Source organism: Pongo abelii, chromosome 16 (genome assembly GCF_028885655.2).
Source record: "Pongo abelii isolate AG06213 chromosome 16, NHGRI_mPonAbe1-v2.0_pri, whole genome shotgun sequence".
NCBI lineage: Eukaryota > Metazoa > Chordata > Mammalia > Primates > Hominidae > Pongo > Pongo abelii.
The window spans coordinates 40,811,638-40,883,726 of record NC_072001.2 but is presented as its reverse complement, the minus strand read 5'-3'; the positions used below and the strand labels follow the sequence as shown (position 1 = coordinate 40,883,726).

General features: G+C 38.7%; 2 protein-coding genes across 6 annotated transcripts; both read right to left on the bottom strand.

Annotated features, from left to right (window-relative positions):
• Positions 1-3,906: 3,906 nt before the first annotated feature.
• On the bottom strand, positions 3,907-4,332 carry LOC100450413 (small ribosomal subunit protein eS26-like). The gene has a single exon (XM_009249679.2). The coding sequence runs from the start codon at positions 4,311-4,313 to the stop codon at positions 3,966-3,968; it is 348 nt and encodes a 115-aa protein (XP_009247954.2). The 5' UTR covers positions 4,314-4,332; the 3' UTR covers positions 3,907-3,965.
• A 37,121-nt stretch (positions 4,333-41,453) lies between these two features.
• TMCO5A (transmembrane and coiled-coil domains 5A) lies at positions 41,454-58,307 on the bottom strand. Of its 5 annotated transcripts, none has more exons than XM_054531367.1 (13): positions 58,174-58,307; positions 57,520-57,611; positions 56,653-56,843; positions 56,405-56,554; positions 55,898-56,021; positions 55,472-55,522; positions 54,636-54,707; positions 51,672-51,728; positions 51,148-51,207; positions 50,623-50,687; positions 49,477-49,534; positions 45,176-45,216; positions 41,454-41,840 (listed from the first exon to the last, which is right to left on the bottom strand). In XM_054531367.1, the coding sequence occupies exons 3-13, from the start codon at positions 56,670-56,672 to the stop codon at positions 41,642-41,644; spliced, it is 897 nt and encodes a 298-aa protein (XP_054387342.1). In that variant the 5' UTR covers positions 56,673-56,843; positions 57,520-57,611; positions 58,174-58,307; the 3' UTR covers positions 41,454-41,641. The 5 variants fall into 5 exon arrangements, with proteins under 5 accessions (XP_054387342.1, XP_054387343.1, XP_054387345.1 ...); XM_054531368.1 differs by having other exon boundaries at positions 57,520-57,634; positions 58,174-58,243; XM_054531370.1 differs by lacking the exon at positions 51,672-51,728.
• Positions 58,308-72,089: the final 13,782 nt, after the last annotated feature.

The window sequence follows — 72,089 nt, the reverse complement described above, 5'->3', positions numbered from 1 at the left end:
ACAATTAGCCGATTAGATCTAACAGACATATACAGAACACTTTATTCAACAACAGCAGAATTAACATTCTTCTCAGGTTCATATGGAACATTCTTCAGGACAGACCTATGATAGATCAGAAATTAAGTCTCAATAGATTTAAAAAGAGAGATATAAAGTATCTGCTGTGGTCTGAATATGTTCTCCAAATTTATGTGTTAGGAACTTGGCAGGGTTGAGAAGTGGGGCTTTTGGCAGAACTCTCCCCTCGTGAATGGATTAACACTGTTACAAAAATGGCATGCAGGAGTGGGTTTTCTTCTGCTCCTATGCTGTGTGAGGACAGTGTTCATCCACCTTTTGTGCTTCCCTCTTCCACCATGTTAGAATGTAGCAAGAAGACATTCATAGGATTCTGGCACCTTGATATTGGACTTCCCACCTTCCAAAACTGTTCTTTGTAGATTACCCGTTCTGTGGTATTCTGTTATAGCAGCACAAATATATTAAGAGAGCCTCTTCCCTAACTATAGTGGGATGAAGGAAGAAATCAATAACAGAGAGAAAATTGGAAAATTCATGAATTTGTGGAGAAACACACTTAAACAACCAATGCATCCAAGAAGAAATTACAAGGGAAATTAGAAAATGTCTTGAGACAAATGAAAATGAAAACACAACATACCAAAACTTATTGAATGCAGCAAAAACAGTGCTGAGGGGAAAATTTGTAGATATAAACACTTATATTTGAGAAAAATCTCAAATAAACAACTTAAATGTATAATAATTTAAGAAAGTAAAAAAAGAACACACTGAACCCAAAGCTAACAGGAAGAAACAAATAATAAAGATTAAAGCAGAAAATTTTTTGTTTAATAATAGAGAAAATTAGCATAACCAAAAGGTGGTTCTTCAAAGGTATCAACAAACTGACAAACCTTTGGCTAGACAAACTAAGAAAAAGAAGACTCAAATTACTAAAATCATAAATTAAAGGATTATTATTGATGCTACAGAAATTAAAAGGATTATAAGACAGTACTATGAGTAATTTTAACACATTGAATAACCTGGAAAAAATTTATAAATTCCTAGACACACAAAACCTACCAAGACTGAAGCATGAAGAATTAGAAAACCTGAATATACCTATAAGTAGTAAGAAGACTGGCTTAGCAATAAAAAAATCCCAATAAAGAAAACCCTGATGGCATCACTGGAGAAATGTACCAAACATTTAGAGAAGAACTAATACCAATTCTCAAACTTTTGAAAAATATCATACAGAAGGAATTACATCCTAACTAATTCTATGAGGCCAGCATTGTCCTGATACAAAAGCCAGACAAAAACACTGCGAGAAAAGAAAACTACAAAACAATATGCCTTATGAACATTGATGCAAAATCTTTAACAAAATACCAGCAAACTAAATTTAACAGCATGTTAAAGAGATTATACCCCACGACCAAGTGGAATTTATTCCTGGAATGCAAGGATGGTCCAACATGTGAAAATTGATCAATGTAATACACCACATTAACAGAATAAAGGCAAAATTACACAGTTAACTCAATTGACGCAGAAAGGACCTTTAACAAAATTTAACACCATTTTGTGATTTTAAAAACACTCAACAAACTAGGACTATAAGAAAACTACCTCAACATAATAAAAGCCATATATGAAAAAACTCACAGCAAACATCATATTCAATGGTGAAAGACTAACAGCTTTTCTTCTTAGAACAGAAACAAGGAAAGGATGCCCATGTTTTCCATTTCTATGCAGCATAGTACTGGAAGTTCTAGCCAGAGCAATAAGGCAAGAAAAAGAAGTAAAAAGTCATTTAAATTGGAAAGGAAAAAGTAAAAGTATCTCTGTTTACAGATGGCATGATTTTATACATGGAAAACTCCAAAGATTTCACCTAATAAGATTGTTAAAATAATAAATGAGTTCAGCAAAGTAGCAGGAAACAAAAATAAACAAAAATCACTTGCATTTCTACACACTAACAATAAACAATCTGAAGAGGAAATTAATAAAATTTCATTTACAATAGCTTCAAAAATTATAAAATGCTTCAGTATTAACCTAGGAAGTAAAAGAGAAACAAAGAAAATTATGAAACATTGCTGAAATAAATTAAAGAATAAATAAATAGAAAGACATTTTACATTCATGGATTGGGAGACTTAAAATTGCTAAGGTGTCAATGTTACCCAAAGTGGTATACAAATTCAATGCAATCCCTATCAAAATCCCAATGACTTTTTTTTGGGCAGAAATAGAAAAGTTTATCCTAAAATTTACATGGAATCTTAAGAGACAATAAATAGCTAAAATAATCTTTAAAAAGAAGGTGGGAGGCTTATACTTCCTGATTTGAAAACATACTAAAAAGCCACAGTAATCAAACCAGAGTGGTGCTGGCATAAAGACAGACATATAGGCCAATGGAACAGAATAGAGAGCCCAAAAGTAAATCCTCACATATATGGCCAAATGAGTTTTGAGAAGGGTGCCAAGACAATTCAATGCGGGAAAGGTTAGTATTTTCAACATACAGTCCTGGGTAAACTGTATGACCACATTGCAAAACAATGAATTTTGACCTTTGCACACATAATGCCGTATGCAAAAATTAACTCAAAATGGATCAAAAGCCTAAACATAAAATATGACACAGGATGAAGTCTTTATAACACTAGATTTGACAATTTTTTGGATATAACACCAAAGGCTTAAGCAACAAAACAAAAACGACAACAAATTGATCTTCATAAAAATTAAAAACTTTTGGCCTCAAAAGACTTAATTGACAGAGTAAAAAGGCAACCCACAAAATGAGAGAAAATATTTGCAAAGTATATGTCTGATAAGGGATTAATATCCAGAATAAAGAGAGAACTCAAAAATAGCAACAAACAACTTGATTAAAAATAGGCAAATGACTTGAATAGACATTGCTTCAAAAACGATATAAACAAATGGTCAGTAAGCACATGAAAGGATGCTCAACATCACTGATTATTAGAAAAGTGAAAGTAAAAAACATGGTGAGGTATCATCTTACACCCATTAGGAAGACTACTATCAAAAATACAAAAAATATATGTTGATGAAGGTGTGGAGATATTGGAACTTTTGTGTGCTATTGGTCAAAATGTAAAGTGGGGCAGCTACTGTATGGAAAACAGTATGGCGGTTCCTTAAAAAATTCAAAATAGAATTATCATATGATTCAACAATTCTCCTTCTGGATATATAGCCAGAATTGAAAGCAAAATCTTGAAGAGATATCTGTACCCCCATGTTCATAGCAGCATTATTCACAATAGCTAAAATGTGGAAGCAATATAAGTGTCCATTAACAGATGAATTATTCAGTCTTAAAAAGAAAGGGAATCTTGTATGCTGCAACATGGATGAACCTTGAAGACATATGAAGTGAAATAAGCCAGTCATGAAAAGACCAATACTGTGTAATTCCACTTATATGAGGTACCTAAAGTAGTCAAATTCATAGACAGAAAGTAAATTGGTGTTTTCCAGGGACTGGGAGAAAAGGAAATGGGGAGTTGTTGTTTAATGGGTACAGAGTTTCAGCTTTGCAAGATAAAAAGAGTTCTGGAGATGGATGGCAGTGATGGTTACACAAAAGTGTGAATGTACTTAATGCTGCTGAACTGTACACTTAAAAACGATTAAGATGAAAAATTTTGTATTTTTTACCACAATAAAAATGCTTGATTTAAACACACACATACACACACACACACGCACACACACACACACACCCCCTATTCTTTACCCCCCTTGGCTCTTCTTTCACTTCCATCAGAAAGGCTTTTATTCAGTTATATTTCAAATTTGAAAATGCTTTTGTTGGGGTTTTTCTTTTTTTTTTTTTAAGTACAATTTCCATTTTATTTTTCTCCAGAGAATAGTCTGTCTTCAGTCTTTAAGAACTCAGCTCCTTACATAGGCTTTGGTTGGGGACGTGGGGCAGCACCCGCAGGTCTAAATCGGGGTGGGGGTGTTTGGTCCTTGCGGGCTTCACGAGATCGATTCCTGACTACTTTGCTGTGAATTGCACAACTCACACAATAATGTAGCTTCACATACAGCTTGGGAAGCACATAGGCATCGAAGACGCTCGCTTCAGAAATGTCCCTGACTGCTGCGGCCTCCACTATGTTTCGAATGACGAATTTCTTAATGGCCTTGTCCTTGGGCACGCATCGGGCACAGTTAGTGCAGCGAATAGGCTGCACGTGGCCGCGGCCCTTTTTGGCACGACCGTTGTTCCTTCTTTTCTTTGTCATCTTGGAGGCACGGACTGGAGAAAGCGGGGTTTTTCTTTATGGCTTCTAAGCAGAAGCTGAGTAATCACTAGAGTGGTCAGTATGTACATTTCTACATTCATTTAATTTCTATTTGTTGAATGTTCACTATGTGCAAGCCTCTCTTTAAAAATATATTTGAGAGATTGAACTAACTGCCCTTCAAAATCTCTTATAAACTCAAGTTTCTACGATTCTGTGTGTTCTGCCTTCTAGTACTAGTTATCTGTGTAACCCAAGGTAAGTCACTTAACTTCTCTAGAACTCAATTGTCTCAGTTTTTTTCTTGTTCCAAAATTCTACAGATTTTCAAAGCATAAGGATGATAATGGTACATTACTTTCTTCACTGGACCATTTATTTCTTGAGTGGAAAGGTTCCAACCAAGATATTAACTCCACACAGAATATAGTACAAGTTAACTTAAAAAAAAGCTAATATGAAAGAAAAGCTAATATGAATTAGTGAGAAATTGAGTTTCAGAATTTTTTAAAATAAATACACTCTCAAGAACATAACTTGATTTTAGAAAAGATAACAGAGTGTTTTCAATTAACAGGAATGACCAAGGCAAAACCTCCATCTACTTGCATCAGAATGGAGATGCAGATGCAGATAATGAATTAAAGGGACTCAAGGAAGGTCACTATTCCACCTTGAATTTGTTTTCATGGTTCTCTGAGAAGTGTCTAGAGGTGAGAAAGTCAATTTAACTGTTATTTTCTAAAAATAGAATAAACAGAAAATTTTGCTTAAAAAATATTTTCTTAGCATAGTGAAGTACAACATTTTCTATAGTTATACACAGTACTTTAAGAAATTTACAATGTACTGCTAAAACTTTGAGTGAAACTTAGGAATTTTATGTGCTTTGGATGAAAGATGACAGCAAAAAATTATACAATTTTAGTTCATTTGCATTAAAATATTCTTACAGCAGAGCATGGAATCCAATAATAAAACCCAGGGAAATTCATTCTAATTTTAGGAGAAAAATTAACACCTACCTACCCTACAACCTCACAATTAAAATCTGGTGGAATTCTATAACCTTCCACATGGTTTGCCTCTTGTGTGGTGGGAAAGTGAGAGGGAGCTTTTACTGACTCCTTTGAGAGAATGAAGAGGAAAGAAGACAACACTGTTGAAGAATCTTCTATAATCTAGATGTCAGAAGCCACCCACTCTTTGATTCTAAGATTGCCTTGCTCCATCCCCCATTCTATGTTCTGTTCTGTTGGTTTCTTTTTTTCCCTGAAAATTTCTACAAATACTTTCTCCTAGTATTTGTAGAATACTTCATTCTATAACTAATGGCTATTTGTTTATCTCCGATCCAGCATTGACCTAAAGTTCAGACATGACTCTTTCTTTCTTCCAAAATTCACTTGTAAGAGTATCTTAGTCCATTTCTCCTACTATAACAAAATACCATAGACAGGGTGACTTATAAACAACAGAAATGTCTCATGGTTCTGAAGGGTGGGGAGTCCAAGATGAATGTGCTGGCAGATTTGATGTCTGGTGAGAGCTGCTTTCTGCTTCCAAGAGGGCACCTTGTTTGCTGTGTCCTCACAAGGTGGAAGAGTGGAAAGGCAAAAAAAAAAAAAAAAAGACAAATGTTCTCTGCAGCCTCTTCTTTAAGGACATTAATCACCTCCCAAAGGCCCTGCCTTCTAACTCCATTGCTTTGGTGATAGGTTTCAATATTTGAAGTTTGAAAGTACACATGCATTCAAACCATAACAACCAGTTAACAAGAAGCAACTTGCACAAGCAAATATCTACAACTATGTGTGGCAGATTTTACTGGATATTGAGGTAATCATGTACTCATGTTGCAGCGCTGTTTAAAAAATATTCTAACATTGAATATTAGCTTTTCTGGTCCTCTGAAAGGCCCTTCTCCATTTCCACCAATTTAGATTTCAGAGTCTCATGACATTGTTCAGCTTTCTCTCCTACTGCTTCTCTGTCTCCCAGTTGTGATTAAAAAAAAAATCCTTATTTTATCATGAAGAGCATTTTAGCTCTAGCACTTACCACCTCCTCCCTCATTCACACTTTGCACAGCTTAAGATTTATTAATGTGCTTTGCTAAAAAAAGCTTCATGTATTTCAAGTGTTACCCTTTCTTCTCTACCCTGCCCCCCTTACTTTCTACAGAAGCACAGAGACGAATATGAAGCTTTATTTCCCCAGAGGCAACACTTAGAATACATAAGACTTAGAAGAGATAGATGAGCAACATATATCCTCTCATGCCCTCAGAAGACATAAGTGTAGTTGACAATCCCAGCACTTTGGGATACCGAGGTGGGTGGATCACCTGAGGTCAGGAGTTCGAGACCAGCCTGACCAACATGGTGAAACCCCATCTCTACATCTCTACTAAAAATACAAAAATTAGCTGGGTGTGGTGGCAGCCACCTGTAATTCCAGCTACTCGGGAGGCTGAGGCAGGAGAATCACTTGAACCTGGGAGGCGGAGGCTGCAGTGAGCCGAGATCATGCCATTGCACTCCAGCCTGGGCAACAAGAGTGAAACTCTGTCTCAAAAAAAAAAAAAAAACAAAACAGTAAAAAGAAGAAAAAAGGACTCACAAGACTGGGTTCTTATTCTAGTTCTGTCACTAGTTAATTGTGTGATCTTGGGAAAGTATCTCATGGTACCTGAGAAATAATCTCTAAATTTCTTGCCAATTCTATGAGTCTGTGATTTGAGAGTCCCTCTGGTGCCTAGTTCTTCTATAAATGTAGTCAAGGTTGGGGTTTCTCCCTTCACAGGTAGGTGAACTTTCCCCTACCCTGGGCTGTGCCCCAACATGTCCCTGGCCAGCCATCTGCTCAATGCCTGTTGTCAGAAGCAATAGAGGTTTTACAGACAGGCCAAGCTTTGGGGCCAGATACAGGCATATATCCTGGTTTTTTTCAACTCAGAACCTAGGTTGTGCTGTTTACTCAGTGAACCTGGCTTATTTGTGAACTGAAACTGCGCATAATGATATCTACCTTAGAAGATTGTGTAAAACAACGATGCACATGAAGCACTAAAGTGAAGTGCCTAGCACATCATAAGTGCCCATAAATGGAACATTATCATGTCTGTATAAGGGGGAAAGGTGAGTGTCATGGCAAGCACATGGCATACTCTTTCTGGGTCTGCTGACACACTTGCATGTGTATGGCAGAATGAACTCAGTTTACTGTACGGATAGCTCCCAAACTTTAGTTTTACTGGGTAGAAAACAAAAGTTAAGAGACAGAGCTGAATGGTTCTAGGCAGCAATTTATTTTAGGCTACGATGAGGAGGGGAAAGGTAGATTGATTAAAGAGATGGGAAGAGAGAGGACTATGAATAGAAAAAATAAACATGTCCAAGGGGATGATTCAGTTTCTGCAGTATGATAACTGACAGTCATCCTTTGCCTTTGTCTCCGTGAATCATATATATATATATATATGTACACACACACATATATATGAAATATAATATCTATTGTATATGTGTGTTATATAATATAACCCAATATATTTATATATTATTTATATATCATATTCATAGATTATAAATATTTATATAATTATAAACAGATATATAACATATAACATATGTTAATATATTATATCTGATATATAATATATCATATACCTACTATATATCTATATTATATATTAGATATATAATTATATATTATAAATTATAGTATATATAATATATTATATAATATATAAACAATTATATATCATAATAATATATAATATCTATTATATATAGATAACATATAATACGTAAAATATATGTTATATAATAGGTGTTATATATATTTGTATATAATTGTAATATATAAGATATAGGATTATAAAGACATAAGATTATTATAACCTAATATATGTGGCATTGTGGAGTGAGATCTATCTCTGGCACTTGTCAAAGTGTGAAGTCCTGCTTCAGTGTGCACATAGGTGTAAGGACAGAGACCTCATAAAGAAATTCACTGAGGATGCATATTCTGAAGATTTAAGGTGGATTAAAATGGTAGGTAGTGACTCAGCCCTTGGGATTGATACTCAAATACTTTATCATCCACATCTATCTGTTTTCCACATCTATTTTCTTGAAGCTCAAATCTGGCTAGAGCCTATGTACCTGTGAAAAATGGGACAAGTTTGCTGTTATCTTGGACCTTGGTCCATCTGTTCCGCATCTAGCAGGAATATAATTTACTTACATGAATGACTAGCTTCTGAAGAGATCTTGCAAGTGTCATGGAATAGTGGCCTCTACTGTTCATGAGGGAAACAGGCTACCGTGGTCAGATCGTAAGGGAATACACTGCTTCAAAGGCCAATGCAGGCTACTCCATTGTCTGTAATGATTAAGACACTGTTGGGAAGGCCAGCTGCTGGCATCTATAGCCAGTCTCTGCTGTAAATATTCATCAGGAGAAGCAAGCCAGCCAGCCAACAGCTGTTTATGTCCCCTACAATAGTTTCTAGTCAGGCTGTGACCTCATGTTACATAAAAATGTTACCTTCCCACGTCTGCACTGTAAACACAGAAAAGCAGCTATTAGTTTTGCTCCTTATCAGAAATGTATTTTGTTTTTTGTATTTTCAGAGACAGGGTCCTGCCATGTTTCCCTGGCTAGCCTTGAACTCCTGGGCTCAAGTGATCCTCCCAACCCGTCTCCTGAGTAGCTGAACCTACATGTGCTTGTCACTGTGTCCAGCTAGAAAGGTTTTTTTAAAGCAATGATTTTAACCATTGGGTGTTGCCTTTAAGACCTCTGTTTCTGAGTATTATAAAATCAAAAATTTTAAATCATTTTAAGGAAGCACAGTTAATAGCTGCAGTACAATAAAAGCACATAAAGTGGCAGCTGTTCATTGTCGAAAGTTTACACTGGCGAGGTATCTTTCTCTCTTTTCCTTTCTTATCTTTTAAAATAAAACCATTTAAAATACCACTGAATCTCCCTCTACAGTAATACTGTTACATGGCAAAACTATTCTGCTGGCTTGCTCTGCCTTCTGGGACCAGCTTTTTTTTTTTTGCTGGCTTTCTTTACCTTCTGAGCAGACATTTGTACTTTGTATTCTCACCTTCAGCAACTATATTCTGGGTATGATTCCAAAGAATGCAGTCAACATTTACCTTTACTTTAAACAACAAAAGGGAAAATGTTGTAGATTTTAAGCTGGCAGTGGAGATTTGAATCCTCTACAATAACCTTTGAACTGTTTTCTCAGCATTATTCTGCTTAGCTACAGCAGAGAAAATAGAGTGATGAATAATGAAATATTCATGAAAGAAAAATTTTAAAAAAAGTTTTCTTAAAATAAATTGATTCTAAAACCACAATGTGTGAAAGTACTTTTTTATGATGCCAACTTTCAGATTCATGGGTTTAGAGGGTGTGGATTTGTTGCATTATCATGTGGCAGGGTGCTGGTAAATGGGAGCCTACCACATGTTGACAAGAATGAAGTCCAGTTTGATGTAGCATTGGCCACCCAGTGGGAACAAACTGCCAGGTTCCACTGAATCTTAGAGTTCCACTGCCATTCAGTGTAGAAAGAAAGACACTAGATTTTTTTTTTCTTTTTTTTTTTTGCCGAGATGGCTGACTAGAAGCGGCTGGTGTGTGCCACTTTCACAGAGAGGAGAAAGAGTGGCGAATAAGGCGAATAAACATTAGCTCTTCAACTGGATCATGCAGGTGGATAAGTTGGGATTCATCGGGGAAGCAACACAAATCATGGAGAAGGGAGAAGAGAGAGACAAGACAGCTACCCACTCAGGATCGGCAGGGAGCCAGGAGAGGCTCCCCACTGCCGGGAAATGGGCCTCCAGACTGACATGAAGAGCTGCTTAGAGCCTGGGCAAAGCCACCACTCAGGTGCACGTGGCTTCCTGAGGATCTTAGACCCCTGGGCACCCTGGCACCAGCTATTGCAGCTCTGGCGGTGGGGGCAGCGGGACTCCTTCACACGTCCCTGGGATAGAGGCTGAATCGACAGGGCTGAGGAGTGGACGGACCGCAGGCCTTACCTCCACTGTACCCCACCAGACTAGGCCCACTGGCCTAGGACCCTAGTGCAGCCCCCAGTACCGCCTGAACTCTCTGGCCTCTGCACTTCCCTGGGATGGAGTTTCCAGTGGTGGCAGGCAGGCCCCTTAGTTTTCTGGCTCTGCAGCTCCCAGCTCCCCCTGCCCTCAGACTCAGGAGGGAGCAAAGCAATTAAAGACTAACACAGCCCCCACGAGCATGGAGTGTTCTTCCATTTGTTTGTATCCTATTTCATTGAGCAGTGGTTTATAGTTCTCCTTGAAGAGGTCCTTCACGTCCCTTGTAAGTTGGATTCCTAAGTATTTTATTCTCTTTGAAGCAATTGTGAATGGGAGTTCACTCATGATTTGGCTCTCTGTTTGTCTGTTATTGGTGTATAAGAATGCTTGTGATTTTTGTACATTGATTTTGTATCCTGAGACTTTGCTGAAGTTGCTTATCAGCTTAAGGAGATTTTGGGCTGAGACAATGGGGTTTTCTAGATATACAATCATGTCGTCTGCAAACAGGGACAATTTGATTTCCTCTTTTCCTAATTGAATACCCTTTATTTCCTTCTCCTGCCTAATTGCCCTGGCCAGAACTTCCAACACTATGTTGAATAGGAGTGGTGAGAGAGGGCATCCCTGTCTTGTGCCAGTTTTCAAAGGGTATGCTTCCATCAAAAAGTGGATGAAGGATATGAACAGACATTTCTCAAAAGAAGACATTTATGCAGCCAAAAGACACATGAAAAAATGCTCATCATCACTGGCCATCAGAGAAATGCAAATCAAAACCACAATGAGATACCATCTCACACCAGTTAGAATGGCAATCATTAAAAAGTCAGGAAACAACAGGTGCTGGAGAGGATGTGGAGAAATAGGAACACTTTTACACTGTTGGTGGGACTGTAAACTAGTTCAACCATTGTGGAAGTCAGTGTGGCGATTCCTCAAGGATCTAGAACTAGAAATACCATTTGACCCAGCCATCCCATTACTGGGTATATACCCAAAGGACTATAAATCATGCTGCTATAAAGACACATGCACACGTATGTTTATTGTGGCACTATTCACAATAGCAAAGACTTGGAACCAACCCAAATGTCCAACAATGACAGACTGGATTAAGAAAATGTGGGACATATACACCATGGAATACTATGCAGCCATAAAAAATGATGAGTTCATGTCCTTTGTAGGGACATGGATGAAATTGGAAATCATCATTCTCAGTAAACTATCGCAAGGACAAAAAACCAAATGCCACATGTTCTCACTCATAGATGGGAATTGAACAATGAGAACACATGGACACAGGAAGGGGAACATCACACTCTGGGGACTGTTGTGGGGTGGGGGGAGGGGGGAGGGATAGCATTAGGAGATATACCTAATGCTAGATGACGAGTTAATGGGTGCAGCACACCAGCATGGCACATGTATACATATGTAACTAACCTGCACATTGTGCACATGTACCCTAAAACTTAAAGTATAATAATAATTTTTAAAAAAGAAAAAAAAGAAAAGACTAACACAGCCCCCAACACAGTGCAGCTGTCTTATGAAAAAGTGGCCAGACTGTTTTCCATGTGGGTCACTGCCCCCACTTACCCTCAGTGGGCAGGGCCTCCCAACGTGGGACCCCAGCCACCTCACCCCTCCTGGGGTGCTGGTAGCAGCTCTGCACTGCCCTGCGATGGAGCTCCCAGTGGTGGCAGACAGGCCTGCCATTTTGGCTGCTCTGGAGCTCCTGCCCTTGCTGCCCTGAGGCTTGGGAGAGTGTGAAAAGATGAAGGACTAATGCAGCCCTCCACCGAGCACAGCTGCCTTAAAGAAAAGTGGACACTCTGTTTTCCTCATGGTTTGTTGTCCCTACTACTCCTTATTGGGCATGGCCTCATAACCTGGGTCCCCACTCACCCCATCCCCGCTTGGGTGCTCAGGCAGGTTCTAAACCCACAATGTGTGAAAGTACTTTTTTATGATGCCAATTTTCAGATTCATGGGTTTAGAGGGTGTGGGTATCTTAATCTGTTGTGTGGTAGGGTGCTGGTAAATGGGAGCCTACCACATTCTGCCAAGAATGAAGTCCAGTTTCATGTAGCATTGGCAGCCCTGCATTGCCCTGGGACAGAACTCCCAGCAATAGTGGGCAGACCTGCTATTTTTGTTCTCTACAGCTCCTGCTCCTGCTGCCCTCAGGCTTGGCAGGGAGCAAAAAGACTAAGGAATAAGGACTAAGGAGGACCTCCAGCACAGCACCGCTGCCTTATGGAAAAGCAACCAGACTGTGTTCCAGGTAGGTCCTGTTACTCCTCACTGGGCAGGGCCTTTGACATAGTTAGCATCTGTGTCCCAGCCCAAATCTTATGTTAAATTGTAATCCCCAGTATTGGAGGTGGGGCCTGGTGGGAGATGATTGGATCATGGGGGTGGATTTCCCCCTTGGTACTCTGTCATGATAGTGAGTTCTCACCAGATCTGGCTTTTAAAAAGTGTGTGGCACTGCCCGCCCTACTCACCTTGGTCCTGCTCCTGCCATTAAGATGCCTGCTCCAGCTTTGCCTTCCACCATGAGTCAAAGCTCCCTGAGGCCTCCCCAGAAGCAGATGCTGCCATGCTTCCTGTACAGCCGGAAGAACCGTGACCCAATTAAACCTCTTTTCTTTATAAATTACCACTCTCAGGTGTTTATAGCAGTACAAGAATGGACTAATACAGCCTCTGAAACTGGGCACCCAGCACAACCGCCCTGCCTCTGCCTGAACACATCAGTCGGTGGTGGCTCTGCATTTCCCTGGAAAGGAAATCCCAGAGACAACCCTCAGACCCTCTCGCATTTCGGCTGCAGTGGTACCACCCTTACTACCCTTGGGCAGGAGGAGGAACAAAGGGTCTGGTCACATTGCTGGCACCTCCAGCATGTCACAGCCACCCTATGGAGAGGAGCTCAGACTCTTTTTCCTGTGAGCCCCCACCCCCTAGTCTTCACCAGGCAGGGTCCTCGGCTGGGGGCCACAGAGCAGCTGCCCCACCCCTGACTGAGCATTCCCACTGGTAGTAGCTCTGTGTTTCCCTAGGACCGAGCTCTGAGTGGCAACTGACAATCTGTCTGCCATTGCCACTGCAGCAGTTTTGCCCTTGTTCCTCTTGGACTGGGGAAGAAACAAAGAGTCTGAGGGCTTTATTTGTGCTCCAGCACCCCACAGTAACCATAAGGAAAGGAGCTCGTTCTGTCTGCCCTGTGAGCCCTGACACCCTGCTCTTTACCAAGCAGGGCCCCTGGCTCAGGCCCACAGTACAGTTGTCCCAACCCCTGGCTTAACATTCCCATTGGCAGTGGCTGTGTTTCTCTGGGGTGGAGCTCCCAGAGGCAACTGAGAGCACCTCTGCCACTGCTACTGCCACTGTAGGGGTACGACCCTTGCTGACTTCAGACTGGGAAGGAACAAAGACCCTGAGTGCCTTACACCTCTAGCGTGCTGCAGCCGCTATAAGGAGAAGAGGCCAGTCTGTCTTCCGCATGAGTTCCCTGCCCCCACTATTTGTTGCCAGACAGGGCCCCCAGGTTAAGCCCACACAGCTGCCCCACTCCAGGCCAATCTCCCAGATTGGTAAGGGCCCTGCACTTCTCTGAGGGTAGAGCCGTAAGAGACAAGTGAAAGACCTTTTGCCATTGCCACTGCTGAAGTCCCTGCCCCTGCTGCCCCTAAGCCAGGCAGGCAACATAAAGGCTGAGCTTGTCCCAGGGCTGTGGATGTGCAACCCAGGAGTGCCAAACTGAGATCTGCAGTCAACACTTGAGTGGGAGAGGAGTCCACACTCTCAAAGCTCAGAGATGGAGCATGGCTGCAAACACAAGGAAATACAGAGGAGCCATGTGGCCGAGCAAGAGCCTATCTACTGGCTATTACACTTAAGTGCCATCTACTGGATCACCACCCAAACTTCAACACCAAAAATACTTTGCTATTATACACCCCGTGAAACCAAGGACAAGAAATCAGCTACAAAAGACCCTGCACGAAGCTTCAGCCTGCTGAAAACATCCAGAAATGAAGACAACAGACCATACTCAAATTACACCACAATTAAAGGAACACTAACCCACACAAATAAGAACCAGCACAAGAACTCTGGCAGCTCAAAAAGCCAGAGTGTCTTCTTACCTCCAAATAACTGCAGTAGTTCCCCAACAGTGGTTCTTCACCGGGCTGAAATGGCTGAAATGACAGAAATAGAATTCAGAATATGGATAGGAACAAAGGTCATCAATATTCAGGAGAAAGTTGAAACCCAATCCGAGGAATCTAAGGAATACAATAAAATGATAGAGGAGATAAAAGGCAAAATGGCAATTTTAAGAAAGAACCAGGCTGGATGCGGTGGCTCATGCCTATAATCCCAGCACTTTGGGAGGCCAAGGTGGGCAGGTCACTTTAAGACAGGAGTTTGAGACCAGCCTGGTCAACATGGTGAAACCCTGTCTCTATTAAAAATGGGCAAGGTGGCAGGCACTGTAATCCCAGCTACTTGGGAGGCTGAGGCAGAGGAATCATTTGAACCTGGGAGGCGGAGGTTGTAATGAGCCAAGATTGTGCCATTGCCTGGGCAACAGAGTGAGACTCTGTCAAAAATAAAAAATAAAAAAAGAAAGAAGAAAAAGAAAGAAAGAAACCAAACTGATCTGACAGAGCTGAAAAACTCACTTCAAGAATTTCATAGTACAATTACAAGTATTAACAACAGAATCAACCAAGCTGAGGAAGGAATCCCAGAGCTCAAAAACTGCTTCTCTGAAGTAACTCAATCAGACAAAAGTAAAGAAGAAACAAAAAAGAATTGACAAAACTTCTGAGATACATGGGATTATGAAAAGAGACCAAACCTATGACTCATTGGCTATCCTGAAAGAGAGGGAGAGAAAGCAAGCAACTTGGAAAACATAGTTACAGACATCATCCACGAAAATTTCCCTAAGCTTGTTAGAGAGGCCAACATTCAAATTCAAGAAATACAGAGAACCCCTTTGACATACTGTACAAGATGACTATCCCCAAGACACACAGTAATCAGATTTCCAAGTCTGAAATGAAAGACAAAATGTTAAAGGCATCTAGAAAGAAGGAGCAGATCACTGAAAAGGGAACTGCACCAGACTAACGTGAAGGAAAAAATAAGATTTTTTTTTTTTTTTTTTTTAAGATGGGGTCTTGCTCTGTCACCCAGGCTGGAGTGCAGTGGTGCGATCTCAGCTCACTGCAACTTCCACCTCCCAGGTTCAAGCGATTATCCTGCCTCAGCCTCCCAAGTAGCTGGGATTACCAGGTGTGTACCACCATGCCTGGCTAATTTTTGTATTATTGGTAGACACAGGGTTTCACCATGTTGGCCAGGCTAGTCTCAAACTCCTGACCTCAGGTGATCCAACGACCTTGGTCTCCCAAAGTGCTGGGATTACAGGCGTGAGCCCCCATGCCTGACCAAGATCTTTTTCAGACAAGCAAATGCTAAGGGAATTCTTACCAGTAGACTGTCTTACAAGAGGTCCTTAAGGGAGTGCTAAATATGGAAAGGAAAGACTAATATTGTCCACCACAAAAACATGCTTAAGTACATAGACCATTAACACTATAAAGCAGTCTAGCAATCAAGTCTGAATAATAACCAGCTAAAATCAAACCTCAACTGATCAATATTAACCTTGGATGTAAATTGCCTAAATGCCCCAATTAGAAGGCAAAGAATGTCAAGCTGAATAAAGAAAGCAAGACCCAACTCTATGCTGTCTTCAAGAGAATCATCTGACATGTAATGACACCCATAGACTTAAAGTAAAGGGAAGGAGAAAAATCTACCAAGTAAATGGAAAACAGGAAAAAGCAGGGATTGCTGTTCTAATTTCAGACAAAACAGACTTTAAACCAATGGTAATCAAAAAAGACACAGAAGGACATTATATAATGGTAAAGAGTTTAATTCAACAAGAAGATCTGACTGTCCTAAATATATATGCATGCAACACTGGAACACCCAGATTTATAAAGCAATTTCTTAAAGACCTACAAAGAGATTTAGATAACCAAACAGTAATAGTGGGAGACTTCAACACCCCACTGACAGTATTAGATAATTGAGGCAGAAAACTAACAAAGATATTTGGGACCTGAACTCAATATTTGACAAAATGGGCCTAACATACACCTAACAGAACTCTCTATCCAAAAACAACAGAATATACATTTTTCTCCTTTGCATAGGCACATACACCAAAATTGACCACACAATTGGCCATAAAACAATCCTCAGCAAATTAAAAAAACCCACATTATACCAAATACACTCTTGGATCACAATACAATAAAAATAGAAATCAATACTAAGAAAACTGCTCAAAAGCACACAGTTACATGGAAATTAAACAACCTGCTCCTAAGTAACTTTTGCGTAAACAATGAAACTAAGGTAGACATCAAGAAATGCTTTGAAACTAACGAGAACAAAGATACAACATACCAGAATCTCTAGGACACAGCTATAGCAGTGTTAAGAGAAAAATTTATAGCATTAACTGCCCGCATCAAATAGAAATATCTTAAATTAGCAACTAACATAACACCTAGAGTAACTAGAGAAACAAGAGCAAACCAACCCCAGAGCTAGCAGAAGACAAGAAATAACCAAAATCAGAGGCAAACTGAAGGAAATTAAGATGTGAAAAACTGTACAAAAGATCAACACATCAGGAGTTGGTTTTTTGAAAGAATAAATAAGATTAGTAGATCACTAGCTAGACAAATAAAGAAAAAAAGAGAGACGATCCAAGTAAACACAATCAGAAATAACAAAGAGGACATTACCACCAACCCACAGAAATACAAACAATGCTCAGAGACTACTACTAATACCTTCAAGCACAAAAACTAGAAAACCTAGAATAAATGGATAAATTCTTGGAAACCTACACCTCCCAAGTTTGAACCAGGAAGAAATGGAATCCCTGAACAAACCAACAATGAGTTCTGAAATTGAATCAGTAATCAAAAGCCTACCAATCATAAAAAGCACAGGATCAGATGAAGTCACAACTAAATTCTATCACATGTATAAAAGAAAGCTGGTACCATTCCTATTGAAAGTATTTCAAAAAATTGAGGAGAAGGGACTCCTCTCTAACTCATTCTATGAGGCCAGCATCTTCCTGATACCAAAACCTGGCAGAGAAAGAACAAAAGGAAAGCCTCAGGACAATATTCTTGATAAATATAGATGCAAAATTCCTCAACAAAATATCAGCAAACAAAATCCAGCAAGACATCAAAAAATTAATCAACCACTATCAAGTAGGATTTATCTCTGGGATGCAAGGTTTGTTCAACATACCTGAAGCAATAAATGTGATTCATCACATAAACAGAACTAAAACCAAAACCACATGATCATTTCAATAGATGCAGAAAAGGCCTTTGATAAAATGCAAAATCTTTTCATGTTAAAAACCCTTGATACACTAGGCAGTGAAGGAACATACCTCAAAATAATAAGAGCCATATGTAACAAACCCACAGCAAACATCATACTGAATGGGCAAAAACTTGAAACATTTGAGAATTGGAACAAGATAAGGATGCCCACTTTCACCACTCATATTCAACATTGTACTGGATATTCTAGCCAGAGCAGTCAGGCAAGAGAAAGAAACTAAAGACATAGAAATAGGAAGAGAGGAAGTCAAACTATCTCCTTTTGTAGACAAAATAATTCTATATCTGGAAAACCCCATAGTCTCGGCCCAGAAGCCCCTTCAGCTGATAAACAACTTCAGCAAAGTTTCAGGATACAAAATCAATGCACAAAAATCACTGGCCAATGCACAATAGCCAAGCTGAGAGCCAAATCAGGAATGAATCACATTCACAAGTGCCAGGAAAGGAATAAAATAACTGGGAATACAGCTAACCAAGGAGGTGAAAAATTTCTACAATGAGAATTACAAAACCCTGCTCAAAGAAATCAGAGATGACATAAAGATTCAATGCTTATGGATAGGAAGAATCAATATTGTTAAAATGGCCATACTGCCCAAAGCAATTTATAGAATCAATGCTATTCCTATAAACTATCAATGGCATTCTTCACATAATTATAAAAAACTATTTTAAAATTCATATGGAACCAAAAAAGAGCTCCAATAGCCAAGGCACTACTAAGCACAAAGAACAAAGCTGGAGACATCACATTACCTGACTTCAAACTATACTACAAGGTTACAGTAACCAAAACAGCATGGTACAAAAAAAAAAGAAAAGAAAAAAGAAAAAAGAAAAGATAAACACATAGATTGATGGAACAGAGACTCCAGAAATAAAACCATACACCTACAACAGTCTGATCTTTGACAAAGTTGACAAAATAGGCAATGAGGAAAGGATACCCTATTCAACAAATGGAACTGGAATAACTGGTTAGCCCTGTGAAGAAGATTAAAGCTGAACTCCTTCCTTACACCATATACAAAAATCAATGCAAGCTAGGTTAGAGACTTATATGTAAAACCTACAACTATAAAAACCCAGAAGACAACCTAAAAAATGTCATTGTAGACATACGTCCTGGCAAAGATTTCATGATGAAGCTGCCAAAAACAATTGCAACAAAACCCAAAAATTGTCAAATGGAATCTGATTAAACTGAAGAGCTTCTGCACAGCAAAAGAAATTATCAATAGAGTAAACAGACAGCCTACAGAATGGGAGAAAATATATGCAAGCTATATATCCAATAAATGTTGAATATCCACAATCTATAAGGAACTTAAATTTACAAGAAAAAAACAAACAACCCCATTAAAACGTGAACAAAGAACATGAACAGACACTTTTCAAAAGAAGACGTACATGTGGTCAAGAAGCATGTGAAAAAATCCTCAACATCACCAATCATCAGAGAAATGCAAATCAAAACCGCAATGAGATAACATCTCACACCACTCAGAATGGCTATTATTAAAAACTCAAAAAATAACAAATGCTGACAAAGTCGCAGAGAAAAGAAAATGTGTATACATTGTTGGTGGGACTGTGACATGGTTTGGCTCTGTCCCCACCCAAATTTCATCTTGAATTCCCACGTGCTATGGGAGGGACCTGGTGGGAGGTAATTGAATCATGGGGGCAGGTCTTTTCCATGCTGTCCTTATGATAGTGAATAAGTCTCACAAGATGTTTTTAAAATGGCAGTTTCCCTGAACAAGCTCTCTTTTGTCTGCTGCGATGTGAGATGTGACTTTCACCTTCTGCCATAATGGTGAGGCCTCCCCAGCCACGTGGAACTGTAAGTCCAATAAACCTCTTTCTTTTGTAAATTGCCAAGTCTCAGGTATGTCTTCATCAGCAGTGTGAAAGCAGACTAATACAGTAAATTGCTACCAGTAGAGTGGGGCACTGCTGAAAAGATACTCAAAAATGTAGAAGCAACTTTGGAACTTGGTAACACGCAGAGGTTGGAACAGTTTGGAGGCTCAGAAGAAGAAACGAAAATGTGGGGAAGTTTGGAATTCCCTAGAGACTTGTTAAATGGCTTTGACCAAAATGCTGATAATGATATGAACAATGAAATCCAGGCTGAGGTGGTCCCAGATGGAGATGAGGAACTTGTTGGGAAGTGGAGCAAAAGTAACTCTTGTTATGTTTTAGCAAAGAGACTGGCAGCATTTTGCCCCTGCCCTAGAGATTTGTGGAACTTTGAACTTGAAAGAGATGATTTAGGGTATCTGGTGGAAGAAATTTCTAGGCAGCAATGCATTAAAGATATGACTTGGGTGCTGTTAAAAACATTGTTTTAAAAGGGAAACAGCATAAAAGTTTGGAAAATTTGCAGGCTGACAATGTGATAGAAAAGAAAATCCCATTTTCTGAGGAGAAATTGAAGGCAGCTGCAGAAATTTGCATAAGTAATGAGGAATTACTTAATCCCCAAGACAATGGGGAAAATGTCTCCAAGGCATGTCAGAGGTCTTCATGGCAGCCCCTCCAATCACAGGCCTGGAGGCCTAGAAGGAAAAAATTGCTTTGTGGGCTGGGCCCAGGGTCTCTTTGCTGTGTGCAGTCTAGGGACTTGGTGCCTTGTGTTCCAGTCACTCTAGCTGTGACTAAAAGGAGCCAAGGTGCAGCTCAGTCTGTTGCTTCAGAGGGTGGAAGCCCCAAGCCTTGGCAGCTTTCACATGGTGTTGAGCCTACCGGTGCACAGAAGTCAAGAATTGAGGTTTGAGAACCTCCGCCTAGATTTCAGAGGATGTATGGAAATGCCTGGATGCCCAGGCAGAATTTTGCTGCAGGGGCAGGGTCCTCATGGAGAACTTCTGCTAGTGCAGTATGAAAGGGAAATGTGGGGTCAGAGCCCCAACACAGAGTCCCTACTGGGGCACTGCCTAGTGGAGCTGTGAGAAGCGGGAAACCATCCTTCAGATCCCAGAATGGTAGATCCTCTGACAGCTTGCACAAGGTGCCTGGAAAAGCCACAGGCACTCAATGCCAGGCCATGAAAGCACCCAGGAGTGGGGCTATATCCTGCAAAGCCACAGGGGCAGAGCTGCCCAAGACCATGGGAACCCACCTCTTGCATCAGCATGACCTGGATGTGAGACATGGAATCAAAGGAGATCATTTTGGAGCTTTAAAATTTGACTACCCTACTGGATTTTGGACTTGTATGGGGCCTGTAGCCTCTTTGTTTTGGTTAATTTCTCCCATTTGGAATGGCCATATTTACCCAATACCTGTACCCCCATTGTCTCTAGGAAGTAACTAAATTGCTTTTGATTTTACAGTCTCATAGGCAGAAGGGACTTGCCTTGTCTCCAATGAGACTTTGGACTGTGGACTTTTGAGTTAATGCAGAAATGAGTTAAGACTTTAGGGGACTGTAGGAAAGGCATGATTGGTTTTAAAATGTGAGGAAATAAGATTTGGGAGGGGACAGAGGCAGAATGATATGGTTTGGCTGTGTCCCCACCCAAATCTCATCTTGAATTCCCATGTATTGTGGGAGGGACCTGGTGGGAGATAGTTGAATCATGGAGGCAGGTCTTTCTTGTGCTGTTCTTGTGATAGTCAATAAGTCTCAGGAGAGCTGATGGTTTTAAAAATGGGAGTTTTCCTACACAAGCTGTCTTCTCTTGTCTGCCACCATGTGAGACGTGACTTTCACCTTCCACTATGATTGTGAGGCCTCCCTAGCCATGCAGAACTGTAAGTCCAATAAGCCTCTTTCTTTTGTAAATTGCCCAGTCTCGGGTATGTCTTTATCAGCAGTGTGAAAACAGAATAATACAGACTGTAAATTAGCTCAGACATAGTGGAAAGCAGTGTGGCAATTTGTCAAAGAACTTAAAACAGAATTACCATTCAACCCAGCAGTCCCATGATTGGGTGTATACCCAAAGGAATATAAGCCATTTGACTATAAAGACACATACATGCATATACTCATCACAGCACTACTCACAATAGCAGAGACATGGAATCAACCTAAATGCCCATCAATGGTAGACAGGATAAATAAAATGTGGTATATATACACCATGGAATACTATGCAACCATAAAAAAAGAACAAGATTATGTCTTTTGCAGGAACATGAATGGAGTTTGAGGCCATTATCATAAGCAAACTAACTCAGGAACAGAAAACCAAGTACTGCATGTTCTTGCTTATAAATGGGAGCAAACATCGGCAACACATGAACACAAGTGTACTTGAGGGTGGAAGGTGGAGGAGGGAGAGGACCTAAAAACCACCTATTGGATAGTAAGATTATTACCTAGGTGATGAAATAATCTGTATAACAAAGCCCTGTGACATGCAATTTACCTATACAACAAACCAGCACATGTACCCCTGAACTAAAATAAAAGTTTTATAAAAAGCTGTACACAAAATGCAGAACTTTATTGGAAACCCTCAAGGCAGTGACATAGTGTTGGGTATTCTCATTTAGGGTTATGGGGTCTTGAGTAAATATCTCAGAGTTACTAGTATTATCAGAATGTGGGTATTTGTGCACTATTCTAATAATTGCCAGTAGAAGAGGGTTTGGTTTTCTCTGAAGCCTAGTGTTATAAAGAATTTACCAACTCCAGACAACTTGATAGACTAAGTTGCTCATTTCTGGGGACACTTCTATTTGGTACTTCCATTTGAGATATTCATCTAGGATGGAAAATATTTTTAGTCCTTCAGTAACGAATGGCTTTGCTAACACATGGTCAGCTTATCTAATGTGTGGCATGTCATTTTTCTTCTAAGTCTAGCATAATTCACAGATTTAATGTCACCTCTTATTGGACATAGACATGGAGAATTACTCCTTCTTTTATGTTTCTGTTATAGGACTTATCATATATACACATGTGATATATCTGTCTCTCCTTCCCACCTTCTGAAAACCAGATATTATGTCTTCTTCATCTATATATTCCCAACACTACACAGTTCTAGGGATTTAACAAATATTCTTTTTCTTCCTTTCCCTTTTTTCCTCAAATCATGAGCAATATGAACTCATCATTCTGATAAATAATTATTTTGAAATGTAGAAGTAGGCCGGGTGCGGTGGCTCACGCCTGTAATCCCAGCACTTTGGGAGGCTGAGGTGGGCAGATCACGAGGTCAGGAGTTCGAGACCAGCCTGGCCAATGTGGTAAAAACCTGTCTGTACTAGAAATACAAAAATTAGCCGGGCATGGTGGTGGGTGCCTGTAACCCCAGCTACTTGGGAGGCTGAGGCAGGAGAATCATTTGAACCCGGGCGGTGGAAGTTGCAGTGAGCTGAGATAATGTCATTGCACTCCAGCCTGGGCAACAGAGCAAGACTCCATCTAAAAAAAAAAAAAAAGAAATGTAGAAGTGTAGAGATGTTGCCTAAACAGGCCTGTTGATAACAGCTCAGAAAACTCAGGTTTGACCATAGAAACGAATGGTGTCTCTAACACTGGCTTTTAGTAAACTGTTTCTCTTCTCCAGATGCAGAACCTTCAAAGGAGTGTGGAAAGTGTCTGGAAGGAAAGGTGTGCACCTTGGAGCTTTCCTTGGAGTGTATCATTGAGCTGTTTGCGTTTGGGTGGTGAGTCTTTGGAAGGTAAGACTTCTGACCTCCAAAGGGGTGGATCTCCAGAGAGTAGCCTGACTTCCTGAAGGGCATCCTGGAGAAGCAAGGGTGAGGGAGGCAGAAACTGGAGTTCATCTTGATCCTCTAGGAGCTTGACCTTGGAGCAGAGGGCTGAGTAGGGCTGAATATTTGAATGGAAGAAGAGGTGCACCTTGAGTCTGGCACTGAGATTCTAAGCATGGGACACTGTTATCTGCACTTAACACTGAAGAATGAAATCCACCTGCCTCAGCAAACCACATAGGGTGAACAAGATCTTGAATTACATAGAAGGTAACCATACACCCTGGTTTTCTGAAACAGTCCTGGCATAATTATTAACAGCATTCCTTTCTATTATCACAAGTGTCTCAATTTGTACAATAAATTACTTGACCACGTTGTGTAGGATCAGTTTTCAACAGTGACATTACGTGTTCTCACAAAGCAATGGCAGTGGACCAAGGAGTCCCAGGTTGGCTCCTGGCTGCTGTGAATGCTAGAATGACCCCTCCCTGCCCTTGGACTTGAGAGCTATAAAGGCTCCTGACAATTTAGGAGGGAGGAATAACTTCAAGAAGGAGTTCAAATATATCCAGTTTTTTTTTTAAATTTAATACATGGTATTTTATTTGATTTTATGCAACTTTCTGAAAAGATATACTTCACTGCAGTGTATAGTGCCTGTATGTGACAAGAATTTCTGTTTTCATCTAATACTAAGCTAATAGGGTAGAATTTTTTACCTAAATTAAGAAGATTACAGCCTCTGGTAACCATTCTTCTACTCTCTATGCTTCCTCCTTAGCATGTAACTGACCCTATAAAAGTAATCTCAGTTTGGATTTTCCATTTAATCCAGAAGTTAATTAAAAGGATCTTTTATAAAATTTGCATGTGGCTAGATATTACTGGTTGGTTACACATTTTCATAATTTCTATAGTCATTGCACAATGCCCAGAAAATATGACCTGCTTGATATCAGCTTTCTTAAAATTGAGACACTTTTAGACCTAAAACCTTACCATTTAAAATAATTTTCTCTTGTACTGGAAAATAATGTAGAGTATATCCTATTAGTAAGGCATGTGAGTGTTTCAGCAATTAATTGGAAAAATAAGAGGTGTGATATACATGCTACTTTGAGTTGGTGAAGCAATTTATACCAGTCATATTCTACTTATTTTAGAATTGTTGCTTACTTTAGCCCTAGTGACCTGATTATTTACATGGTTCTTAAACTGAGCTTTTTGTAGAAGCTTTCACCATCTTAATCTACTATCTTTAGAAGTTATAATTTTTGCTTATAGGAAGACACAGAGTTTAACAATGAAGTAGACCTCTGCTTTCGCATGTCCAGCATCCCTTTTCTCTTCCATAGGAACTGAGCCCCTTTTACTGGGAGAAATGCATTCCATATAGTTTAGGTCATTCCCTTACTTTGTTCTTCTTCTTTTACTGCTCTTAATCCTTAATAAGGGGCTGAACATATGACATAAGCTTGACCAATCAGAGTACTCCATCCCTCTGGCCACATTGACTGTGGGACAGGGTAGGCAATTGACCTCAGATAGGCCAGTTTATGACCTTTTCTGGACTTTACTGCTGAACCTGTTGGAAAAGACTTTTATTCTGCAAAGGTTGCTAATCTGGTAGTACGAGATCTAGGTTGTTGGCAGCCATCTTGCCACTAAAAGGAAGGAGGCCCATCTGAAGAGAGAAGAAAAAGAAATGATGTCCAGAGACATTGTTTTGAAGTTTCTTGCTCTAGCCTTGCCTAAAGCCCCAACTCTATTCGCGCACTGAAAAAAATTTTATGGGTACATAGTAGGTGTGTATATTTATGGGGTATATGAGATGTTTTGAAACAGGCATGCAATGAGTAATAATCACATCATTTAAAATGATATACCCATCTCCTCAAGCATTTATCCATTGTATTTACAAACCAATTATACTTAGTTATTTAAAAATGTACAATTAAATTGTTATTGATGATAGTCACCCTGTTTTGCTATCAAATACTAGGTCTTACGTAAAAAAAAATCCGCTAAGCATTCTCACCTCCCGGCCATCATCCTTCACAACCTCCGGTAACCATTATTCTACTCTCTATCTTCATGAGTTCAATTGTTTTGATTTTTAGGTTTCACAAATAAATGAGAACATGTGATGTGTGTCTTTCTGTGCATGGGTAATTTCATTTAGCATAATGGCCTCCCATTCCAATGCAAATGACGGAATTTCATTTTCTTTTTATGGCTGAATAGCACTCTATTGTGTAGATGTACCATATTTTCTTTATTCATTCATCTGTTGATGGGCACTTATGTTGATTCCAAATTTTGGCTATTGTGAACAGTGCTGCAATGAACATGAAAGTGTAGATAGCTCTTCAATGTACTGATTTCCTTTGTTTTGAGTATATACCCAGCAGTGGGATTGCTGGATCATATAGTAGCTCTATTTTTAGTTTTTTGAGGAACCTCCAAACTGTTCTCCATAGTGGTTGTACTAACTTACATTCCCACTAACAATGTATGAGTCTTCCCTTTTCTCTATATCTTTGCCAGTATTTGTTATTGCCTTTTTGGATAAAGCCATTTTAACTGGGGCGAGATGATATCTCGTTGTAGTTTTGATTTACATTTCTCTGATGATCAATGATGTCAAGTACTTTTCACATGCCTGTTTGCCATTTGTATGTATTCTTTTGAGAAATGTCTGTTCAAATCTTTTGCCCATTCTAAATCAGATTATTAGACTTATTTCCTATAAAGTTGTTTGAGCTCCTTATATACCCTGGTTATTAATCCCTTGTCAGAAGAGTAGTTTGCAAATATTTTCCCCCCTCTGTGAGGTGTCTCTTCACTTTGTTGATTGTTTCATTTGCTGTGCAGAAGCTTTATAACTTGATGAGAACCCATTTGTCCACTTTTGTCTTGGTTGCCTGTGCTTGTATTACTCAAGAAATTTTTGCTCAGACCAATGTACTGGAGAGTTTCTCTGATGTTTTCTTGTGCTAGTTCCATAGGCTGAGGTCTTAGATTTAAGACTTTAATCCATTTTGATTTGATTTTTGTATATGGTGAGAGACAGGGATTTCATTTCATTTTTCTGCATATGGATATCCAGTTTTCTCAACACCATTTATTGAAGAGACTGTCTTTTTGCCCATGTTTGTTGTTGGCACTTTTGTCAACAATGAGTTCACTGTAGGTGTGCAGATTTGTTTCTGGGTTCTCTATTATGTTCCATTGGTTATATGTGTCTGTTTTTATGCCAGTACCATGCTGCTTTGGTCACTATAGCTCTGTAGTATAATTTGAAGTCAAGTAATGTGATTCCTCCTGTTTTATTCTTTTTGCTTAGGATAGTTTTGGCTATTCTGGGTCTTTAGTGGCTCCCTATAATTTTTAGAATAGTTTTTTAAAATTTATGTGAAGAATTTCATTGGTATTTTGATAAAACTTGCACTAAATCTATAGATTGCTTTGGGTAGTATGGATATTTTGACCCTATTAATTCTTCCAATCCATGAACCTGGAATAACTTTCCATTTTTTGGTGTCCTCTTCAATTTCTTTCATCAGTGTTTTACATTTTTCATTATAAAGATCTTTCACTTCTTTGGTTAATTCCTAGATATTTAATTTTATTTGTGGCTATGATAAGTGGAATTATTTTTATTTTTATTTTCAGATTGTTCACTGTTGGCATATAGAAACGCTACTGATTTTCACAAAGTGGGGACAGGTCATCATGGTGGATGGGAGGCAGGACTAGATTGCAACTCCAACTCAGACAGAGAGAGAAGCATGCAGAGGCTCGCATTGTGAATTTTAGCTCCAGATCAACTTCAAGAACAAACCAGCAATTCTGAGAGGACCTACAGACCCTCTGAAGGAAGTGGACTGCTCCTGCAGGACCCAGAAGACACCCCAAATACTGTGTTGGTATCCATGGCTGAGAGATCCATAGACAGTTCATATGACAGGACTCTGTGCAGACAACCCCTGGTACCAGCCTGGCACCTGGTAGACTTGCTGGGTGGCTAAACCCAGAAGAGAGGCAACAATCACTGCAGTTCTGCTCACAGGAATCCACATTCTTAGGAAAAGAGGGAGAGTATTACATCAAGGGAACACCCCATGGGACAAAAGAATCTGTATAACAGCCTTCAGCCCTAGACCTTCCCTCTAACAGGGCCTACCCAAATGAGAAGGAACCAGAAAACCAACTCTGGTAATACGACCAAACAAGGCTCTTTAACACCCCCCAAAATTACACTAGTTCACCAGCAGTTGATTCAAACCAAGAAAAAAAAAATCCCTGATTTACCTGAAAAAGAATTCAGAAGGTTAGTTATTAAGTTAATCAGGGAGGCACCAGAGAAAGGCAAAGCCCAATGCAAGGAAATCCAAAAAATGAAACAAGAAGTGAAGGGAGAAATATTCAAGGAAGAGATAGCTATTCTTATATCAGACAAAACAAACTTTAAAGCAACAGCAGTTAAAAAAGAAAAAGAGGGACATTGTATAATGGCGAAAGGCCTTGTCCGACAGGAAAATATCACAATCTTAAACATATATGCACCTAATATTGGAGCTCCATAATTTATAAAACAATTACTAATAGACCTAAGAAATGAGATAGACAGAAACATGATAATAGTGGGGGACTTCAATACTCCACTGACAGCAGTAGATCGGTCATCACACAGAAAGTCAACAAAGAAATGATGGATTTAAACTATATCTTGGAACAAATGGACTTAACAGATACATACAGAACATTTTATCCAACAACTGCACAATACACATTCTATTCAACAGCACATGGAACTTTCTCCAAGATATACCATATGATAGGCCATAAAACCAGGTTCAATAAATTTAAGAAAATTGAAATTATATCAAGCACTCTCTCAGACCACAGTGGAATAAAACTGGAAATTAACACCAAAAGGAACCTTCAAAACCATGCAAATACATGGACATTATATAACCTGCTCCTGAATGAGCATTGGGTCAAAAATGAAATGAAGATGGAAGTTAAAAAATTCTTCTAACTGAAGGACAATAATGACACAACCTATCAAAACATCTGGGATACAGCAAAGGTGGTGCTAAGAGGAAAGTTTATAGCCCTAAACACCTACATCAAAAAGACTGAAAGAGCACAAACTGACATTCGAAGGTCACACCTCAAGGAACTACAGAAACAAGAACAAACCACACCAAACTCAGCAGAAGAAAGGAAATAACAAAGATCAGAGCAGAACTAAGTGTAATTGAAACAAACAACAACAACAAAAGAAATACAAAAGATAAATGAAACAAAAAGCTGGTTCTTTGAAAAGAGAGATAAAATTGATAGATCATTAGCAATATAAACAAAGAAAACAAGAGAGAAAATCCAAATAACCTCATTAAGAAATGAAACAGGAGATATTACAACTGACACCACAGAAATACAAAAGATTATTCAAGGTTATTATGAACACCTTTACACATATAAACGATAAAATCTAGAAGAGATGGATAAATTCTTGGAAAGATACAACCCTCTTAGCTTAAATCGGGAAGAATTAGATACACTGAACAGACCAATAACAAGCAGCGAGATAGAAATGGCAATTTAAAAATTACCAACAACAAAAAAAAGTCCAGGACCAGATGGATTCACAGAAGAATTCTACAAGACATTCAAAGAAGAATTGGTACCAATCATTTTGGCACTATTCCACAAGATAGAGAAAGAGGGAACCCCCACCCCCCAATTCATTCTGTGAAGCCAGCATCACCCTAATACCAAAACCAGGAAAAAATACAACCAAAAAAGAAAACTACAGATTGATATCCTTGAAGAAGATAGATACTAAAATCCTTAACAAAATACTAGCTAACTGAATCCAACAACATGTCAAAAAGATAATCCATCATGATCAAGTGGGTTTCATACCAGGGATGCAGAGATGGTTTAACATACACAAGTCAACAAAAGTTATATGCCACATAAACAGAATTAAAACCAAAATCACATGATCATCTCAATAGATGAAGAAAAAGCATTTGACAAAATCCAGCATCCCTTTATGATTAAAACTCTCAGCAAAATTGGCATACAAGGGAGATACCTCAATGTAATAAAAGCCATCTGTGACAAATCACCAGCCAATATAATGCCAAATGGGGAAAAGTTGAAAGCATTCCCTCTGTGAACTGGAACAAGTCAAGGATGCCCACTCTCACTACTCCTCTTCAACATAGTACTGTAAGTCTTAGCCAGACCAATCAGACAAGAGAAAAAAATAAAGGGCATCCAAATCGGTAAAGAGGAAGTCAAACTGTCACTGTTTGCTGATGATATGATCATTTACCTTGAAAACCCTAAAGACTCCTCCAGAAGGCTCCTAGAACTGATAGAAGAATTCAGCAAAGTTTCCGGATAAAAGATTAATGTACGCAAATCAGTAGCTCTTCTATATACCAACAGTGACCAAGTGGAGAATCAAATCAAGAATTCAACCCCTTTTACAGTAGCTGCAAAAATAAAATATTTAAGAATTTACCTAAACAAGGAGGTGAAAGACCTCTACAAGAAAAACTGAAAAACATTGCTGAAAGAAATCATAGATGACAAACAAATGGAAACACATCCCATGCTCACGGATGGGTATAATCAATATTGTGAAAATGACATACTGCAAAAAGCAATCTACAAATTGAATGCAATCCCCATCAAAATACCACCGTCATTCTTCACAGAATTAGAAAAAAACAATCTAAAATTGATATAAAACAAAAAAGGAGCCCACATAGCCAAAGCAAGACTAAGCAAAAAGAACAAATCTGGAGGCATGACACTACCTGATTTCAAACTAATCTATAAGGCCATAGTCACCAAAACAGCATGGTACTGGTATAAAAATAGGCACATAGACCAATGGAACAGAATAGAGAACTCAGAAATAAACCCAAATACTTATAACCAACTCATATTCGACAAAGCAAACAAAAACATAATATGGGGAAAGGACACCCTTTTCAACAATTAGTGCTGGGATAATTGGATAGCCACATGTAGGAGAATGAAACTGGATCCTCATCTCTTGCCTTATACAAAAATCAACTCAAGATGGATTAAGGACTTAAATCTAAGACCTGAAACTATAAAAATTCTAGAAGATAACATTGGAAAAACCCTTTTAGGCATTGGCTTAGGCAAGGATTTCCTGTCCAAGAACCCAAAAGCAAATGCAATAAAAACAAAGACAAATAGTTGGGACTTAATTAAACTAAAGAGCTTTTGTATGGCAAAAGGAATAGTCAGCAGAATAAACAGTCCACAGAGTGGCAGAAAATCTTCGCAATCTATACATCTGACAAGGGACTATTCAGAATCTATATTCAGAATCTACAACAAACTCAAACAAGTCAGCAAGAAAAACCAAAAAATCCCATTAAAAATTAGGCTAAGGGCATGAATAGACAATTCTCAAAAGAAGATATACAAATGACAACAAACATATGAAAAAATGCTCAATATCACTAATGATCAAGGAAATGCAAATCAAAACCACAATGTGATACCACCTTCATCTTGCAAGAATGGCCATAATCAAAAAATCAAAAAACAGTAGATGTTGATGTGGATGTGGTGAAGAGGGAACACTTCTACACTGCTGGTTGGAATGTAAACTAGTACAAACACTATGGAAAACAGTGTGGAGATTCTTTAAACAACTAAAAGTAGAACTACCATTTGATCTAGCAATTCCACTACTGGATATCTACCAGGAGGAGAAGTCAACATACAAAAAAGATATTTGCACACTTATGTTTATAGCAGCACAATTTGCAATTGCAAAATCGTGAAACCAACCCAAATACCCATCAATCAACTAATGGATAAACAAATTATGGTATATTTATATGATGGAATACTACTCAGCCATAAAAAGAAATGAAATAATGGCATTTGCAACAACCTGGATGAAATTGGAGGCCATTATTCTAAGTGAAGTAATTCAGGAATGGAAAACCAAACATCATATGTTATTATTGATATGTGGGAGCTAAGCTATGAGGAAACAAAGGCATAACAATGATACAATGGACTTTGGGGACTTGTGGGGAAGAGTGGTAGGGGGTGAGGGACAAAAATGTAGGGACAAAAATATTTTTAAAAAGACTGCAAATACAGTGCAGTGTATACTGCTGGGGTGATGGGTGCACCAGAATCTCACAAATCACCACTAAAGAACTTATTCATGCAACCAAATACCAACTGTACCCCAATAACTTATTAAAAAACATAAAAAACTGTACCCCAATAACTTATTAAAAAAAGATTTTTGTATGTTGATTTTGTATCCTGCAACTTTACTGAATTTGTTTATCAGTTCTAAATAGTTTTTTTGGTGGATTCTTTAATTTTTTTTCCAAATATAATATCATCTGAAAACAAGCAGAATTTGACTTCTTTCTTTCCAATTTGGATGTTCTTTATTTCTTTGTCTTTTCTGATTGCTCTAGCTAGGATGTCCAGTACTATATTGAATAACAGTCATGGAAGTGGACATGTTCCAGATATTAGAGGAAAGGACTTCAGTTTTTCCTTATTCAATATGATACTAGCTGTGGGTCTGTCATATATGGCTTTTAATGTGTTGAGCTATGTTCTTTCTATCTCTAGTTCTTTGAGGGCTTTTATCATGAAGCATTGTTGAATTATATCAATTGCTTTTTCAGCATCAATTGAAATGATCATATGTTTTTTGTCCTTCATTCTGTTGATATAATGAATCACATTGATTGATTTGTGTATGTTGAACTATCCCTGCATCCCAGCTCATGATATATGATCTTTTTAATGTATTGTTGAATTTGGTTTGCTAGTATTTTGTGGAGGATTTTGCACCAATATTCATCAGATATTTTGGCCTGTAGTTTTCTTTTTTGATGTGTCTTTGTCTGGTTTTGGTGTCAGGGTAATATTGACCTTATAGAATGAGTTTGGAAGTATTCCCTCCTCTTCTGTATTTTGGAATAGTTTGAATAGGATTGGTATTAGTTCATCTTTATTTATTTTTTAATTATACTTTAAGTTCTGGGGTACATGTGCGGAATGTGCAGGTTTATTACATACGTATACACGTGCCATGGTGTTTTGCTGCACCCATCAACCCATAATCTACATTAGGTATTTCTCCTAATGCTATCCTTCCCCTAACCCCCCACCCCCTGACAGGCCCCGGTGTGTGATGTTCCCCTCTGTGTCCATGTGTTCTCTTGTTCAACTCCCACTTATGAGTGAGAACCTGTGGTGTTTGGTGTTCTGTTCCTGTGTTAGTTTGCTGAGAATGATGGTTTCCAGCTTCATCCATGGCCCTGCAAAGTACATGAACTCATCCTTTTTTATGGCTGCATAGTAGTCCATGGTGTATATGTGCCACATTTTCTTTATCCAGTGTAACATTGATGAGCATTTGGGTTGGTTCCAAGTCTTTGCTATTGTGAACAGTGCCACAATAAACATACGTGTGCATGGTTTTTTTAGTAGAATGATTTATAATCCATTGGGGATATACCCAGTAATGGGATTGCTGGGTCGAACGGTATTTCTAGTTCTAGATCCTTGAGGAAATGCCACATGATCTCCCACAATGGTTGAACTAATTTACACGCCCACCAACAGTGTAAAAGCATTCCTATTTCTCCACATTCTCCCCAGCATCTGTTGTTTCCTGACTTTTTAATGATCGCCATTCTAACTGGTGTGAGATGGTATCTCATTGTGGTTTTGATTTGCATTTCTCTAATGACCAGTGATGATGAGCTTTTTTTCATGTTTGTTGGCTGCATAAACGTCTTCTTTTGGAAAGTGTCTGTCCATATCCTCTGCCCACTATTTGGTGGAGTTGTTTGTTTTTTTCTTGTAAATTTGTTTAAGTTCTTTGTAGATTCTGGGTATTAGCCCTTTGTCAGATGGATAGATTGCAAAAATTTTCTCCCATTCTGTAGGTTGCCTGTTCACTCTGATGATAGTTTCTTTTGCTGTGCTCTTTAGTTTAAGTATATCCCATTTATCTATTTTGATTTTTGTTGCCTTTGCTTTTGGTGTTTTAGTCATGAAGTATTTGCTCATGCCTATGTCCTGAATGGTATTGCCTAGGTTTTCTTCTAGGGTTTTTATGGTTTTAGGTCTTACATTTAAGTCTTTAATCCATCTTGAGTTAATTTTTGTATAAGGTGTAAGGAAAGGATCCAGTTTCAGCGTTCTACATATGGCTAGCCAGTTTTCCCAACACCATTTATTAAATAGGGAATCCTTTCCCCATTGCTTGTTTTTGTCAGGTTTGTCAAAGATCAATTGTTGTAGATGTGTGGCATTATTTCTGAGGCCTCTGTTCTGTTCCATTAGTCTATATATCTGTTCTGGTACCAGTACCATGCTGTTTTGGTTACTGTAGCCTTGTAGTATACTTTGAAGTCAGGTAGTATGATGCCTCCAGCTTTGTTCTTTTTGCTTAGGATTGTCTTGGCTATATGGGCTCTTTTTTGGTTCCATATGAAATTTAAAGTAGTTTTTTCCGATTCTTTGAAGAAAGTCAATGGTAGCTTGATGGAGATAGCACTGAATCTATAAATTACTTTGGGCAGTATGGCCATTTTCACGACATTGATTATTCCTATCCATGAGCATGGAATGTTTTTCCATTTGTTTGTATCCTCTCTTATTTCCTTGAGGAGTGGTTTGTAGTTCTCCTTGAAGAGGTCCTTCACATCCCTTGTAAGTTGTATTCCTAGGTATATTAATTCTCTTTGTAGCAATTGTGAATGGGAGTTCACTCATGATTTGGCTCTCTGTTTGTCTATTATTGGTGTATCGGAATGCTTGTGATTTTTGCACATTGATTTTGTATCCTGAGACTTTGCTGAAGTTGTTTATCAGCTTAAGGAGATTTGGGGCTGAGACGATGGGGTTTTCTAAATATACAATCATGTCATCTGCAAACACAGACAATTTGACTTCCTCTTTTTGGAATTGAATACCTTTATTTCTTTCTCTTGCTTGATTGCCCTGGCCAGAACTTCCAATACTATGTTGAATAGGAGTGATGAGAGAGGGCAGCCTTGTCTTGTGCCGGTATTCAAAGGGAATGCCTCCAGTTTTTGCCCATTCAGTGTGATATTGGCTGTGGGTTTGTCATAAATAGCTCTCATTATTTTGAGAAATGTTCCATCAATACCTAGTTTATTGAGAGTTTTTAGCATAAAGCACTGTTGAATTTTGTCGAAGGCCTTTTATGCATCTATTGAGATAATCATGTGGTTTTTGTCATTGGTTCTGTTGATGTGATGGATTACGTTTATTGATTGGTGTACGTTGAACCAGCCTTGCATCCCAGGGATGAAGCCAACTTGATCGTGGTGGACAAGCTTTTTGATGTGCTGCTGGATTCGGTTTGCCAGTATTTTATTGCGGATTTTCAAATCAATGTTCATTAGGGATACTGGCCTGAAATTTTCTTATTTTGTTGTGTCTCTGCCAGGTTTTGGTATCAGGATGATGCTGGCCTCATAAAATGAGTTAGAGAGGATTCCCTCTTTTTCTATTGTTAGGAATAGTTTCAGAAGGAATGTTGCCAGCTACTCTTTGTACCTCTGGTAGAATTTGGCTGGGAATCCATCTGGTCCTGGACTTTTTTTGGTTGGTATGCTATTAATTGCTGTCTCAATTTCAGAACTTGTTATTGGTTTATTCAGGGATTCGACTTCATCCTGGTTTAGTCTTTGGGAGGGTGTATGTATCCAGGAACTTATCAATTTCTTCTAGATTTTCTAGTTTATTTGCATAGAGGTGTTTATAGTATTCTTTGATGTAGTTTATATTTCTGTGGGATCAGTGGTGATATCCCCTTTATCATTTTTATTGCATCTATTTGATTCTCTGTTTTCTTCTTTATTAGTCTGGCTAGTGGTCTCTCTATTTTGTTGATCATTTCAAAAAACCAGCTCCTGGATTCACTGATTTTTTGAAGGGTTTTTCATGTCTCTATCTCCTTCAGTTCTGTTCTGATCTTAGTTATTTCTTGCCTTCTGCTAGCTTTTGAATTTGTTTGCTCTTGCTTCTCTAGTTCTTTTAATTGTGATGTTAGGGTGTTGATTTTAGATCTTTCTTCCTTTCTCTTGTGGGCATTTAGTGCTATAAATTTCCCTCTACACATTGCTTTAAATGTGTCCCCGAGATTCTGGTAGATTGTGTCTTTGTTCTCCTTGGTTTCAAAGAACTTGTTTATTTCTGCCTTCATTTCGTTATTTACCCAGTAGTCATTCAGGAGCAGGTTGTTTAGTTTCCATGTAGTTGTGTGGCTTTGAGTGACTTTCTTAATCCTGAGTTCTAATTTGGTTGCACTGTGGTCTGAGAGGCTGTTTGTTATGATTTCCATTCAGGAGTGTTTTACTTCCAATTATGTGGTCAATTTTGGAATAAGTGCAGTGTGGTGCTGAGAAGAATGTATACTCTGTTGATTTGGGATGGAGAGTTCTGTAGATGTCTATTAGATCTGCTTGGTCCAGAGCTGAGTTCAAGTCCTGGATATTCTTGTTAATTTTCTGCCTTGTTGATCCATCTAATATTGACAGTGGGGTGTTAAAGTCTTCCACTATTATTGTGTGGGAGTCTAAGTCTCTTTGTAGGTCTCTGAGAACTTGCTTTATGAATCTGGGTGCTCCTGTATTGGGTGCATATATATTTAGGATATTTAGCTTTTCATGTTGCATTGATCCCTTTACCATTATGTAATGCCCTTCTTTGTCTCTTTTGATATTTGTAACAGTTTAAAGTTTGTTTTATCAGAGACTAGGATTGCAACCCCTGTAGTTCATCTTTAAATGTTTGGTAGAATTCAGGAGTGAAGTCATCAGGTCCTGAGCTTTTCTTTACTGGGAGACTATTTATTACAGCTTTGATCTCAATACTTGTTATTGGTCTTTTCAGGTTTGGATTTCTTCATGGTTCAATCTTGTTAAGTTATTTTTGTTTAGGAATTTGTCAATTTCTTCTAGATTTTCCAATTTATTGGCCTATAGTTGCTCATAGTAGCCACTAATAAATCTTTTGAATTTCTGCAGAACCAGTTGCAATGTCTACTTTTTTCACCTCTGATTTCATTTATTTGGATCGCCTCTCTTTTTTTCTTAGTCTGGCTGCAGGTTTTTCAATGTTGTTTAACTTTTCAAAAAAGCAACTTTTTGTTTCATTGATCTTTTGTATTGTTTTCTTCATTTTGATTTCATTTATTTCTGCTCTGATCTTTATGTTTCTCTTCTACTAATTTTGGGTTTGTTTTGCTCTTGCTTTTCTAGATCTTCAAGAAGCATCATTTTGTTGTTTATTTAAAGTTTTTCTTCTTTTTTGATATAGGCACTTATAGCTATACATTTCTCTTTTAGTACTACTTTTGCTGTATCCTATAGGTTTTGTTATGTTGTGTTTCCATTATCATTTGTTTCAAGAAATTTTTAAATTTCCTTCTTAATTTCTTCATTGACCTACTAGTCATTCAGGAGCATATTGTTTAATTTCCATGTATTTCTATACTTTCCAAAATTCCTCATTATTGATTTCTAGTTTTATTCCATTGTGGTCAGAGAAGATGGTTGATATTATTTCAATTTTTGAGAATGCTGTTTTGTGACCTAAAATATGGTCTATTCTTGAGAGTGATCCATGTGCTAAGGAAAATAATGTGTATTCTAAAGCCGCTGGATGAAATGTTCTGTAAATATCTATTAGGTTTATTTTGACTACAGTGCAGATTACATCCAATGTTTGTTGGTTGATTTTCTGTCTGGGAGATCTTTCCAAAGCTGAAGGTAGGGTGTTGAAGTCTCCAGGTATTATTGTATTAAGGTCTATCTCTGTCTTTAGCTTTAATAATATTTGCTGTATATATCTGGCTGCTCCAGTGTTGGGTGCATATATTTTTAAAATTGTTGTATCCTCTTGCTGAATTAACCCCTTTATCATTATGTTGACCTTGTCTCTTATATTTTTACTCTTTAAATCTATTTTGTCTTATATAAGAATAGTTATTCTTGCCTGAAGTGTGTTTCTTTTAGGCAACAGATCTTTGGGTACTGTTTGTAAATTCATTCAGCCAGTCTATGTCCTTTGATTGGAGAGTTTAGTCCACTTACATTCAATGTTATTATTGATAGGTAAAAAATTACTTCTGCCATTTTGTTATTTGTTTCCTTGTTTTTTTGTGGTCTTCTCTTCCTTCTTTCTTTTCTTCCTGTCTTCCTTCTAGTAAAGGTGATTCTGTCTGGTGATATAATTTAGTTTTTCTTTTGCATTTTTTTGTGTATTCATTGTATGTTTTTTGAGATTACCATGAGGTTAGCAAATACTATCTTATAACCCATTATTTTAAGCTAATAACAACTTAACATTACTTGCATAAACAAACATGAAAAAAGAAAACAAAGGCTCTGTTTCTTAACTTTGTACCCCTGCTTTTTAACTTCTTGTTGTTTCTATTTATGTTTTATTATACTGTCTATGTTTTGAAAAGTTGTTGTAGTTATTATTTTTGATTGGCTCATTGTTTAGTTTTCCTACTTAAGGTAGTATACATACCACAGTTACAATGTTATAATGTTGTGTTTTTCTGTGTACTTACTATTAGCAGTAGTTTTGTACCTTCAGATAATTTCTTATTGCTCATTAATGTCCTTTTTTTTCTGACTAATGTACTCCCTTTAGCATTTCTTGTAGGATAGGTCTGGTGTTGATGAAGTCCCTCAGATTTTGTTTGTCTAGGAAAGCCTGTATTTCTCCTTCATGTTCGAAGGACATTTTCACCAGAATACTACAGCAGGATAAATGTTTATTTCCTCTAGCACTTCAAATATATCATGGCAGTCTCCCCTGGTCTGTAGGATTTTCACTGAAGTGTCTGCTGCCAGATATATTAGAGCTCCATTGTATTGTTTTTTTCTTTTCTCTTGCTGCATTTATGATCCTTTCTTTATACTTGACCTTTGGGAGTTTGATTATTAAATGCCTTGACATAGTCTTCTTTGGGTTAAATCTGTAGGTGTTCTATATTTGGATATTGATATTTTTCTCTAAGTTTGGGAAGTTCTTTGTTATTATTCCTTTGAATAAACTTTCTATGTCTATCTCTTTATCTCCCCCTTTAAGGCCAGTAACTCTTAGATTTTTTTCTTTTGAGGTTACTTTCTAAATCCTGTAGGTGTGCTTTGTTTTTTATTTTATTTTTTCCTTTTATGTCCTCTGACTGTGTATTTTCAATTAGCCTGTCTTTAAGCTCACTAATTCTTTCTTCTGCTTGATCAATTCTGCTATTAAAAGTCTCTGATGTGTTCTTCAGTATGCTAAATGCATTTTAACTCCAGAGTTTCTGCTTGATTCTTTTAAATTATTTTAATCTCTTTGTTAAATTTTTCTGATAGAATTCTGAGTTTCTTCTCTGTGTTATCTTGAATTTGAGTTTCCTCAAAACAGGTATTTTAAATTTCTGCCTGAAAGGTCACATATCTCTGTTTCTCCAGGATTGGTCCCTGGTGCCTTACTTGGTTAGTTTGGTGAGGTCATGTTTTCCTGGATGTTTTTGATGCCTGTAGATGTTTGGTGTTGGGGCATTGAAGAGTTAGGCATTTATTGTAGTCTTCTCAGTCTGGGCTTGTTTGTACCCATTCTACTTGGGAAGGCCTTCCAGATACTCAGAAGGACTTTGATGTTGTGATCTAAGCCATATCTGCTTTAGGGGCCACCCTAAGCCCAGTAATACTGTGGTTCTTGCCAATTTGTAGAGGTACCACCTTGATGGTTTTAAGCAAAATCTGGAAGAATTCTTTGGATTATCAGGCAGAGGTTCTTATTCTCTTTCCTTACTTCCCCCTAAATGAATGGTGTCTCTCTCTTTTCTGAGTCACCTGGAGCTCTGGGTGGTGTAACACAAGTACCTCTGTGGCCAAAACCGCTGGGACTGTGCTGAACCATTAGACCTGAAGCCAGCACAGCACTGGGTCTTACCCAAGTCCTGCTGTAATCACTCCCTGGCTATGGCCTATGTTCACTCAAGGCCCAGGGGCTCTGCAATCAGCAGGTGGCAAAGCAACCAGGCTTGTGTCCTTCCCTTCAGGGTGGTGAGTTACTCCTGGCCCTGTGCATGTCCAGAGGTGCTTTCAGGGGCCAGGGTCTAGAGTCAAGAGCTTTAGAAGTCTACCTGATATTCTATTGTGCTGCAGATGAGCTGGCATTCAAACCAAAAGACTCAGTTCTTCCCACTCTTCCCTCCCCTTTCCAAAAGCAGAGATGCCTCACACCATGGCCACTGCCACCATAGGCCTATGGGGAGTACTGCCAGACTACCACCAACGTTTCCTTAAAGAAGGCCCAAGGCTCTTCAGTCAGCTTGTAGTGAATGCTGCCTGGCCTGGGACTTACCCTTCAGGGCAGTGGGATCCCCTCTGGCCTAGGGCAGTTCCAGAAATGTATTCCAAGAGCCAAGTCCTGACATTGGGGACCCAAGGGCTCACTCTGTGCTCTACCTCACTGTGACCAAGCTAGAAGACAAAGTCCACTTTGCTTTTTCCTCTGTTTTTCTCAAATAGAAGGAATCTTGACCCATAGCCACAATAGCTGGGACTATGCTGAGTCTCACCTGAAGCCAGAAATTCTCAGGGTCTCACCTAAAGCCCTCCACATAGTACCTAAGTATCGCTGCTGGTTATTCAGGGCCCAAAGGCTTTTCAGTTAGCAGGTGATGAGTCCTTCCAGGACTGAGTCCTCTTCAAAGTAGCAGGCTCCCTTCTGGCCCAGGGTGTGTCTAGAAATGTCATCTGGGAGCTAGGGCCTGGAAAGGGGGACTCATGACTCTGACTGGTGCCCTATCTTCCCGTGGCTAAGCTGCTATTCAAGATGCAAGACAAAGTCCTCCCAACTTGAGTCCTCCTTGAGCAATGGGAAACGGTCTCTTTTGGAACCATGAGCTGCGCTGCCTGGGATTAGGGGAGGGGTGATTCCAGCACTCCCTTAGCCACTCTGTAACCACCCCCACTCCCTGCCAAGTCCACTGTGTCTGGGCCTAGTGCAGCACTAGGACTCACCTAGGAATTTCAAGTTTATTTAAGCCTCCAGAGTACTTTAGCTTGGCAGTGGCAAGGCTTGCAGAAACTTAAATTCTGACAGCTGGGATCAGCAATTCTTCTCTCGCTAGGGCTGGTTTAAATTATCCCTCTGTGGGCAGATGTCAAGTGAGTTTGGTCTGGTTTTGTTTTCTGTTGTAATAGGGAAGCACTGAGTTCAATGTCTCACAAATGCTGCAGTCTTTCTCTCCCCACCACACAGAAATGCTCTCCACACCACACCCTTGCTGCTGGAGGATGGGGAAGCGGTGGCGTTGGCAATTCCAGACTGTTTTTCCTATCTCTTCCATGTCTCTTTCAGCAATATGAAGTTAAAACTACAGACTGTGAGTGCTCCCCTGATTTTTGGTTCTTAAAAAGGTGCTTTCTTTATGTAGATAGTTGTTAAATTGGTGTCCTTGAAGGGGGATAATTGGTGGAGTCTTCTGATTTCTTGCCTGTCTTATTTATTCATAGACTTTTTATTTTATATTTAAATATGTAAATATAAATACTTATGTATTTGCTATAAATTATCTTAAGCTAAGGTCATTTACAACCTGTGAGTTCTAATATAAGCAGTAAGTAATCTTCTGTATTTCAGGAATCCAGTGTGTCAGATTTTTGAGATTCACTAGAATAATTTATCAATTAACTTTTCTTAGCATCTATATAATTCCCCAAATGGTCAAATTTGTTTACTATCAAGTACTATTCAGCTGATCCACAGAGCCACATAAATCTATTACAGAGCTTTTTACTGGTCAAGGTTAATCCTGGAAAGATGACGTGGTGACAGAAGGTAGTCAAGCAGGCAAATGGTGAGGAAAAAACTGAAGCAAATCTCTTTCCGCCGCAAGTTTCATGCCTCCCTTCTACAGGCTCGGATCCCACTTCCCTTCTGTCACTCAAGGATATTTCTTGGCGAATCAGTGGGGTAACATGTCCTCTGTCTCAAGTGTGAGAGATGGAAAGAAGAAGCATCTGAGCTTCCACAAGGTGCTCCTGCTCAGTACCTTGGGCAGTACATTGACGAGGAGATCTGGATTTATGAATCTTACATGAAAAAACATGTAGCTCAGCAGTCTGATGAAAAATAGAGTGATGAAAAAGAGACAGCAAAAAATCCTAAAAAGAGAATGCCATGAAACTGTTAACCAGAAAGTTAGAAAACTTGAAACAAAAAAATAAATCATACCTGAATGCATATCTGGCTCCTAATTGATATTCAAATGGATTATCACCCCCTTTCCTGACAACCCTTTATAATGGCAGCTCCCCCTCCCATGTTCTGGCCTATTGGTTATTCTCTGTCCATTACCATGTTTTATTTTCTTGGTAGCATTTATCACTAAAATAATTTTGTTCTCTGATTTTTTGTTTTGTTTATTTTTGGTTTTGTTTTGGCAAGTTGTTTTTCAAAACAGTTTCATTGGTTTATAACCCTCTAGCAAGGTATAGGTTTCTGTGGACCCATATCCTCTCCAACACTTGATATTATGAGATTTAAACACTTTTGCTGATCAAATGGGTGTAAAATAATCTCTCTCTGTGGCTTCAATATGCATTTCCCTGATGAGCAATGATGCGAACATCTGTTACAGGTTTATTGGTTTTAGGTGTTTCTTCTTGCCCATTTATCGACAAGGTAGTTTGAGCTTTTCTTATTTATTTGTAAGAGTTTGTTTTATGTTCTTGATATCAATCCTTTTCCATTATGTGTATTGTTATGTATCCTCCCAACTTCATAATTTTCACTTGCTCTAAGATGTTAAAGAAAAATATTCTCAATTTTAATAGGGTCTAGTTTGTCCATCTTTTTTTAATTAGGATCAATGCTTTCTGTGTCCTTTTTAAAAAAATTCCCTATCCCAAGACCTGAAAGATACTTATATTTTTTATTAAAAGTCTATGTTAATTTAAAAATATGTCTACAGATTCTTTGTTACTCCTTCTTTCAAGAGTATTCCCCTCCACTGGAGTTTGGGCTGGATTTAATAACTTACTTTTAAAGAATGGAATATGGTGAAAGTCACAGTATGTAGTGCAGCTTCCTAGATTACACCATAAAGGTATTGCAGTTTCCTGCACACCGTTTGGAGGAAGACAGCAGTCGTGTTGTCAGGACACTCAAGCGGCTTTATGGAAGGGTCCATGCAGTGAGGAACTGAGACTTTGTGTCAACCACCAGAAAAAGCTTGCCAGATGTGCGAGTTAGTTACCTTGGAAATATAACTTCTACCTCCAGCCAAACCTTCCAATGACTGCAATTTTGATCAACATCCTAACTGCAACTTCCTGACAGATACTAGCTAGAACCACTTGGCTAGTACCACTTGGCCCACAGAAACTGTGCTAATAAATGTTTGTTCTTTGAAGTCACTAAGTTTTGGGGGTAATTTATTATGTAGCATAGAAAATAATACAGAATTTTAAAGATTTTTTTTTTTAGCATTTACATCTTTAACACATCTGGGCTTGCCTTTTGTATATACTGTATTTAGTGATCCAATCTCATATAGATAACCAGTTTTTTCCCTGCTGTTCTTATTGAACAGTTCGTTCTGCCTTTTCCTTTGACATGCAGTCACTGTCACATACCAAAGTTTGCTATGTGCACAATTTCTGAACTCTTTGTTCCATTCTACTAGGCAGTTTTCCTATTCCTGTCCCAATACCACACTATAATAATTACTATAGCGTCATAGTAAGTCCTGATATCTGGAAGGGCATGTTCCCCACTCGCTGCTCTTTAAAACTGTCCGGGTTATTCTTGACCCTTTATTCTTCCATATAGAGTATATTTTAGAATTATTTTATTCAATTCCATGAAAAACAATTTGGAGAGTCTGACTGAAATTGAGTTGAATTTATTAATCATTTGGAGACAATTCTTACTTTTTTGATATGAGTTTCTATCCATGATTATGTTGTCTTCTTCCATTCATGTTATCTGTAACATTTTGTAATAATTTTTTATAAACCTTATGGTGGTCTTGATTTTTTTTTCTTTCAACTGATGAGTTATTTAGGCCTTATGGCTTTAATATGATTTGCATGAGGAAACCTTCCCCATTTCTTTCCGGTATTATTCTTAACCAGCTGTTTTGGGATGCCTCTGCCCCAGGACAAATTCACTATTCACCCTTAAAGGTCAAAAACAGCCCCTTCCCCTCTACTTTTCTCAAGTTTGCTGCTATGGCTGATCTTGGTGACAGGAGCCAGCACTCATTTCAGTACATCACCTTGGTCAAAATTAGAATCAGAAGCCCTTGACAAATCTTCCCACCACTCTCCATGAAATTTGAGCCAATACGCATTAGAAGGTTTTGGGATTGCATTCCCAGGGAAAATCCTAGGAGTAGCCTAGTTTTCTTGTCTCTTGAGTTAGTGCCCAATGTACCAGTGCCCCACAAGATGTTGAAGCAGAATGAGAGGAAAGACATTTATAGTTTGACATGATTAGCTAGACTTTCAGGATCTCTTTTCTAAGATTTCCTTCAGGATATCCAGTCTCTTTAGGCAGACAGTCCTTATTCTAGAAATCCACACAGTCAATTCCATGGTGGGCCCTTGGGTTGGAGTACAAGAGAACAAACTAGGAGTTCTAGAGAAAATTCTGCTAGTTGTTTCAGGAATATTGTATTTAGGAATATTGAAAGATGTAATATTTCATTTATCTGGTATGAAGGGGTATTCTACTTAAGCAAATTTTCTAGACAATTGGAGCTGACCTTTAAGCACCAATAATTTTATGTTAAACATTTTGATGGAACTCTCTCTAAATCATATTTCATACCATTTTGAATATATGTTTCTTTATGCCTTCTTAAACAGATTATATTGAATATAATTTGACCTTTTCTTGAAAATGTAGGAGCTTCATGAATACCAATTTTACTTTGCTATCACAGTGATTCCCTCAGGATGAGTATCTACTCAGGTGTTTGAATCTTAAATTTTTATTCAATTTAACAAGTATTTTCAAGCAACCATTATGTGTTGGTTACTGTTAGATGCTCTTTCTCATAATGCTTGTCTCTCTTCTATCTCTTATTAGGCCGTGGTATACTAGCATGTGACAGTCTTCATTCTAATCTACCAATGCTGCTAGGAAACCAGATACATCAAGCTAATCCAAATTGTTAAAGGGAAAAGGCAGTAAATAAGAGATTTGCCACATCTCTTTTACATAATCAAATTTCTATTTCTTAATACCACAAGGCTGTTGATTTTTAATAATGGAAAGTTGAGATTATTAATTACCTTTAAACAAGTAAGTCATAACATTAGAATTGAGAAATACAAAGACATTAGTTTGCTGACTTGTGTGTGTGTGTGTGTGTGTGTGTGTGTGCACATGCATGTACAAGGTTCTCCTTGTCTAGACTTTTCCCTCTGCCAGGATAGCTAAATAAGGCTCCCAATTTTATAGGAAGTTTACTTGAAGATATTTTACTTACTTTTTACTGAATAATGTTGCTGTCTTTTGGGTAGGAGTACCCTGGAAGAAGAAAGGATATTGATAAATAAGCAATTTCTGGAGGCTATTATCATTGTCCAATAATATTTAGTGAGCCATTAGTTATATGTTATTTAGATAACTTTAACAAATTCTTTTTATATGCATAAACACATATAATTTTCAGGCCAAAATTTTAAAATATATTTATTATTATTGTTATTTGTCCTACCTTTTTACATATTTATATGACTAAACTAAGGCACAGAAAGGCAAAGTATGTTGCCCAAGGTCACATAGCTAAGTTAGTGGCAGGATTGGTCCTGGAACCTGGATTCTCTGACTCCACATTCTTGGCTCTCTCAACTATACCATTCTATCTTCTGCTCAGCCAGTAACCCTTAGAGAAGCTTATAGGCTAAGAAAACTATATAAACATATCTTAAGAGATAAGTCTTAAAAGCTATAAAAATCTAAAGATGAGTGAACAAGTTTGGCTTCATCCCTGGGATGCAAGGTTGGTTCAACATACACAAATCAATAAATATAATCCATCACATAAACAGAACTAAAAACAAAAACCCATGATTAGCTCAATAGATGCAGAAAAGGCCTCTGATAAAATTCAACATCCCTTAATGTTAAAAACTCTCAATAAACTAGGTATTGAAAGAATATACCTCAAAATAATAAGAGTCATATATGACAAATCCACAGCCAATATCATACCAAATAGGAAGAAGCTGGAAGCATTCCCCTTGAAAACTGGCAGAAGACAAGGATGCCCTCTCTCACCACTCCTATTCAACATAGCATTGGAAGTTCTGGCCAGGGCAATCAGTAAAGAGAAAGAAATAAAGGCTATTCAAATAGGAAAAGGGAAGTCAAATTATCTTTGTTTGCAGGTGACATGATCCTATACCTAGAAAACCCCATCATCGCAGCCCAAATGCATCTTGAGCAACTTCAGCAAAGTCTCAGGCTACAAACTCAATGTGCAGAAGTCACAGCATTCCTATACACCAACAACGGTCAAGCAGAGAGCCAAATCATGAATGAACTCCCATTCACAATTGCTACAAAAAAATAAAATACCTAGGAATACAGCTTACAAGGGAAGTGAAAGACTCCTTCAAGGAGAACTACAAACCACCACTGAAAGAAATCAGAGAGGACTCAAACAAATGGAAAAACATTCCATGTTCATGGATAGAAAGAATCAATATCATGAAAATGGCCATACTGTCCAAAATTATTTCTAGCTTCAATGCTATTCACATTAAACTACTATTGACATTTCTCACAGACTTAGAAAAAAAAGATTTTAAAATTCATATGGAACCAAAAAGAGCCCGAATAGCCAAGACAATCCTAAGCAAAAAGAACAAAGCTGGAGGTATCATGCTACCTGACTTCAAACTATATTACAAGGCTACAGTAACCAAAACAGCATGGTACTAGTACAAAAACAGACACATAGACCAATGAAATAGAAAACTCAGAAATAAGACTGCTCACCTACAACCATCTGATCTTCAACAAACCTGACAAAAACAAACAATGGGGAAAGGACTCCCTATTCAATAAATGGTGCTGGGAAAACTGGCTACCCATACACAGAAAATTGAAACTGGACTGCTTCCTTACATAATATTCAAAAATTAACTCAAGGTGGATTATAGACTTAAATGTAAAACCCAAAATAGTAAAAACCCTAGAAGAAAATCTAGGCAATACGATGGACATAGGCATGGGCAAAAATTTCTTGATGAAAATGTCAAAAGCAATTGCAATAAAAGCAAAATTAGACAAGTGGGATATACTTAAACTAAAGAGCTTCTGCACAGGAAAATAAACTATCATCAGAGTGAGCAGACAACCTACAGAATAGGAAACAATTTTTGAAAACTATGCATCTGAGAAATGTCTAATACCCAGAATCTACAAGGAACTTAAACAAATTTACAAGAAAAAAACAACCTCACTAAAAAGTGGGCAAAGAACATGAACAGACACTTCTCAAAAGAAGACATACATACAGCCAACAAACATACAAAAAAAGTTCAACATTACTGATCATTAGAGAAATGCAAATCAAAACCACAATGAAATACCATCTGACACCAGTCAGTATTGCTATTATTAAAAAGTCAAACAACAACAGACGCTGGTGAGGTTGCAGAGAAAAAGGCATGCTTTTACACTGTTGGTGGGGGTATAAATTAGTTCAACCATTGTGGAAGACAGTGTGGCAATTCCTTAGAGACCTAGAGGCAGAAATACCATTTGACCCAGCAATGTCATTACTGGGTATATACCCAAAGGAATATAAATCATTCTATCATAGAGACACATGCACACAAATATCATTGCAGCACTGTTCACAGTAGCAAAGACATGGAATCAACCTAAGTGCCCATCAATGATAGACTGGATAAAGAATATGTGATACATATACATCATGGAATACTATGCAGCCATAAAAAGGAATGACATCACGTCCTTTGCAGGGACATGGGTGGTATTGGAAGCTATTTTACTCAGCCAACTAATCCAAGAACAGAAACCCAAACACTGCATGTTCTCACTTATAAGTGGGAGCTGAATGATGAGAACACATGGACACATGCAGGGGAACAACACACACTGGAGCTTGTCAGTGGGGTTGAGGTAGTGGGAGGGAGAGCATCAGGAAGAATAGCTAATAGATGCTGGGCTTAATACCTAGGTGATGGGATGATCTGTGCAGCAAACCACCATGGAACACATTTACCTATGTAACAAACCTGCACATCCTGCACATGTACCCCTGAACTTAAAAGTTGAAGAAAAAAATAAATCTAAAGATGAGGCTATGTCCTGTATTTCTGTGGCATTCTTATTTCAAAATATTTTCTCAGTTATTTCATTGTCCTTTAACCTTCCTTGTGAGATAAAAAGAGGAATTATGATCACATTTTAGAGCAAGCCAGGCATGGTGGTGGGTGCCTGTAGTCCTAGCTACTTGGGAGGTTGAGGTGGGAGGAACCCTTGAGCCCAGGAGTTCACGACCAGCCTGAACAACAACCTGAGACTTCATCTTTCTACTAAAAAAAATTAGAGCTGTGGAAATGAGGCTCACAGAATTTGAATTAGAAATAAACTTTTAGGATTACAAATTTTGATCTATAGTTTGAGTAAGATTACATGGCCTGCCAAACAGTCAGTTCTCAGGCATCCTCTCTCCAAAGCTGCTTAGACATCACTAGGTCATTGAACCATCATGGGACCCTGATGAGCTTGATGTAGACAACTTTATTTTTTTCCTCTGATACATAGTTAGAATGAATATTTTGATGAGCTGTGGGGAGAGATGGTAGGACACATTGGAGATGTCAAAAACTTGGTTCTACAGAAGTGGGTCGAGTTAATTTCAGGGATTTTGTTTACTAAGCAGAATATGCAAGCTTCGGGGCCAGAATGACTTGTTCAGTACTCTAAGAACCATGGACATGGCCTAACATATATCCAAACATTTGGATGACCCAAGCACAATGGCCAATATTTGATATTTGCTTTTAAGGAAGTGATTAGTTCTCTTTTCTGAGTATTTATCTTGATTATCTGTAATTTCTGATGTTTGTCAACCTGGACTCTAAAGCCAATATAAATTACAAAATTAAAGCCCAACCAAAGTTTAACTTTAACCTTTTATCCTTGCTGCCACAAGACATCAGGCTGGCCAAGAGGATTGGTGCTCTGTATGAAATTGTTCTGTTTCCTTCAGACCTTTACATGTGTGCTGGTGGCTTGGCTATGTTAAATATGAACAGACACTGAAACTCTGTCATAAAGAAGCAATAGCTTTCTATGTTTTAACTCACAGGCCAATTCTGACTAGATGATGACAGATGGTGGGTGCTCTGTGTTGTGAGAGATTAGGGACCATGTCAAGATCATTAGGAAAGAGTACTGTGATTGTAGGAGATGGAAGAGGTGGTGTATGTGCCCTGTATTGGCCTCTTTCTATAGAGCATACCCTCAATTAAGGTTGCTTCTTGCTTCCATTCTGAGTTCTCTTAGGTCTTCGGCTAGTTTTTTGAGAGCCTGTTATTTGTATGGCTGAATGAGAAGAAAGTAGATTGTTCCTTAGAGTCTAGTTTGTTTGTTTAGGGTTGGAATGCTCTGTAATTATAGCTGGTACTGTTCTTGGAAAATGCGCATGGCAAGATTGGGTATATATTTGGTGCCTTATAGTTTGCAGGAGATGTCTTTGAAAGGCAATGACACTGTGAGGAGCTGAAGAGAGACTGGAGTGTTTACCTTATTATTTTGGCTGGTATGCTCTTTTCCCACAGGGTTCATGCTCACGAGTTTTGATCTATGAAGATAACAGCCAGGACAGAAATTGAACAAAGTGCACTAAAATATTCATACTACACTATGGTTATTTTAAAAAAGCTTTATATTCTAAATCTGTACTGTCCAATATTGTAACTACTGTCTACCTATAGCCATTTAAATTAATTAAAGTTAAAATTAATTTCCTCAGTTGAGTACATCTTTTATGCACTCAATTGCCATATGTAGTTAGTTTTACCTACTAACTAGCGCAGAAAATTCTACTAGGCAACCTGTTCTAGAATCTTGGCTTAACAGTCAAGCCATAAACCAATGTTCAGCAGGGATCTTGAGTGACTTGAAGGTGTCTTTTAGGAGCAAGGACCTCCAAGTCCTAGGATCCTGGACTATATATATACATAGAGGCTATATGCAGTTTTGATCTCTTGTTTTTGTTCTAACGATTTAAAAATATTTCATAAATAGAAATATTTCTTGACTGCATTAAGATTTAACTTACAAAGGGGATCAAGAAATGGAGATGAGGTTTTTGGTTTGGATTTCTCACCATTTAGACTCTTGACAAACTCAGTGTATTTTGAGGAGTGCTTTCCCTTTATAATTTCTAATTTTAAATGTTCGTAGTTCAATACAGTGTACAGTTGACTTATATAATGTGGTAGCTGTAGTATGAGTCTAGAGATTAGTTTCATGCCTATCCCATATGGTTGGGTGTCCATATATTTGGGGGAAGTGAGGATAGTATTAATTAAAATGCCTTTCTGTGCTAAATAAGGAATACCCTACTTATCAAGGTGACTGACCACCAACTCTTTTGAAAGTACATGTGTTTACTCTTAATATCAACCCGAATAATAATGTGATAATGTGATAAAATTATGAAGGGAGATGTGTTTCTGTGGTCTTTTTAGAAGGATGGGAGGATGACTGGAAGTTTTAAGTTGGTGTGATCTACCAGGGTCAACCAGATCACTAACAGAGAGCAAAGAAATGTGGTGTTGGGACTCATTGAATTCCAAATAGAAATTGGTCTGAGAACTGTTTGCTCTGATTCAGGCTGAGATGGAGTTTCTACCAAAACCAGCATGTTCCTTTGCCAAAGCTCACACTTCTCTCTCAAGGAACCGAGCCTCTAGTTCTTCTTCTATTTTCTTCAACGTTTCCTGGTACTTCTTCAAAGAGAAACAAAGGAAGCCACAGTTACTACTTAGAAGATTTATAATTTTTCTAAGCATAATAAGCACTTGTTATTACGCGATACCATGAATGCTTGGTATTCCCACTGCCACCTTCTCTGCTTTCATAAACCTCACCCCACCACTACTATTGATCGCTCACTATGCCTTACCACTGGATAGGTTTCTGGGCATCATTGACATTATGAATAGCAGAAGTGTAAATTATTAACTTAACAGCACAGAGAGTGGGACAGCAGGGCAGGAATTCCCGGGGAGACAATGACAAATAGAGTGATATTGGTAGTGAGGTGGGGTGCTGATAACCTTAAAGTCTCCCAGTAGTGCCACCTTGAACTGTTGAAATTGCTCTGGACAGTATTCTTTGAAAACCCTGGTTCTATTTCATCCTGTACCTTAATAAACCCTTTGCTATCCCTTTACCAAGAAGCACTACCTTTATGTAGAGGGCTTGATCTTCACAGAGCTGGGTCACAAATGCATATTCCTTCATTACCTGGGAAATCAAAATTTGGTTGTAAATATATTTCAGTAAATTGCTATAAGAACACAAGCATACTTGTTTCCTCTTGGATCCCAGCTCCTAAATGTGGTTTTCTAATTGTTCTAAATATGTTTTCTTTTTTGCTGTACAGATAAATGTATTTCCCTTTTTTAGGGTAAATAAGCTAAGTGGGAGTTATTGGTCAAAGGTGGAATTTGGGGGCAGTTGGGAGAGGAATAGATAGATACTAATATTTGTGAGATACAAACTGTAGAGTGTATTCTGTAAAAAAAAAAGTTGAAGAGAAAGTAACCTCAGGGATTGTGCTTATTTTCCTTTTCTTTACCCCTCCCTAGCCCCATCGTGTCTTGGATCTGGGACCTTAATGTAAATCAACCATTTGAGAAATAGATTGTCTGACCAAAGATCACATTTCCCTTTTTGGGGAGAAGTCACATTGAAGTTCCTGCTGTTACCTTGAGCAGCTCCTTCTCTTGGCGTGCATAGGAAGCTTCCAGCTGTTGTAACTTAGCCTAAAGAAAGCAAAAGAGACTGCTAACTCGGCAAGGTAAAAGCTGTGCAGGAATGGAATGCTGTCACCAAGGTGGCCTCAGGAGCTGTGAGGAGCCTCAGGGCCACGACTTCACACGTCTCCTGATGGAGGAGTTAAACCACCAAGCACCCTTTGCAGCCGCTTGGTAAACTTGCTCTTTTATACTCCTTACCTTTTAGCCTTCATTTGGTGCTACCTTCACCCCTAAACTTCAATTCTGAGCTTCCTACTCTTACTTAGCCATTTCTCTTAAAAATAATACCAGTTTTGAAAAACTTCACTCTTCCTTTTCCTTTTAATATAGTCGGTCAGACTCTAAGGTGTTTGTTCACTCCTTTCTCCCTGCCTGTATGCCTTGCTCGCCCTTTTATTTCCTTCAATACTTGGCAAAAGACCATTCTATATTAGCCGCTATGCTGGAGTGAAGCATGTGTGTGTCAGGAGGCAGGAGGTAGTACTTAGGATACAGTAGTAGACAGGATGGACCAGCTCTCCACCCTCACAGAGCTGGCATTGTAGTAGGGAGACACAACAAATACATCTACATAATAATGGTATGTGCTATGAAGGAAACAAAAGCGTTAATGTTTAAAGATAGTGATGGTAGTGGTGGTGTGAGAGGAGGTGGTAGGTGGTTGGCAAAGGCCTCTCTGATGTGATGATACTTGAGCTAAAGCCTAAATGATAAATGCTAGCTAAATGGAAATTTGGAAGGAATCTGTTCTCTGTGAAGGGTATGGCAAGGGCCAAGACCATGAGGTTATCACAGATTTGGCTTGTATGAAGGAGTTGTGTGGCCACAGCATAAGAGAAATTGGTAGGTAGGAGACAAGGTGGGATAAGGTAGACAGGGGCTAGATTGTGCAGGGCCTTGTGGCTTCTAAAAGGATTTCGGTTCTTCTAATTGCAGTGAGAGAGGCTTGAAGTCTAAAGACACAATCTGATTCATGTTTTTAGAGAATAGCATTTTCTGTGTCTGAAAAAAAGGATTGTTTGGGTGTGAGAGTAGAAGCAGGGAGACTGGTTGAGAGGTGACTCCTGTTGTCCAGGTAAGGGGTTATGGCGGCTTGCAAAAGGATAATAGTAACAGAAGTGGTAGAGAAGAATGGATGCATTTGGGAGATAATTTGGTGGAAGAGCAGACATGACCATTCTTCCTTCCCTTTTCAGCTCTGCTGTTCCCACTTTGATCTAGGTGCCATTATTTCACATCCACATTCTTCTGAGAGTTGCTTCACTCTTCAGTCAGTTACATCCAGGACCAGTTAGCCAAATGTGCTAAGGGATATATATAGTTTCAAGCCAATGGTGTGAGTCACAAAGGGTTGAATTAGGCACCCCATTAAGCTGCTGCACTGATTACTAGCATGCCAGAGGAACAGAAGCAAAAGAGATTCTGTACATTTCACAGAATTAGAGATATCACCTGATAATTCAATAAAATAGGTGGGCAAAGAGTGGTTCAAAGGATTAAACATATTCTAGAACTCTTTAGGGCTAGCCAGCAAAATAATGGGCATTATTCTGACTAACACTAGACTTTATTCTCTATCATCTGACGTAGTGAGTGCAGCCAGACTTAAAGTGTCACCACTCAATTCTGGCTGGGCTTATTTTCGGGGAAAAAGAATTGATCTTGGAAGAAAATCAGTGTCCTGACCACTACAATCAGATGGCAAATACAGTCAGGGGTCTTTATAGCTCTTCCTAATTTTGGCTCCAATTTCTTCCTGATTTCTCTCTTTCCAGATAACTTACCTGAATGAGCACAGCCAAGCAAGCTTATTTGGTGGCTTTAGACTTCCTATTTTTGTGGTAATCAAAACTAAATTGGCCAGCAGAAGATAGGGGAGTAATTCTCCATACTTTCATTTTCTATTTCTATTTTCTATGTATCCAAATCTTCAGAGGCTTCATACACACAACCAAGTGCAGGCTTTAGAGGGTAGAGAGAAGTTAGATAAGGCAAAGACAACGATGTAATTCTAGAGAAGGTGTCAAAAAAATCAAATGACGAGTTAATGGGTGCAGCACACCAACATGGCACATGTATACATATGCAACAAACCTGCACGTTGTGCACGTGTACCCTAGAACTTAAAGTATAATAATAAAAAAATTTATCTGCTCTCTGAAGAAAAAGTCTCTGCAACACAATATGTCAGTGTTGGCAAAATGGCACTTGTACCCCATGAGTATACGCAAAAAATTTCTCTCTCTCTCTCATCAAATAGGTTGTGGTTGGTCTCAGGTTCTTAGCTCTGGAACACAATTAGAGACATGCCAAGCAGAGTATGATGTGCTTAGCAGGTAGTGGTCACACTAAATAGTTGAGTGACTAATTGAACCCTTTTCTAGATTGGAATCCATGACAGGGTACATAAATTGCTGAGCACTCAGTAGACTTACAAATCCTAGTTCTGCCTCTGTGAATTCATACATGCACCTCAGCAAGAATTTTAAATAATAACGTAAAACTTATGCAACTTTTTGAAGTTGCGGCCATCCAAAAAAGGAGAGGATATTTTTTTATACACAATTTCATTTAATCTTGAAACTGAGGCTGAGAGGGAGTAATTAAATTACCCAACTTCACACACCAAATTATGTGCTGTGGCTTTAAACTGGGGACTTTAACTGCCCCAAATGTTACATATGCATTTGTGCCCTGCTCTTCCTAACAGAAGAGAGAACAATAAATAAGACTAAAGAGTGACATTCCTTACTAAGGGCAGAGAAGAATTCAGCACTCAGTGGCTCAAGCTTAAGCTTGACATGGGGGAAAACTACCAAGAATTTGTCACAACGTTGACAATGATTTCCAGCTTAACAGCTTGTTTTCCTGGTTACATAGCCCAACCACATTTAGGATTGTTTTTTCATTTACCTTTGTCTCTTGTAGGGCTCCATCTGGACTGCTTTGTTCACAATTGGTTATCTTTTGTGATTTCCTTGTAAGCTATAGTTTCAAATAAAAAATATACTAAATTAACAGGTATAGAAGGCAAAGACTTTCTCTGGTGTGTGGAGATTAGTAACTATGGCCTTTACAAAACTTTTCAGGACATGGTCCTTTGGTAGATATTTGGTGACCTGTGGAAACATCTTTGTTCTACCTCCATCTTCTTCTCACTAGTCTTGGCCACTGATGCTAGAGTCCACTCAAGGCAGGAGTACTTTCCTGAACCCCTAATTCATGCTGGATTACTCAGGGATACAGCCCTCTACAGTAGAAGGCTACTTTATACTCATGGGTTAGAGAGTAAGCTAGTCATTGGAAGCCCACTGTATTCTGAGGAGGTATTGAGGTATTGGAAATGGCTAGACAAGAAAAAGGAAATCCTTGGGGATTAAGTTAATTATTGTTGTTGTTGTTTAAAAGGTCTCTGTTGAAAGTAAAATTAACCTCTCACCACAAAGGTTCCAGTCAATGACTTCAACAGAGTATCTGATGGAATCCATTTTCTGGTGATAGAATGAAGAACCCATGAGATTACTAAATATTCCAACCATTCCTTTCCCCTCTTGCTTGCAGAGAAAATCTATAACATTTAGGTCATGAATCTTGGCCTCAGGAGAGTGGATTAGAGAGTAGTATGCACTCCACATACAGGCCTCTCTGACTTATGGTGGGTTCCTCTATGATCACTTCCCCCAAACCTTGCCTCTTTGATGAATGGAGCTGCTGTGGGGGCACTGGAGAACACAAGTACCCCACCTCACCTTTTGTTGAAGTTCTGTTATACTGTGGACCAACGTCTTATTCTTCCTTTCCTGTGAGAGAGAAATAACAGTGTAAATCTGCCTCTGTACTCCATCTGTTCTTATTCAGTTGATTGCTGTCCATTTTAGCCCAGCTATATTTTCCTGCAGTAACTTGACCTTATTTGCATAATGTCACGTGTATATTGAAATCAAACCACAGGTGAAATACAGGGATATAGATGCCCATCTGCAGGGCTTCCCAATGATTAAACATTGCCCAAGAAGCCAGACACATCCCCTTCCATGCATGGACAAATTCTATCATGACTTTTGAGGTGACTACTCTTCATGTATAAAAAGGAGAGACAAGCTTATCTGATAATTGATGAAGGATGGAATGAGGAATGCAACCTATTAAATGGCTCTTCCCAACTTCTTGCTTACAAGTCTGGCTGTTTCTTCCTCCAGCTCCTGCAAAGCTCTTTCCCTTTCCATCGTGGTGTGGTTCTCCTTCTCCCACTCTTCATCTTCCACCAGGTCCCCCATCTGAATGGTTTCACTTTCCAGCCTGGACAACACAAGCACATGCCATGAGGACCCATGCTTGGCAGTTTCAGAACTGATAAAACACAGATATCAGATATAAGGGAACTTCAGGGACAGTGTACATGAATCTCAAGCTGAAAACTCTTCCTTACTGAATCCATAAAGCAGGAAGACCTGCCTGATTCCTAAGCCAAACACACCAGTGTTCTCTCAACTCCATCTTTTAGGAATCTATTTGAAACTTGCTGTGCTTCAGTGTTCAAGAGAAATGTCAAAGAATGAAGAATTAACTTTTCGCCACACAAGATAGAGGTCTCTAGAGCAAGCAGGAAAATTCAGTTTTGGTTTTGGTCCTCCACCTCTTCTTTGGATTGGGAACTTCCCTCATGAAACCTTAATACTCACCTCTGAATCTTATCTTCTCTCTCTTGGATTTTGAGAAGAAGTTTCTGATTTGCTTCATCTATTCTCTGCACATCCCTTTCAAGGTCCATGTTCAAACTGATAATGTTTCTTTTTGACTGAGCCAATCTTAAGATTTCCATTTTCTCCGACCTATAGATTCAGCCCCCAAAATGAACAAGGGCCAGTTATCTCAAGATCAATAATCATTGGGCCAAAAAGGATATTTAGAAGACATCTAGTTTATTAACCTTGCTCTCTCTGGGGGCATACCATTTTCATTCTTGAAAAATTATGTTTCTTCATCATGCTCTACAACTGTTTCAATAATTCTCAGCTCAGTCAGCAAGGGTCTTTCCCAGGCTTTCTCATCCAAAGTGCTCAATCTAATAGTGCACCTCCACTCTGGTTTCATAAGATGCTTTGCTTCTTTAAATAATCCCTTGCATTGAAGAGAAATGTTTCTCTTGGCAATCTTTTGTTAGATAAACAATTCACAAAACCTGCTCATACAGTACACATTTATTGAACACTTTTATCTAAGCACCTGGCACATCACTTCTGGTTGGGCCTGGCTTTCTGCAGAGCCACAAGGGGTTTCCACCACCATGAGAGGGCTTCAGTCTTTCCCTTCCTCCTCCCACCTCAACACCTCTCCCTCACTTGCCTGCTACAAAGTTTGAAATTTTTGCCATGACAGTCATTCCATTGAGCACACCCACATAGGCTCTAGGCAGAGCTTTCAAAAAATGCAAACATCTTTTTGAAGTAAATTTAAATGAAATAATGGTAACTCTAGAGTATTTTGGAAAGGGTACATGGGAGGCTCTTGATATATTTTTCTTTTTCTTCTAATGTAAATTAATTCATTGGTTTGTGTTTGAATTGATTAACCACAATTAGTGTAGTGAGGCACAGGGGCTTTTGTTTTAGATAGGAATGAAGGATAATATTGGAAAGTTAAGTCCTATCTTGGAAGGGCTTGCTTGGATGGGGGATTTACAGTAATCACTTCAGGAGGGTATGGCATGCTTGGGGTAGGGTGTGGAGGTGGGTGCGTAACAGGAGTAGAAGGGGAGAAGGAGGCTGGAAGATGAGGAAAGGGGTCAATAGCAAACCTGCTTTACACCTTGGTCTCTGGATATGGCTTTGCATAATCATGACTACTTAATCCAGCTGATCTTTCTTGTGTCCTTCCATTGTAGATTCCCTAAAATGCCAACAGAGATGTATCTAATGAATTGGAAAAATGGGTTCATTTATGAATAGAGTAACTAGAGAAGAGTCCCAAAAAGTAGAAACCAAATTAAGTGAACTCATTTTCTCCCTCTAATCCCCACATTTTAACCATGACAAAACTCAGCCCTTTGATTCTTCTGCCCATGATCTGATTATACCCTATTAAAGATACAGTCAGGATACAGAGATAATGCTGGAATATATGTCCTATTAATAGATATAGTCAGAGATGGTTTATCAACATAAAACCCTGTGGAAGTTTATACAAGACAATATAAAGAAATAGAGATAATCAATAAGTCTCTTTTTGCTCTAGGCCAGTTGCTTTCCATTAAGCTCCATGGGCATGGATGTAGGTTTACAACTGCCCTGAAAAATAATCTTTGCTCTCTATCTTGGCTTATGCCAGAATTTCCAGATATTAAGATTTTTAGTATTAAAGAGGGCTCAGAAAACCAAGTACATGTAAATCATTTATCTCTCCCTTCCCCTTAGTTTCTTTTTTTCCCCTTTATTTCTTCTACAAACTCTACCTCCCCCTTTTGGTGTGTCTTGTCTTCCTGATCCTTCCCTAGTCAATTAGCTTCTGAGGAGTCTAATCTTTCTCCACTGGAACTATCCAATAGAATCTCAGAACATTCTGAGAGGTCATGACTTTTCTTTTGACATAGGATGGGTGGGGCAACATGTCATAGTGGGGTGGGTGGCAATGGTTTCTCATCATTTGTGTAGAGTCCAGAGCCTAGATAAGTGTGCGGATTTCATGACCAAGTCTGCCCTAGGTAGCAGTAGGTTCAATGGATTTGATTTCTGGGCCGTTTGAAGGGGCAACCTCTATCTTTTATTTCTCTGGCAGATAAAGCTCTCTTCCTGCCTCAGTGTGACTAAAATGGAAAGTCTAGGTCCTTTGGCCAGCAGTCTAATTTCATCATGTAGCCAACTAACTACTCATTCATTCAACAAACAGTGAAACACTGAATGAGCACGATGTGTATCTTCTAGGCTCTGTTCTAAGCACTGGAGGGAAAGAGTGAAAAAAGCAGCCAAAAGCCCTTGACCTCATGAAGTTTATATTCTAAGATGTGTGTGTGGGTGGGGGGAGGGGGGGGACTGGTAACACAATCAATAAAATAAAATTATTTTTACTTCATATGATAAAAGAGGAGACTGCTGAAACTATACCCCAAAGAGTTAAAGAAACCAGTGACTAACAGAAATTCTTGAGTTTGCAGAATAGCAGATAGGAAAATAAACAACTTGCTGAAATGCTGAAACTCCCTCTATTTGAGAGATTTCAAAACAAAAAACCTGGCTGAAATTGGTTGGAACCAATAAGGCCAACAGGAGTCTGTGCAGAACAAGCTTACTGATGTCACAGCTTGAATTTCCACTGCATGTTTTATACTAATTTCCCCTGAATTTGCACATGGGACCCATAAGGAGGCATGAAGAGATAATCGTGCATGCCTGAGGACTTTCCAGACCTTCCCTTTTCTTCTACCAGTCATTTGCTAATTCCAGAATCCACTCCCTAAACCTTTTCTAATAAAAGTACTGCCTGAAAGTCAGCACAGGGAGACAGATTTGAGTTGGATTCCTGTGTCCTTGTTAGCAGACCTACAGTAAAAAGCCTTTTTTTGTCCTCACAAACCTTGTGTCATAGTATTGGCTTCCAGCACATTGGGCAGTGACACTCTTTTGCTTGGTGACACTGCCATGAGGAAACATAAACAGGTGAAGGAGGTAAGAGTGAATGCAATGTGTATATGTGTTTTGTGTATGGTGGGGGGGTTGTTGCAAGTATAATTAGGGTGGTGCACAAAAAGCGACTGAGCATTCTCAGACCCGTAAGTGGGGTGTAGATGTGGTAAGAAGCTTGGTGGATAAGAGAAGCCCTCCAGTTGTGCTGAGGTGGACACAGAGTCCAGCAGATCTAGGAGCATGAAGGGAAGGCATGAAAACCCAAAGCTTTTCCTGTGATGCTTCCTGGGTACCTAGCTCTTCCTTGTACCTGCCACCATCTTAGGAAAGAGCAGCACTCTGGAGAGGGAGAATCTCCTTAAAAGACTGAGAAATTACCTGAAAGAGAATTTTAAACTGGAAAATTTTATGACATCTCAAACTGGCTTTATTGAGTCTTTTCTGCCAACTTTAGGAACAAGAGCTGGAGGGGAAGGTATGATCAGTTGCAGAATCTAAAGAATATAGTTCTGCATACCTGAAGCTATGTACCTTTGAAAAGATTCTGTACCATTGTAACTTTTTGTGTATGCAAGTCACGGAAACTTGTGAAGTTTTGGATCTCTACTTAGTAAGGACCACATTGAGTTGATTTGTGAGCCAGAGTGACTTCTTAACATACTGTAGTTTCCAATAAACTATTTGTAAAATTAATGGCCTCTGATGACCCCCATTACCGTCTCCCTTCTTCCTGAAAGAAGGCATTTCATTGCTTTATGAAGCTGTACACAGAAGAGTAATTAAGTAACAATTCAGGCCAATGGCCTCTCCCAGGAATTAATGGTAGGGAGAGTTCATTAACCCCAGCTGGTTATAGCTTCTGCAGGAAATGCCCTGGACCAAGGTTATGAAAGCTGTTAATGGATTGGACAGGGACTTTAACTGGGATAAAAATAAAGCTCGATCTCCTTCCTGGGGAGCTTTTCTCCTTGAGAGGCTACCGAAGGCAAGCTGGTATGAGCAGCAGAACCCCAAGCTTGAGGCCTTGTGTGGGATGAGGACAACAGATTGCTATCACTGGGAATTGTTAAATCAAGGTAAAAACAGGGCCTTGGGGGCAAATTAAGGTGTTTGAGATAAGCCTTCCTGCTATTCGGGAGATGGTTTGATTAACACCCAGCGCAGCTTTAGAGCAGCTGTTTTTGCCTTGTTAACTTTTCGGTGCCATGCTTTGCCCCATTCTGTGGAGTTGCTGAGAGACCCCATCCCTATAAAAGCATTCAAAGATTTTATTTGTATAAGCATTATAATTTTCAGTATAAGCAAAATATAAAAAAACTTATATTTTGACCCTTTATAAAGCAGTATTCAAAATAAAAAATATAAGAAAAATAAGGACAAGAGGGAATAACTATCTCGCTGGGATTAAAAAGCAATATTAAAAAATCTCCCATATGTATGACTGTACCCAGAACATTTTCTGACTCATTCTTCTGGAAGGCTGGAAAAGTGCAACAGGAGAAGGGAATTTTCTTGATTGTAACATGGAGATGCTAGTATGGAGCAGTTATTCATGTATGCTTCATATTAGTAACTTTTTAAAATTTTCAATGAGGTCATTTCATCACAGGTAACAAATGCTTGGTCACTGCTTTAATTACCCTTTGCTTTATTTTAAATTTGCTTCCCTAACTTTTATCTTTAAAATTTGCAATTAGTTAGTGATAATTAAATGGAGGATTCCTAAAAAAGAATAACTGGAATAACTTACATGCAAAGTCTTATAAAAAATTTACACTGACTTCCAATGTAACTTTATACTCTTTTCTCAGGTCTTCAAGCTCTGTGTTCTTTCTGCCATATATAGAAAACACAATCACTTAATTTTTTATTAGTCTTATTTGATAATTGTAGAGAATCTTCCATACTTTGAGACTTTGGGGCATCTTTTGTTTAACCAAAGTAATATTGTGCTGAGATAGTCATGCTATAAGTGACATCATTAATTTAGCTTTGGCTGCATACCTATCATTCTTTTGTTTAACAAATATTTTTATTGAGCATCTATTATGCACTGACCTAGATAATGGGATAACCCCTGGATGACTACTCAGTTTCATAAGGGAGACAGACGTGTACACAGTATGGCCCTACAATGTGATAAATGTCATACTGAAGAAAGGTAGAAAGTAGGTAGAAAGTGCTTTAGAATACAGAGAAGAAACATCTAGCTTTAAGTGATTTGGGGAAGCTTCCACGAGAAGGCAACTTTGGGTTAAGTTAACCCTAAAGGAAGGGAATAACTTTACCAGATAATGCAAAGGACATGGTAAGAGGAGGAAAACAACTGGTTCAAAGGCACAGTATGCTCAGTGTACAATAAAGAAGTCACTGTAGTTTCTGTCTAGAGCAGTGCATACCAATGTGTGTTACGTGAACAACTAGTGGTGTAACATGACACAGAGATCAACTTTTTAATTTTAAAAAGTTAATTTCAAGAGTATTAGTCAAATATTTAGTAAAATTGAAAGTAGCACATTAAAACTTGACTAAAAGACATTGCTTAGCATGAGGATAATTTTAAGTAAAACCATTACTTGGTTTATAGAAAAATATTAAGTTGATAGCAATTCTGGGGGAACGTAAATGTAGCAAACACTGTGAAAGTGGTGTGTGAGTGGCTGAAGTCTGGGAAACAGCTCTAAGAGTGTATGTGGCATGGCATGGTGGGGAAGAAACAGCTATGTTGGCTGAGGAGCACCACGTGTGTGTGCTGCAGTCTTTAGGCTTCACCTTGAAAGCTCCTGAAGAGGCACTTGAGACTTCTAAGAAAAGAGTGGTAAAATCATTGTCTTTGAGAAAGATAACTCAGGGGCAGTGAAGGATGGATATAAGGAAGGAGTCCTCTCCTTATCCCCATGCTTGTCTGTGCTATGCATTCAGATTAGATGTCTGAGGGGAGATGTATTACCCATTTATAAATGGATTATTTCCATTTATAATGGAGGCTCAAGTTTTTTTTCTTTCCTCCAACCAAAAAGAGTACATTTGGAAATTTATTTTTGTTTGTTATCTTTTCTTTTTTTCCTTTGATTTTAATTGACACATAATAATTCTATACATGTATACAAGTTTTTACCATGGATTTTTTCCTATTGAAAATAATATATTGGAAGTTTTCCCCCTTTATATTATTTATACTCTGGTTGGTTTTTAAAGGCAATACTGAGTGTTCTTCTACATGCACAAGGTCTGTCAAACTGTCAGTGAGAGTTTTTACCTCTGACTTGCTGACCTTGGCCTGATTATATAATCATTGGCTGAACAAGTGCTCGTCCATAGATTGTTTGGTCTCCCATTGTTCTTTAAATTTATTTATTTTTTCCAACTGGGACTAATTCTTCCTCCAAATGGAAACTTGGAAATCCCATGACATTTTCTGGTTGCTTCCAGTCACAGAGCAATGTTCCAGTTCAATAATCAAGAAATCTGATATCATGCAGTAATCAAACCTCTGAACTTGGTATAGAGTTGAGTATTCAACCCTCTGGCAGATGAGGTGTACTATAGGCAGAAAAGCTGTAACTGAGGAAGGGGGCTTTGTTTATTTATCTCTTTCCACATGGAGCACATCTGCTCTTCCCTCCCACCAAGCTGGCTATGATGATGAACATATACCTACTACATAGGAGAGGGAAGGGGACTTAAAGTTCTTACTTGCTCTTATAGATGTTTTGGAGGTTGCCCAGCCAGTATCTTGGTGTAACTGGGATCTGTAGCCTTGACCTGGGCAGTAGCATGTCTAATCTAGCGCTTCACTTGCTTCTCTACTAACCGCAAGACTTTTGTCATTTTGTCAGCATCCCTTTGCTGGTCTCTTGCCCTTTTAGGTGACCATGATTGGCCACATAATTTTCAAGACCCAGTGCAAAATAAAATTGCAGGGCCCCTTGCTCAGAAATGATTAAGAATTTCAAGCCAGGGAAAACAGAACATCAAATTAAGCACAGATTCGTTTTGAATGTGGGTCGCTGTGTAGCTGCACAAGTTCCATGTCCATGAAGCTGGCCCTGCAGGTGGGTTTCATGAATAAGACCTTGACAGTCCTTTGCAGGAAAGGCACACTCACACATTCTTTGTCTCTAAACAGGCTCTGGAATGCAGACCAATTCCCAGTTTTTCACTCTGATGTCAAAGCTGCTAGCTAATCTTTATGAAGCCCTTGGACTTTTCAGAGGGGAGTCAGATAGCAGTACCCAGTGTTCACTGGGATTTAGAGGAAATATAGTAAGATGTCCTAGTGGGCTTTCTAAAACCTTTTATCTTGTATTAGTTTTCTATGCCACTATGACAGATTACCACAAGTCTTGTGACTTAGCACAATGCAAATCTACTATTGTACAGTTTTAGAGGTCAGAAGTCTGAGATGGCTGTCACTGGGTGATATGGTTAGGCTTTTTGTCCCCACCAGAATCTCATCTTGAATTGTAATCCCTATAATCCCCATGTGTCAAGGGAGAGAATGAGTGGAAGTAATTGAATCATAGGGGCTATTTCCCCCATGCTGTTCTTATGATAGCGAGGGAGTTCTCATGAGATCTGATGGTTTTACAAGGGGTTCTTCCCCCTTCACTCAGCACTTCTTCCTGCCACCTTGTGAAGAAGGCGCCTTGCTTCCCCTTTGCCTTCTGCCATGATTGTAAGTTCCTGAAGCCTCCCCAGCCATGCTGGACTGTGAGCCAATTAAACCTTTATCCTTTATAAATTACCCAGTCTCAGGCAGTTTTTAATAGCAATGTGAAAACAGACTAATACACTGGGGTAAAATCAAGGTGATGGCAGAGCTGCATTCCTTCTGGAGGCTCTAGGAAAGAATATATTTTCTTGCCAGTTACAGCTTCTAAAGGCCACCTGCATTCCTAATGTGTGGCCCTGTCATTCATCTTTGCAGCCAGGAGTATGGAATCTTTAAATCTCTCTGGGATTCTCTCAACTTTACATCCATTGGCATATTGCTTCTCTCACTCTGACCCTCCTGCCTCCCTCTTATAAAAACCTTTATGATTACATGTGGTCCATCTGGATAATCTAGGACAATCTCTGCCTTTAAAGATGCTTAATCACATCTGCAGAGACTCTTTTTACCATATAAGGTATATTTATAGGCTGTGAAGATTAGGATGTAAACATGTTTAAAAGCTCTTTACTTAGCCTACCTCACTTACCTTGCATAGGGAGAGCAGGTCTCCCATCCTTCCTTTTGGTCCTCTTGTCTCTCTAGGTTTGGAAGGATAGCCCTTGCACCTTTCCCTTTGGTGCTATAGAGTCACAACACAGCCCTCTGAAGAGATTGCTTTTCTAATCTTGGCTCAACTTTGTTTATTACTTTTTTAAAAATTATTTTTGATTGATAAATCGTAATTGTATACATTTATGAGGTACAATGTAATGTTTTGATATATGTATATAATATGATGTGATTAAGTCAAAATGATTAGCTTATCCATCACCTCACTTACCTGTCATTTTTTATAGTGAGACATCTAAAATGGAGTCTCTTAGTTATTTTGAAATATATATTACTATTGACTGTAGTCACCCTACTGTGCAATAAATCTCAAAATATATTTCTCCTGTCTATCTGAAACTTTGTACCCTTTAACCAACAACTTCCTATTCCCTCTTTTCCCACCCCCAGCCTCTGGTAACCATCATTCTACTCTCCAATTCTGTGAGTTCAACTTTACTAAATTCCACATATAAGGGAGATCCTGTGGTATTTGTCTTTCTGTCCTGACTTGTTTCACTTAGCAAAATGTCCTAAGGATTCATCTATGTTGTTGAAAAGACAAGGTTTCCTTCTTTTTTAAGGTTGAATAATGTCTCATTGTGTGTGTGTGTGTGTGTGTGTGTGTGTGTGTGTGTGTGTATCACATTTTCTTTATCCAGTCATCTGTTGATAGACACTTAGGTTGTTTCCATAATTTGGCTTTTGTGAATAGTGCTGCAATGAACATGGAGTAGTACAAATATCCCTTTAATATATTGATTTCAGTTCCTTTGGCTATATACCCACACATGGGATTATGGATAATATAGTAGTTCTATTTTTAGTTTTTTGAGAAACTTTGATACTATTTTCCACAATAACAGTACTAATTTACATTTCTCGCCAATAATGTTTAAAAGTTTCTGTTTCTCTGCACCCTCTTCAGTGTGTATCTCTTATCTTTTTGATAAAAGCCATTCTAACAGGCGTAGGGTGATTCTTATTTGCATTTCCCTAATGAGGAATAATGCTGAGCATTTTCTCATGCACTTATTGGCCATTTTTAAGTCTTCTTTTGAGAAATGCATGTTCACATCTTCTGCACATTTTTTATTGTCTTTCTTTGTGTGTGTGTGGTGGTCTGTTCAGATTTTATATTTTCTCATGACTCAGTTGTGGTAGCTTGTATGTGTCTAAGAATTTATCTGTTTCTTCTAGGTTATAATATTTGTTAGTATAAAATTATTCATGGTAGTTTCTAATGATCATTTATATTTTGGTGGTATCAGTTGTAATGTCTCCTCTTTCATTTATAATTTCTATCTTAACTTCCTAGTTAGTATAGCTAAAGGTTTGTCAATTGTGTTTATCTTTTCCAAAAAAAAAATGCTAACTCTTAGCTTCATTAATTTTTTTTTCTATTGTTTTCCTGATGTCTATTTTATTTATTTCTTCTCTGACCTTGGTTATTTCCTTCCTTATGCTAATTTTGGGCTTAGTTCATTCTTCCTTTTTCTAGTTCCTTGAAGTGTAATGTTAAATCTAAGATTGTTTATTTGGGATCTTTCTTTTTTTTTCCTGAGACACCTCACTCTGTTGCCCAGGCTGGAGTGCAGTGGCACAATTTTGACTCATTTCAACCTCAAGCTCCCAGGTTCAAGTGATCCTTTTACCTCAGCCTCCCAAGTAGCTGGGACTACAGGGCACACACCACCATGCCCAGGTAATTTTCGTATTTTTGATAGAGGTGGGGTTTTGCCATGTTGCCCAGGCTGGTCTCAAACTCCTGGGCTCAAGCAATCCACCAGCCTTTGCCTCTCAAAGTGCTGGGATTATAGGTGTAAGCCACTGCACCTGGCCCCTTCTTTTTTTGATATAGATGTTTATCACCATAAATTTCTCTCTTAGAAATGCTTTTGCTCCATCTCAAATGTTTTGGTATGTTGTGTTTCCAGTTTAGTTTGTCTCAAGGTAATATTGATTTCATTTTTTATTTGTTCTGTGACATATTGTTTGTTTAGGAGCGTGTTGTTTAAGTTCCACATATTTGTGTATCTTCCAAGATTTCTCCTGTTATTGATTTCTAGTTTTATGCCACTGTGATCTAAAAAGATATTTAGTATGATTTAAATCATCTTATATTTGTTCAGATTTGTTTTGTGGACTAGCATATGACCTATCCTGGAGAATGTTCCATGTGCACTTGAGAAAAATGTGAGTTTTGCTGCTGTTGGATGGAATGCTCTGTGTATGTCTATTAGGTCTGTTTGATCTAATGTGCAACTCAAGTCCAATCTTCTTTCCTGATTTTCTGTCAAGATGATCTGTCTATTTTTGAAACTAGGATATCGAGGCCCCCTACTATTACAGTATTGAAATCTATCTTTCCCTTCAGATCATTCAATAATTGCTTTATATATTTAGGTGCTATGATGTTGGGTGCCTATATATTTATAATTGTTATGTGTTCATTACACACAATGAAGGTGAACTAACACCTTCATTGTGTGTAATAACCTGTTTTACCTCTTTTTATGGTTTCTTACTTAAACTCTACTTTGATATAAGCATAGCTCCCCCTACTCTCTTTTGGTTTCTATTTGTGTGGAATATCATTTTCCATCTCTTTACTTTCAGTTTGTGTTCTTACTAGTAAAGTAGGTCTTTTGTAGACAGCATATGGTTGGATTTTTAAAAAAATCTATTTAGCCATTTGGTCTTTTTATTAGAGAATTTAATCTAATTTCATTCAAGGTAATTATTGACAAGTAAGAACATACTACTGCCATTTTGTAATTTGTTTTCTGATTCTGTTGTAGATGGTTTTTTTTCTTCCTCTCTTGCTATCTTCCTGTGTGATGTGATGATTTTCCATGTTGATGTGCTTTGAATCCTTTCCTTTTCTATTTTGTGTAACTACTATAGGTTTTGCTTTGTGGTTACCATGAGGCTTACCTAAAATATCTTATCCTAAAAGCAAGCTAGTTTAAGATGACAACTACTTGTCTTTAATCACAATAAAAAACTCTAACACTTTTACTCTTCCCTACCTTTTATGATTTTGATGTCAAAATATACATTTGTTTTTGTAATTTGCACTCCTTTACAACTTGTGATAGCTATAGTTGTTTTTAATACTTCTGTCTTTTAAACCTCCTAGTAGGGATAAAATTGTTTGCACACATTCTTACAGAATAAGAGAATTCTGAGTATGGCTATGTATTACTTATACCATAGAGGTTTTCTTTTACTTTATATGTTTTTCGTTATTAATTAGCAGATTTTCATTTCAGCTTAAACAACTAAAGAACTCCCTTTAGTAATTCCTGTAAAACAGGCCTAATTGTGATGAACTCTCTTAATTTTTGTTGTTGTTGTTCTTGCTGTTTTCTGGGAAATTTTAATTTCCCTCTCGTTTCTGAAGGACAGCTTTTCTGAGTAAAAAAATTCATGTTGGCATGTGATTTTCTTTCCACACTTTTTTTTATACTTTAAGTTCTGGGATACATGTATCAGAACGTGCAGGTTTGTTACATAGGTATACACGTGCCATGATGGTTTGCTGCACCTATCAACCTGTCATCTACATTAGGTATTTCTCCTAATCTTATCCCTCCCTTAGCCCCCGACCCCCTGACAGGCCCTGGTGTGTGATGTTCCCCTCCCTGTGTCCATGTGTTCTCATTATTCAACTCCCACTTATGAGTGAGAAAATGTGGTGTTTGGTTTTCTGTTCCTGTGTTAGTTTACTGAGAATAATGGTTTCCAGCTTCATCCATGTCCCTGCAAAGGACATGAACTCAACCTTTTTTATGGCTGCATCATATTCCATGATGTATATGTGCCACATTTTCTTAATCCAGTCTATCATTGATGGGCATTTGGGTTGGTTCCAAGTCTTTGCTATTGTGAAGAGTGCTGCAATAAAGAAATGTGCGCATGTGTCTTTATAGTAGAATGATTTGTAATCCTTTGGGCATATACCCAATAATGGGATTGCTGGGTCAAATGATATTTCTGGTTCTAGAGCCTTGAGGAATCACCACACTGTCTTCCACAATGGTTGAACTAATTTACACTCCCACCAACAGTGTAAAAGCATTCATATTTCTCCACATCCTCTCCAGCATCTGTTGTCTCCTAACTAGATGATCGCCATTCTAACTGGTGTGAGATGGTATCTCATTGTGGTTTTGATTTGCATTTCTCTAATAACCAGTGATGATGAGATTTTTTTCATGTTTGTTGGCTGCATAAATGTCTTCTTTTGAGAAGTGTCTGTTCAAATCCTTTGCCCAATTTTTGATGCAGTTGTTTGTTTTTTTCTTGTAAATTTGTTTAAGTTCTTTGTAGATTCTTCATATTAGTCCTTTGTCAGATGGATAGATTGCAAAATTTTCTCCCTTCTGTAGGTTGCCTGCTTACTCTGATGATAATTTCATTTGCAGTGCAGATGCTCTTCAGTTTAATTAGATCCCATTTGTCAATTGTCTCCTTCAGCACTTTTAATATATCATATTCCTACTGTCTCCTGGCCTGTAGGGTGTCTGCTGAGAAATCTGCTGAAAGCCATATTAAGGTTCCCTTGAATGTGGCATTTCTTATCTCTTGCTACTTTTGGTATTTTTTCTTTGTATTTGATTTTTGATAATTTGGTTATGGTGGTTATGAGGTGTCTTGGCTAATTCTTTTTTGGCCTTAATTTGATTGATGACCTCTGAGCTTTCTGTACCTGAATGTTGTCTTTCACCAGATTTGGGAAATTGTCACCCATTACTTCCTTAAATATCATTATCAGGCCTCTTCTCTCTCTTCCCCATAGTAACTCCTATTATGTAAAGGTAGTTTCCTTGATGGTGTCCCATAATTCCTGAATTCATCATTGTTTGCCCTTGTTTTTCTTATTACTCCTCTAACTGGAGAACTTTAAATGTCCTGTCTTCAAGCTCACTGAGTCTTCTGCTTGATGATGTCTGCTACTGAAGTTTTTAATTGAATTTTTCAGTTCAGTTATCATGTTCTTTATCTTTAGAATTAATGTTTTTTATTGTTTCTATTTCTTTGTCAAACTTTTAATTTTTTTCATAAATTATTACCTAAATTTTATTTAATTTTCTATTAGTATTTTCTGATAGTTCCCTGAACTTCTTTAAAATGATTATTCTGAATTCTACAGTTTTTCAAATAAACTTATTTATACTCAAGTCCTTGTCTCAGTGTTTTTCACATTCATCTTTTGTTTTACGCTTTTCTAATTGCATAGTTAAAATATTCCAATAGCAATTAGTATATCAACTTTAGTGCTTACAGAAAGTGTTATAATAGCAGTCATGTAGAGAAACAACAATACATCATTTCATATTCAATAAGTTAAAAGATTCATTTCCCTCTGATTAAGAGTTTATTTTGAAAATTCTGGGAAGTTGCTGTTGACTTCTACTCCCTGCTTTGCATCCTGATACCTTGCAGTTTTAACATTTATATGACCTAGTTTAAAATATTCAGTGGCATCTCATGTAAGTATTTTTCCCCCCTTTGGAAAGAGAATATTAGAGTAGATAACTCTGTGTGACCTGTTTGATTTTCTGCCCCACATTCATATAGCTGCAGATTCAGCTCTGTGCCAAGCTCTATCATTCATCATGGGGAGTCTAATTAAGGTAGAATCCAGTCAGCTTGTGCTAAGGACTGAATGTTTGTGTCCCCTAAAATTCATATGTTAAATCTCTAGCCCCCAGTGTGATGTTATTTGGAGGTGAGACCTTTGGGAGCTGATTAGGTTTAGACAAGTTCCTGCGGGTGGAGCCCCCATGCAGGAATTAATACTCTTATAAGAAGAGATGGGCATAGCTTTCCATCATGCTGGACAAGAGGCAGGACTAGATTGCAGCTCTGACTCAGATGGACAGAGCAGCATGTAGAAGCCTGCATCATGAATTTTAGCTCCAGCACGACTGCAGGAATAAATCAGGAAACCTGAGAGGACCCACAGACCCTCTGAAGGAAGTGGATTGCTCCTGCAGGACCTGGGAGACACCCCAAATACTGTGAGTGCCCAAACTGTGGAAGTTGAAAATGGAGATCCTCCGCCCCCGAATACACACCCCTACTGGGAAAACCGAAGGTCTAGTTTACAGGAGAAGATTCTGACCTTACCTGGAGCTGAGCCAATGTAGAGAGCTGAGCACAATACAGGGATAGAGTAAGCAGTGGGAAAGGCCCTGTATGGGAAAGGCCCTGTGAGCTTGCTATGTCCCCAAGCGGGCCATTCCTGTTTGGCACTACAGGGATCCTTCCGGAGGGTGGCCAGAGGTACAGGGAAAATGCCACAGGGAGAACAAAACCTCCAGCTGAATTTTGTAACAGTTTGAACTGGTCAAGAAACCTGGCCAGAACTCAGGGGAAAGCATGAATCTGGCATGCAGACTCCAGAGGATGGGCAAGAACTAAAGCCCTACTTTCTTTTGTAGCTGGGAGGCAGGTAGCTTGCAGCAAATTCTCAGCCCTGCTTGCCCACTACCTGGAAATAGACTTAGTGCTGTTGGGGGCGGGGAGCGGGGGGGTGAGCATGGTGGGAGTGAGACCAGCCCTTTGGATTGTGTGGGAACTGGGTGAGGCCTGTGACTGCTGGCTTTCCCCCACTTCCCTGACAACCAGCATGACTCAGCAGAGGCAGCCATAATCTTCCTAGGTACATAACTCCATTGACCTGGGAACCTCGCCCGCATCCCTCACCGCAGCCGCAGCAAGACCTGCCTAAGAAGAGTCTGAGCTCAGACATGCCTAGTCCTGCCTCCCACCTGATGGTCCTTTTCTACCCACCCTGGAACTGAACACAAAGGGCATATACTCAGGAGTTCTAGGGCCCTGCCCACCACTAGTTCCTCTCCATACTACTATAGCTGATGCTCTCTGGAAAGCAACACCTCCTGGCAGGAGGCCAGCCAGCACAAAAATAGAGCATTAAACCACCAAAGCTCTCACAGAGTCCATTTTACCCCCCTGCCATTTTCACCTAACCAGGTGCTGGTATCGACAGCTGAGAGACCCGTAGATGGTTCATATCACAGGACTCTGTGCAGACAACCCCCAGTACCAGCCTGGAGCCTGGTAGATTTGCTGGGTGGCTAGATCCAGAAGAGGGATAACAATAACTACAGCTTGGCACTCAGGAAGCCATATCCATAGGAAAAGGTGGAGAGTACTAATCAAAGGGACACCCCTTGAGACAAAAGAATTTGAACAACAGCCTTCAGCCCTAGACCATCCCTCTGACAGAACCTACCCAAATGAGAAGGAACCAGAAAACCAACTCTGGTAATATGACAAAATGAGGCTCTTTAACACCCCGCAAAAAATCACACTAGCTCACTAGCAATGGATCTCAACCAAGAAGAAATCCTTGATTTACTTGAAAAATAATTCAGGAGGTTAATTATTAAGCTAATCAAGGAGGCACCAGAGAAAGGTGAAGCCAAATGCAAGGAAATCAAAAAAATG

Bases quoted from the DNA above. Each gene is read 5' to 3' on its own strand.
- LOC100450413 (XM_009249679.2), bottom strand. From the start codon at position 4,313: ATGACAAAGAAAAGAAGGAACAACGGTCGTGCCAAAAAGGGCCGCGGC.
- TMCO5A (XM_054531367.1), bottom strand. From the start codon at position 56,672: ATGCCCCCAGAGAGAGCAAG. The intron at 54,708-55,471 runs GTGAGGTGGGGT...TTGAAACTATAG, and splicing joins TAACAGAACTTCAACAAAAG to CTTACAAGGAAATCACAAAA. The intron at 49,535-50,622 runs GTGAGCTTTGGC...TTATCTTCATAG, and splicing joins CGGTTCCTTGAGAGAGAAGT to ATCAAAACTCGTGAGCATGA.